The following is a 72,089-nucleotide window of genomic DNA, read 5'->3' as shown; positions in this document are numbered from 1 at the left end:
ATTGTTCTGTAGTGGTCAGGGAGCTGTTTTGGATTTTTCATAATACTAATAGAAAGAAAATGTGTCAGAAAGACCATGTTGTCAATACTGTCCTTTCCATTAAACAAGCTACTGATAAATTAACCTTTATGGACTACATAAGCATACTACCCTACTTTATGGGCTTCATGAGTATTAAATACCACACTCATGACACACAGGATGGTATCTGGCATTTATTGCTACTCAGTAGAAATGGCATAAGGATATCATGCTTGAATGGGTGAATGGAAGTATTAAATGAGGTCATGACATGAAACTTTTATAAAGGCCACAAAAGAGCACAAAGCTAAAGATAAAACTTGGGCAGTCTTTATGGATTTATTTTAGTCATAAATCAGTTACTGGGAGCAATATATATTCATAGCCATGTGATAAGTGCTAGAAACCCAAAGATACCTATTTACTGACCTCAGGGTGGGGACAAAATGCAGTTACAATATAGAAGTGCAAGAATAAAATTAGAAGAAAATGCAACAGCTTTCTTATTCTAAAGAATTTGGGGGCTGAGCAGATGACTCAGTGTGTAAAATGCTTACCGTGTAAGCATGATGATCTGAGTACAGATGGCCAGCATCAGCTTAAAATGCCAGGTGTGGTGGTGTGTGCCTGTAATCCCAGCAGTGGAAAGGTAGAGACAAGGAATCCTTGAGGCTCACTGGCTAGTTAACCTAGCAGAATCAGTGAGCTCTAAATTTGTTAAGAGACACTATCACAAATAAAGTGGAAAGCAATCAAGGAAAAACACCCAGTGTTGATCGCTGACCTCCACATGTATGAACCCACACATACATGTGCCAATACATATGTAAATATGCATAGACATGTATGTATACCACACATACATAATTAAATGACTAATTAAATATGTAAATAATTCAGTAAATTCATAGTATATTTTGTTACTTAAGGTCCACATAATAAGAAGCTTAATGTATGTGTAGATTATGCAGAGTATTGGTTTTAAAACATTTTTATTACTCTAGGGAGTGGCAGAATGGATTGCAGGTGGCAATCTGAGTCCTCACTCCCCATTCCATCCCAATTTGAGGAAGCATCCCTGAATTATAATCTTTACATATATAATTTTAGCAGTTTAAAAATTTTCCAGAGGAAAAGAAAGCTTGGAAATCACTGATAAGAATACTTGTTGTATTAAACAATTTGATTTCACTAAACAATTCAAATATTCAAGTCAAAAATACATAAAATTATGCACATATAATCCCCAAATGTTAGCAAGGGTATTGCCAGATCTCTCTGACAGATGGCATTTGAGCTCAGATCTGGAGCACGAAAAGGAATCAACTCTTTAAGGACCAGTGAGAATAGCACACCAAACAAAGGAATAATTAGTGCTGAGGCTCCAAGTTGGTCAAAGCTAGAAGACACTTTCAATGAAAAATCAAGGGAGGCAGGAGGTTCAATAGTGCTGCAATAATGCGAAGCGGGACATGCTGACAAGGAAGAGGCAGGTAGGTCTGCTATCATGTAGTGTTTTGTGGGACACAGTACAGTTGGGATTTTATTCATATGTTCTGGAAGTCACCAGATGTGATTGGCAAAATCTTGACAAGCGACTGGTGATAATTGTGTGATAATGGATTGAAAGGGAGCAAGAGGAGAAAAGGAAAGAAGAGTTAAATCTGACAGGCCTAATGACAAAGACAGGTCATGGCCCTGTGGACCAAAATTATGAGAGTAGAGCTGCAGAACCTGGATGCATTTTGAATGCAAGATATTCGCAGACTTTCTTGTGAATAAAGAAAAGACATAAATTAGACATGACCCCTCTAGTTTCTGAGATGTCGAAAACTAGAGAGGAGACAATCTGGGAAAACCTCCTGGCTTCTATCTTGGATATACTTAGCTAGGAATGCCTATATGACAGCCCTGAATATCAAGATGGAGATTAGATATGATAATAATGACAATATCTAAGATCTGTTGAATACTGTTACCACATACAAAGTGCTGTGCATAAATGAGGTCACTTACCCTCAAAATAACTGATGAAAATATTAGCACTGTCCTTGTTTTTTATCAAGGAGGATACTCATGGGCAGAGAAAGCAAATTGCTGCTTAGAACAACTCCTAAGTAGTAGAGCTAGGACTTAAGCTCAGAGGTCAAGCTTTACAGCCCAGCAATATTTTAATTTGCACACCCTATGACCTCCAGGTGTCTTGGGCTGAGGAGAGCACTTCCCCTTCAAACATCATGCTGACCTGAAGATCATTAAAGCAAAACATGGGGAAAACACTGCCTCCTCACCATTGCTTGGCCCTGTGTTCTCCTGGAGAGAGAATTCCAGTCCACACACAAAACAGAAGTATAAGGGAACAGGGAACAAGTGTGAAATATAAAAGAGTTATGAGAGCAGGGAATGTAGTAGGCTGGAGTTCTGGGGGACACAAGAATAGAAAGGACCTCTGGGCTCTCCCTGGAAAAACAACCAGCATCTTTGTCGAGTCAATTTTATGCCTTGCTTGATGACTAAGCACTTTGATAATATTCTTAGAACTAGAAACAGGCTGTATTCTTCTATTTTCCCTTTGCAAGAATCTCATATGAAACAGTCCATCCCATAATCCATGTCTTGCTCATTTCAGGATTTACTGGTGAACTTCTAGGATGCCAGCTGCCTACCTGTCAAAACATCTGAGCTGGCTAGTGCTGAGTTGCCTCTTACTGCACATTCTCACTGGCTATTAACTCTATCAGACCCTCCACAAAGTGCCATTTGTTTGTTACTTGACAAAGACTTTGGATACCAATTTTGCGTCCTAAGCTGTATTTTCTTCCAGCACCTGCTCCAATCTAATTTCATTTTTTCTAAGATGAGTCAATGTAATTTCAGATGCCGATTATCTATGTATGACACTATTCTATTTCAGCGAATGGGAAAAACTGACTATATTTTATGTTGAATCTTTACTTGAATATTTTGTCTATCATAAGTGAAAATGCAATTGCTACTGTAGAATGTGTGACTTTGGGAAACAATGTTGTTATCATAACTACTTTTAATCCCTAGGACATAGCACCACACTAGGCATATGACAGATGCACATTAAATATTCTTTGATGAACAAAAATAATGAACATGTTGAGGTGTTTATGAACTAAGCTAAGTGTCATGGAGTTAACAGTATGCCCTTGGCTCATCAACTTTACTCTTGGAGTGGTTAAGTTTAGGCCAGCAGTTTTCTTTCCCAAATTTTTATTTTTTTTTTAATTTTTTATTTATTTATTTGAGAGAGACAGACACAGAGAGAAAGACAGATAGAGGGAGAGAGAGAATGGGCACTCCAGGGATTCCAGCCTCTGCAAACGAACTCCAGACGCATGCGTCCCCTTGTGCATCTGGCTAACGTGGGACCTGGGGAACTGAGCCTCGAACTGGGGTCCTTAGGCTTCACAGGCAAGTGCTTAACCGTTAAGCCATCTCTCCAGCCCCCAAATTTTTATTAATCAAGCTAACTTACTATAGGCACTTGTTTGGGTCTTTTCTACAAAGAAAGGCCAAGAATCAGCCTCTAATTTAGAGCTTCAAGAAAACTCACTGACATCCTTTGTGGTTATGTCATGAGTCATGAGGCAGTTAGTAGGAACTAAAAGTGGACTCTGGACAACAAAATCTCCTTCTTGGGAAAATGCAGGCCTTTCCAAGGGTGGGTATGCCACTGGCACATTCCTTGGCATTTGAGTGATCATTCTTCCATATCAGGAGATTCTTGAGAGGAGTACAAAATAAGAACTGAGCTTTATCCACTTAGTAAAAATTCCATATGAACATTTGCACATAAAATATAATAATTTAAAAGTGACAATAGCATAAATCAATGTAACTTTCTGGTAGAAAAGTGCTAAGATATAATAGATGGTTTGTAAATTTATGTAAGAAATCAGAGAGGGAAATATCTTCATTACATTTGGTAAAGGGTATAAAAATCATCCACCTAACAAGTACTAGATTTATAAACCCTTATATTGGTATCAATAAGATATAAGCTACTTATGTTTCAAAGTCTCTAAAAAAATATGTCGCTACATTTTCAACAAAAGACTATTGTCTTCCCTGTATACTTAGTACATTTATCCTCAATCACTACTGAGAGGCAGCCTTCACAACTCTCACTAAGTGCTAATGATACAAAAAGGAAGCCAGGCATGGTGGTATATATATATACCTTTAATTACAACACTCAGAAGTCTGAAATAGGAGGATTTCCATCAGTTTGAGAGAAGCCTGGACTACAGAGTAAGTTATAGCTCAGTCTGGGCTACAGTGAGACCCTGCCTCAGGAAAAAAAAAAAAAGTCATATAAATAAAAATAAGGATAGTTCCCCAGCTGCAAGAGATCTCTTCCTGGTGGTGGGGGTGGTGGTGATGGTAGTGGTGGTAATGTGTGTGTGTGTGTGTGTGTGTGTGTGTGTGTGTGTGTATCTCACAGTGTATATTGTGATTATTTTCTTGTGTGTTACCAAATTAGTCAAGATGATTAGCTAGTTTTGTGTTAGACACAATCAACTTACTGATTTGAAAACCTGTGTGGTGACCTGAAGAGATGGTTCAGGGGCTAAAGGCACTTGCAAAGCTTGATGACTCAGGTTTGATTTCCCAGTGCTCACATAAAGCTAGATGCACAAAGTGGTACATGCATCTGGAAAGTGTTTGCAGCAACATACCCATCCCTCCCTTCTCCCCACCCCCACCAGGCCTCTTCTTGCAAATAAATTTTAAAAGATGATAATACCTTTTAAAAAATAAATTTTAAATATCTATATGATGTATTTCTCCTCTTTTTCAAAAGTCCTACTGTTCTTTTACTTAGACAAACATGGAAAGGAAAGCTAAAATAGGTACAATAAATTTTTCTTCTACTGGCATATCAGGAAAAGAGAATTGTATGTTTTCCTAATAAATATAAATGTAAACTATGCACCATAAAAAAGTTGTGCCCAAAATAAATCTGAAGAAAATGTATAAATTTACAATTCACAGGAGAAAATGTGTTCACCCTTGGCAGTTAAAAGGGATATTACTCAAAACATAATATTCTATGGTCACCAGTTTTCCTGACAATATTTTTCAACAGTAATAATATACAGATAGAGCTAATGTAGCAGGTATATCATGTCTTCCACAATACTGTATGAAATAATAGGATAACATTTTAGGAGCTATTTTGACAATATTTATCAAAAATTTTACTTATTTATTTCTATTAGCATATAACAAATTAGGTTTTCTTATGGTATCTTTATAATTTGGCCCTTCTCTTCCCCCTTCTCACTTTCTCTTTATATCTCCCCCACCTCCATTACCCGCCTTTCTGCATTAATACAATAATATTTCTTTTGTCATCCTCCCCACCATTCTCATCACCTCTTGTTTGCCCCTTATGATCTAGAATAATAATCCATATTCATCCCCACTTATTTACAAATATTAAAAGTTAAGATCCACATATGAGTTCATACAAGTGATTTTTATCATTCTGGGCTTGGATTACCTCACTTAGTATAATTTTTTTCCAATTCAATCCATTTTCCAGCAAATTTCATGCGTACTTTTTTCATTATAACCAAGTAAAACTCCATTGTATATATGTACCACAGTTTTTAATACAGTCATCACTAATGAATATTTAAGTTGATTCAATGGCCTTGCTACTGTGAATAAAGCAGCAAAGGACATGGCTGAACAAGTATCCCTGAAGTAGAGGGTAGATTCGGACCTGGTTGGCTGCCTCTGCTGCCCTTGAGGCTAAGACACCAGAGGTTCATGAGATTTGAGGAACTCCAAACTGGCTGGTTTCTTCTATCATTCTAGAGCCTGGGAAGAGATTATTTATCAAAATTTTAAGTTCTATATCCTTCATGTAATAATTCAACTAGAAATCCACCCTGAAGAGAAGAAATCCACTGTCAGAGAAGAAAGGCTTTAATTTAGGCTTTGTTTTAAATATCAAAACTAGAATATACCAATAAAAGGGGGCCTGAGGATGTCTCAGTGGTTAAAGGTACTTCCTTCTAAAGGCTTCCATCCTGGGGTTCTGTTCCCCAACACCCATGTAAAGCCAGATGCACAATGTGATGCGTGCCCATGGAGTTTATTTGCAGCCGCCAGAGTCTCTGTAATACACATATTCTACCTCCCTAACCCTATCCCTCAGATAAATAACTACTTTAAAAAAAAGAGGCATGAAAAAATAAATTATTATTTATATTATAGAGCACTATGTAGCAACTTAAATAAGTGTAATGAAGTGCAATGATTTCTATTTGGTAGGATTAAATAAGTTAAAAATAGGTTGCAAAGGCCAAGATGGCATCAGACTAACCACGCTGGGAAGGAGAGGCAAGGAATCAAGGGGTCACTGTGACTATTAGGGAAGAGCACTCTCTAATAGATTGCCAGTCTGAGGGGGCAGAGGGGCAAAAAAGGGAATCGCCTGATTCCCACTCTATTTGGTAACCCACCAGTCCCCAAATCACCCCAAGCGGCCCTGTTAGCCAGAGTCCCAGCCTCAGGCTACTCCAGCAGTAACTGTAGGCAAGGAGACCCAGGCCAGTAGTTCCACCTGTTCCCCCAGGCACAGGCAATTGCCAGGATCTGCAACCACCCTGCACATTCACAGACCTAGCCCCCCACCCCTCTGTGTCTTCATAGTCCCAACATCGGTCCCTCTCAGCCCTGCCCCCACCTCTGCAACCCCCCCCCCCCGTAACTTCCTTCTGACCCATTCTGCTTGGCCCCGCCCACCATGAATTCATAGCCACCCACTTGACCCCCACGCAAATTCTGGCCCCCCCCCCAGCTCTGCTCAGTCCCCAACCCCAGCAACTTTAGACCTGCTCTGCTCCACCCCAACCCCACCCCCAAGCGTAGTGGCCCTCCCTGCTCTGTCCTGACCCAGCAGGATCCACAGGCCCCGCCCCAGCTGCACCCTGCCCCCATGCCTGTCTCCACCCCCTGAAGTTGTACCACATCCCCCACCCATCTGGATGACAGTCCCCTTCTCCCTGCTTCCACCCTGTGATGGGCAGACCACAAGACAAAAGAAATAACACAAAAATCCAAATGCAAGTGAATCCAAAAAGATCTCCCAGTCCTATCAGGGAAGTCTCTAATCAAAACATAGAAGGGACATAGGATCAGAAACCCAAATGAAGGTAGGAGCAATGAAACCCTGACCTAGCTATTGGTAGAACTTGCACAAAAGCAACAAAGGACTGATAATTGTGTGGATGCTGCCATCACTAGACTAGACCTAATAAATAACAAATTAGAAGGGGTCCAAACACAGTTAATGTATATAAAGGAAAGGAAAAAAAAGATGACCTAAAAAAACAAGCTGGCTATGCTAAATGAAGACATAAAGAAATGCAAGGAGGAATTCCAAGAAGCATCAAGAAAATCAGAAAATCATGTGAACAGGGAACGTGAAAGAGGGATGGAAACCATACATAGAAAAGTAGTAGAATATGCAAACCTAATTGAACAAGTCCAAAACTCCTTAGAGGCTCTCAAGAATAGAGTCAGCCATGTGAAGGATAGAAACTCACATCTGGAAGACAAAACAGAAGAAACAGTTCAAAAGTGCAAAAGTTTTAATAAATTTAAAAAAAATGTGAGCAGAACATGAGGTAAATATGGGATGCCCTTAAATCTCCCAACATTCGGATCATAGGAATACCAGAAGGGGAAAAATTTCAGACCAAAGGCATGTAGAACTTATTCAACAAAATAATCAAAGAAAACTTTCCCGCTCTGTCAAAATAAAGGTGCATCAAGGTAGAAGAAGCTGACAGAACTCCAAAAAGACTTGACCAAAGGAGAAACTCTCCAAGACATACTGTCATTAAGACTCTATTCATTGATATCAAAGAGAAAGTCATAAAAGCAGCTAGGGAAAAACAATACATCACATTTAAAGGTAACCCCATCAGAATCAGTTCAGACCTCTCAGTGGAAACCCTGAAAGCCAGAAAGGCCTGGAATGGAACACTGCAAATTCTAAGAACCTATTGCTTCCAACACAAACTAGTCTACCCAGCAAAACTATCCCTCATGTTATATGGTGAAAGAAGAATGTTCCATGACAAAACTCAGCTTTACAACTATAGGAACACAAAACCAAACCTACAGAGAGTTATTTCAGGAAATGTTCCACACAGAAGGATCAAATAATCAACCTTAAGTACCTACAAAAAGCAGATCACAATAACCTAACTCAGAGTAGGCACAAAAAACTTCAAAGTCCATGAAAACACCAAACCACATAAACCAACATAATATGGCAGGAATCAGATCAAACCTCAGAGTCATTACCTTAAATATTAATGGCCTTAATTCACCATCAAGAGACACAAGCTAACAGGGTAGATCAGAAAATTAGACCCCTCAATTTGTTGTCTTCAAGAAACCCATCTTACCACTAAAGACAGACACATCCTCAGGGTGAAAGAGTGGAAATCAATATGCCAAGAAAATGGGAATAAGAAACAAGCAGGCATAAGCATACTAATATCAGATAAAATAGACTTCAAACCAAAAATAATCAAAAAAGGCCACTTTCTACTGATTAAGAGAACAATCCAGCAAGAGGATATTGTAATCATCAATCTTTATGCACCAAACACAGGTGTACCAATTCATAAAACAAAACCTACTTGAAATAAAACAGAAATAACCACCAACACCATCATGGTTGGGGACTTCAATATACCATTATCAGCAATAGACAGATCATCCAAACAGAAACTCAACAGGGAAGTGAGAGAGCTAAACAAAACCATAGAACATTTAGACCTAATGGACATCTACAGAACATTCCATGCCAAATTCATAGGCTATACGTTCTTCTCAACAGTACACAGAACCTTCTTTAAAATAGATCATGTACTGTGTCACAAAGCCTGACTCCATATATTTAGAAAGATTGACATAATCCCCTGCATGATATCAGATCACAATGCTATACTGCTGGCAGTTAACAACAAAACACCCACCAAAAATCTCATCAGCTCCTGGAAATTGAACAGCACACTTTTTTTAAACAATAAATGGGTAGTGGATGAAATAAAAAATGAAAGAGAGAAATTTCTAGAAACAAATGATAATAAGAAGACATTGTACCAAAACTTATGGGACACAATGAAGGCGGTCCTCAAGGGAAAATTCATAGCACTAAATTCCTTCATAAGATAGATAGAGAAATCCCAAATCAATAACTTAACCATCCACCTAAAGGCACTGGAAAAGCAAGAAGAATCCAACCCCAAAAGCTCCAGATGGCACGAAATAATTAAGATCAGTGCAGAAATTAATGAATTAGAAACTAAGAAAATAATTAAGAGAATTGATTAAACAAAAAGGTGTTTTTTGAAAAAATAAAAATGATTGACAAACCCCTGGCCAATTTGATCAAGCAAAAAATAGAGGCACTTCAAATTAACAAAATTAGAAATGGAAAAGGAGAAATCACAACAGACATAAGTGAAATTGGGAGAATCATCAGGTCTTACTTCAAAAACCTCTACTCCACAAAATTGGAAAATATTGAGGAAACAGATAAATTCCTAGACACATACCATCTACCAAAGCTAAACTCAGAGCAGACTAATCTAAACAAACCCATCACACCCATCAAAATTGAAAAGGTGATTAAAAATAAAAAACCTCCCCCAAAAGAAGAGTGCAGGACCAGATGGCTTCTCCGCTGAATTCTATCAAACCTTCATGGAAGAACTGAAGCCAATATTTCTCAAACTGTGCCACATAACTGGAAATCAGGTAAAGCTCCCCAACTCCTTCTATGACGCTACTATCACCCTAATACCAAAACCAGACAAAGATGCCACAAGAAAAGAAAACCACAGTCCTATTTCTCTGATGAACTTAGATGCAAAGATCTTGAACAAAATCCTTGCAAACTAAATTCAACAACACATCAAATCCATTATCCACCTTGATCAAGTGGGCTTCATCCCAGGAATGCAGGGGTGGTTCAACATATGGAAATCTGTCAATGTAATACACCACATAACCAAGGCTAAACACAAAAAACACATGATCATTTCAATAGATGCAGAAAAGGCCTTTGACAAAATACAACATCACTTCATGATCAAAACATTGGAAAGAATTGGCATGGTCGGTTCATATCATAACATAGTAAAGGCTATATACAAAGCTCCTAAAGCCCAAATAATACTTAATGGAGAGAGACTGGAGGAATTCCCATTGAGATCAGGAACAAGACAGGGGTGTCCACTCTCACCTCTGCTCTTTAATATAGTACTGGAAGTCCTAGCTCAAGCAATAAGACAGGAGAAAGAAATAAAGGGGATACAATTTGGAAAGGAAGAAGTCAAGTTAGCACTATTCACGGATGACATGATTCCATACAAGGAGACCTGAGAGCCTCCATTCCAAAACTCTTTAAGGTGATTAACTCCTTTAGCAATGTAGCAGGATACAAAATAAATGCACAAAAATCAGTAGCCATTTTATATGCAAATGACAAAGATACAGAGAAAAAAATAAGTGACATTATCACATTTTCAATAGCAACAAAAAAATAAGATACCTTAGAATAACATTAACCAAGAAAGTGAAAGATCTATCCAATGAAAACATAAAAACACTCAAAAGAGAAATTGAGGAGGACTTGAGAAAATGGAAAGACTTTCCATGCTCCTGGACAGGCAGAATTAACACTGTGAAAATAGTTATCCTTCCAAATCAATCTACAGATGTAATGCAATTCCCATCAAAATTCCAACATTAGAACAGTAGGAAGAATGCTGACTCTTGAAAGAATGGGGCCTGAATGCCAAAGGAGTGTCGTATTCTTCAAAGACAGCTTGATTTACCCCCTTGATTAATAAAATTAATAGCCCACCTGGTACTATGGAGTGTAACAAATGCAAGGAAACCAGATCATTGGATTTAATGTGTGGTTTGGTTTTTTTAAAGTGGCCACTGGACAATATGAGGCAGGCTTATTGGAGTATCTGTGTGAAAGAGACCTAATGGAGGCATGAGGATGAACTGTGGGTTGCAATGGAGATTCAAGGAGCTTTTGGACATACCAAAATGATGAGACATCTGCTAAGGAGAGCTTCTGGCTTGGGATGAGTGATTCCCTGGGCTGTGAGGAGCATAGGTACAGGAATAAAATTGGAAATCCAGTGACTTTGTCAATAGTTACATATGCCAGACTTGAAGCTACAGAATTTGATGTTTGCCCTATTTGTTTTAGATCTTGCATTGGCTCAATCTTTGTTTGCAATGCAGTATGAATGTTTACTTTGGGACATTATGTGTTTTTGGTGTTATAGGTCACAGTTATACCTTAGACTATAGAGATATTTGAATAGTGTTGGGGTTGATGAAAAAAAAAAACTATGGGAACATATAAAGTTATATTGAGTACATGGCAGGTTTTTCTTTTTAATTTTTCAAGGTAAGGACTCAATCCAGCCTAGGCTGAACTGGACTTCACTATGTAGTCTTGGGGTGGCCTTGAACTCACAGTGATCTTCCTATCTCTGCCTCCCAAGTTCTGGAATTAAACATGTGCACAGCCATGCACACCTACAGTGCACAGAATTTTATGACATGGATGGTCATTACTTTACTGGTGCCAGAGATGTGGTAGTTTGAATCAGATGTCTCCCATAAACTCATGTATTCTGAATGCTTGGTCCCAGCTGATGGAAATTTTAGAAGTGGATCCTTACTGGAGATGGTTGGGGGCAGGGTTTGGGGTTTTATAGCTAGCTCCCATTGCTAGAATCTGGTTATCTCTCCCACTGTTGTTGTCCACTGATGTTGGCAAGGAGATGATGTGCAGCTTTTGTTCTACCATTGTTACCCTGCCATCACATAGCTCACACTTGAGAATGTAAGCCAAAATAAACAACTTTTCTCCTATCAGCTGCTTTTAGACAGATGCTTTGTCCCAGCAATGAAAAGGTAGCTACAATTATTTCTCTATGAGCAACTCATAAAAAGAAGGAAAGAATAACTTTCTCAGAATTTGAATTTGGAGTTGAAGTCCTCACTCATCATCTTATAGATTTGAAGCTAGAAACACAGACTCAGTAGTCCTGGCATGATCTACAGGCTACAGCAGCAGGCATTACTCCCCCAAGGCTCATGATCTCCCCCACCATAGGCTTTTGACTAGGTTTTCCGTATCAGGCATGTATTCCCTCCCATGGAGTAGGCCTACAGTCCGATTGCAGAGCAGTTGGTTTCCCCCCTAACAGATATGCCACTCTTCCACCCATAAGGGAGATGCACAAAACCAAATCCAAAATGAATTGTTAGCATAGAAACCTTCCTCCTGGGTAGCAGAATAAAAGATATAACCCCCAATAGGAGCACAGAGGGATGATCTGGTAAGATATTCTATGAAGAGGGTGGGATGAAGCCTAACTCTAAAATATTTGCTCCTGGCTGGTAAACCCCACTACCAGAAACAGATTTTACACCCCATTTTGAGCTGTTGATCAGAAAGACCTACAAGGTCCTCAAAACAAGACAGGCTTCTGTCAAAGCACTTGATTACTCACCGGAGGGGAAGGTAAGACCCTGTTGCTGAATACAACACATAGCCAATGCAGAACAGCAAGAGATTTGATTGACTCTGGGAGGACTCAGTTTCCAGATGGCTAGCCCTTATAGTGCTGAAAACCATGACATGAGATGCTGGTTGAAAATGGCCAACAATGCTGTGAGCAAGCAAAGAACTGCTATAGGCAAGCAACCATCCTGATAGGATGTATACACCTGTGGAATAGTGGATAGTGGTACCCAGCATAGGTAGGCTTTCTGATTGGCTAAGAGATCTGACCAGTGGAAAAGAAACCATAACTAGAACTGGAAACGAAGTCAAAATCCTAGAAAGACCAAGATTATGGACTCCAGTGAGAAGTTTCCACTAGTCTTTGGCCAAAAGTGAGGCTACACCCATCAAAATCTCTCTAAGTTAACAATGTGTATACCCTTTAGCCTTCCCTGATCTCACTCTCTGTGGAAAATCTTTTTTTTTTTTTTTCTTTTTCAGAAAGCAGGAAGCCCTGAGGACAACCAAAATCTATCAGTAGGACAAAGATAGCTGACTCCATGTCAGCAGGTAATCCAGCCCTAAGGCCGCAGTCAGGACCCAGGAATTAGTAAGATGAGCAAGAATGTTGCTTCCATAGCAAGCCTGACAATGTGAGCAGGGTGATGCAGGCAGACACTGGGGATACTCAAAATGCATCAAAGGAGAAATCCAGAAGCTGCTGAGAACTCAACATTAGACTTAAAGCATACCCACCAACGCTCAGGGAAATTTGTAGAAGAGGGAGCAGAAAGAATGTAAGAGCCACAGGGTGGGAGGGAATATCCAGAGGTATTCCCCCCTCCCACAATGACTGACTGGTGCTCTCACATAATAATCCACAACTCCATGGTGAATCCCAGCAATCTCACTAAAAAGGGCCCTCAGTGGAGTGGGGGCAGGGAGGTAGGAGAGAAATGATGGTACCAATACTTGATGTATCCATGCAAAGTTTCAACTTAAAAAAAATCTATAACTAACAAAAAATAATTTTTCCTCTTAATACATTGTAGATGATAGTGTTTTTTTAGTCTCCAAAATATTTACCTAGTAGTGTTCAGTACTTCACCTGGATTATTATTATTTCTTCTTTTCTTCTTCTTACTTTTCTTCCTTCTTGTCCTTCTCCTTCTTTTCCTTTCAATAAGAAGCACAAATAGCAAAGTTAATAAGGAAGATCGATTACTTACAATATTATAGTTGGTATTCCTTTTTGTTGTTATTTTCTTTTCTTTCTTTCCTTATTTATTTATTTATTTATTTTGGTTTTGGGTTTTCCAAGGTATGGTCTCACCCTAGCCCAGGCTGACCTGGAATTCACTATGTAGTCTCAGGATGGCCTCATACTCATGGCCATCTTCATACCTCTGCCTCCAAAGAGCTGGAATAAAGGGTGTGTGCCAACACGCCAGGCATCTAATTGGTATTTTTACTTAGCAGCTCCAGATTACATGTCTTCGATGACATTATCATCTGATGCCAAGATAATAATGGCTCTTTCTCCAGCCTGGAATGCAAGTAAAGGGACTGGGGTACAGTAAGTGTTTACCAAACTGTACTGTAACCCTCTTTACGAGATATGTGATTGTACATGAACTTACCCACCTTGTTGTATTCACTTTGGTGTTGTGTTTGTTTTTGTTTGTTTAAGTTTTAGTGCTAGGGACTGAAACCAGGGCCAAACAAGCACAGAGTCACACTCTAAGAATACACTTGTTCTTTGTATTGAACATGGAACACCAATCATATAACACTGAAAACTTTAAGTCTGCTAGTTGAATGAATGCATTATATCTATAGATATGTATGCTTAAATATTTGCTTCTAAAATTTATATGCTGAGAGAAGACACACACACACACACACACACACACACACACACACACACCCCAAACCCTGTTCTCAGTGGATCCAAATTATGGGAAAACATACAAATGTGAACAACCGCAAATGACAGGGTTTATTTCTGTTTCCCAAGCCTGGAAATAGCTGAGTTCCTTATTCTGTCTCCTTCATAGGAGGCTTTGTCCTAAGAATGGGCCAAAAATTTATTTCCCTCCAACATTTGTTCCAGTAGCATTCTCCAGGGTCATTCTTCATGAATGTAGAGAGAAATCAAAAGGAGGCCACAGCCAGAGATCCAATTCAGGGCTGCCAGAAACTCAGAGAATAGAGCAGCAAGAACCTCCACTGCCTTACAAGGCATAGTTGAGGACTTTACACACAAACATATGACTGAACTCTGGGACGATTCTTCCCTTAAAACTACTGCAAGATTGTTTCTGTGAAGCACTTACTCTTTAGGCTGCTTGATGTTTTTATCTAAAAGTAGTTATGAAATCCTATCATAGACAAACTATTTAAAAAATCCTCCATTACCACATTTTTTAAGGTTCTGCCTTTTATCAAATTCCATAAATTGGTCATTTTTTTAAGTTAAATTACACTAGCCTTAGAAGTTTTCTTATTCATCAATGATAAAACAATTGCTTATTTACTGTCTTCCTGAGGACAACATGAACAATGATACATGTCTTGTCCAGGAAAGCTTAATGTCATTCCAGGATTTTCTTAATTATCTTATAGTAATAATGATAGTAGTAACAGTTGTAATTTATTGTTAAATTGCTCTCAGTGATTAATATAAATTAACTTTACCTCCACAAAAAATCTACCAAGCAGGAGCTACTATAGTACCATGTTACAGAGAAGAAATAAGGTACAGGAGCTGGACATTGTGGGACATGCCTTTAATCCCAGCACTCAGGAGGCAGAGGTAGGAGGATCACCATGAGTTCAAGGCCACCCTGAAACTACATAGTGAATTCCAAGTCAGCCTGGACTAGAGTAAAACCCTACCTCGAAAAAAAAAAAAAAAAAGATGAAGGAAAGAAATAAGGTACAGGGAGGTTTAGGAACTTTCTACAACTACACAGCTGGTAACTGCAGAAGTTAGCATCCACAACCAGGAGCCTGGCCCAGGAGTTACACCACTAACTGCTAGACTATGTTTATGAGGTACATACAAACAAGATGGATGTGGGGAAACAAAAATTCATGTCAAATATGCCCACTTCAAAATTTGTATTTTCTGGGTACTTTATGGTTTGGTTGTGTGACATACATTCCTACCTCTTAAATAGTTGCCAGACTATACCTCTTAAATAGTTGCCAGACTATGAATTGTATAAAAATACAAGATAGGACACTGTATCCAAGTATTTCAACACCATCAAATAGCAATAGCATTTAAGATGAATTATTCTGATTTATACTACAGACCTTAAGCTCAAAATTCACCCTTTCCAGAATTTCTGAAAAGGTATCAATCAGGTATGTTTAAGTTATAGAGTAGGAGGAACTGGATTTAACTGAACAAGGTACAATCCACCTACAAATGGATAAGTTCAATTTTTTTGTTTGTTTGGTTGGTTTGGTTTTTCAAGGTAGGGTCTCACTCTAGCTCAGGCTGACCTGGAATTCACTATGTAGCCCCAACCTGGCTTCAAGCTCTCAATGATTTTCCTACCTCTGCCTCCTGAGTGCTGGTGTGTGCAACCATCACCAGTCCAGTTCATTTTTACTTTTAAACCTGTGCTAGTGACATAAAATTTCGTGGAGACTTAGATAGACCATCTAGAGAAGTGACCTAAGTGACACACCCAGTGACCCAACTGAGCTCAAAGAAACCAGATTCGTCCTTTGCAGTCTCTAGTTGCACTTAGGGTAGCTTCTTTAGAGGAGAGATTGAGGCAATTTAGAGTAACTGGGCCTCAAAAAATAAAGTAAGGAATGCTCTTGAGCTAGCTCTTGCAGTCTACATTTTGCTAGCAGTCAGAGAAATACACAACTTGTCCTTATCTCTTGTCCAAAGGAGTGCCCTAGATCTGTTTTTCCATGAACAACCAGAGTCTCACCCAAGGCTTCCCTTCCTAGAATTACTATTCCTGGAAGGATAAACCTGAATGTGGCATTGTGGTTAGTTAGCTCAGCTGCCAAAACTTGGCATCAAGGCTAGTTAACTCAGCCCCTGTTCAGTACCCATAAATGATGGCAATCTGGGTCTCTAGGTGGGTTTACCCTTTCCTGCCTTGTTAAGGAAAGCAGATCTTCATACTTTCCTCTTTCATGCTTCTAATCTAAAAAAAAAAAAAAAAAGTCACTAAACTTAAAAAAAAAGGTGGAGAATATACCATACCCTAAAAGAATAGCATGGTAACATTCACTGCCCAATTCAGTTGTGCCAGTTTGTGCTACCTCTGGGACCAATCTATCATGCCTTTACTCTCCCCTAAACCTCAGTGTATTAAGTTTCCCAACCAATGTTCCTTGATATTGAACATATTGGGTTAGGTGGCTGTGCTAAGATATGCAGTCTACTATGATTTATTTATTATAAATTTAATTTAACATAATTTTAATTGTAATCTTGTTTATAAATTTCTTTATTAACTATTAAGCTCCTGAGAATAAGCTTTCCAAAAATAGAACAGTGCCTATTTCACCTTTATATTCATGAAGTTACTCAAAAAATAGTGATTATGCTACTAATAAATATTAGTTACTATTACTCTATAAATTTTGAGCATAGCAGCAAAAAGAAAATGGAGAAATTCTCTTTACATAGATTCTATTGGCCTTATTTTAGCAGGTAGATATACAGTGAATAAGTAAGTAAACTAATGATTATAAGCTATCAATATGATTATAAAAACTGAGTATCAAGTAAGGAGGGCAGAGGGCTTTAAAGATATGAGTGGGAATGAAGGTCTATTTTATAAAGAATAACAGAAAAAGTTGCCTTTTGAAGATGATAACAGAGCAAAGACATAAAAAGAAATGGTGAGTGATCCGTGTGGATTTCCAGGAGAGAGCTTTCTAGACAAAAGGAACATTGAACACATGACATCTTAGCAGGAAAGTGCTTTGCCTAATTAAGGAACAGCAAAGAGCATTAGTTTTTGGAATGCATTCAATACACCCATGATAAATGAAGTAATTAATGTGTCCTCATAGACAGAGCTCTTGAGAAGCAAAATAAAATCATTTGATTTTAACTCCTCATCCTTATGATAGAAATGCCAATAAAGGATGAAATGATAGAAAATAAGAGGAGGAGGCTATATCTAGATAATAGATAATTAAGGACTGATTGCATGATTAGCTATTTTGCATTTTCTCATTTACATAAAAGCCTAAAGTTTGGTGTCATTAGAGGGTATGCACAGTAGACTGCAGATTTATTTAAATCTGGTATATACCCCATTTTCCAAAGGCCAAACATAAAACATAATTATTAAACTGTTATATTCACTTTAGAAAGATATTGCTTCAAATGTATAACCTGAAACATTTATATATTAATTAGAGTTAAAATTACTAATTGATCTTCTCTTCACATTTCTTATTATTTAAAATGTGTTAGTTACCATAGAAACAAGGTCTTTGAGTAAGGGTGATATCTACAAGTGAAATATGAAATCAATTACTATAATCACTGTGTAATTTATAGTAGCTATCCAGAAAGTTTTCACTGATATAATGAGAAATAAATATGATATAACAAGAGGAAAGGTATGGTCTACCACCAGAGTTTCTTCTACAATCTCGGACAAGTTGTATCAGCAGTCACCTCATAAAACTTGTCCCATTTTGGACACATTTTCCCATATAAATGACCTTAAGAATTGCTTACAATTTCAGCTATCCTCAGAAAATAGCAGAAACAAAATACAGGTACCCTATGCACTATCTTCCATTTCAAAATTCTTGCCCCTTTCAGCTGCTCCTTAGACCAAAAGTATTGTCTGTCTCAGCTTCACCTGTAAGTCTCTGTACCCATAAGTCTGTCTCAGCTTAAGAGAAGCCACCAGGTAGAGAGACACTCAGGTGCTAAAATTTTAAGGCATCAAGAACACCTTGATATAATAAACATTACCTTTTACCTATGTTCTCCTGCACATAAAATTCGACCATTTATTTCTGTTTATTGAAGTTTACCTTCCCTAGAAAATATATTTTAGATTAAAGAAGCAGGAGGTCAGAACACAATTCAGAGTTCCTCCTGTTTAGTTTTTATTTGGGTTTTGTTTTGGTTCTCTCTCGTGTTTCTTTTTTGTTTGTTTTTAGAACTAAACTGGAACCTTTCAGTGAGGAAATAGCTTTTCAAGACCCAATATCGAGTAAGGAACATAGATGACAAGAGAATTCCCATATCTGAACTTACAGAAACAACACTCTCCTTGAGAAGAGAGAGAGAGGAGAGAAAAGAAGAAATTGGTGTTGGTAACTTATTTTGGATGTGATCCAGGCAAAGGGTGAGAAACCAGGGAAATAAAACTGAAAATGAGCAAAACCCAATATATGAATATATTCTGAATGGTTAAATGTGGAATATGTATTAAGGACATGTATTAAATAAAACAAAACCATTATACATACATACATACATACATACATACATACATACATACATACATACATACATAGATTTACCAGAATGGCTTACAACTAATAATGGCCGGATAGTCCAATAATGTTTATCTGCAAGCTGGAAAAGCTGAGAACCCTATAACTACTCAATCAGTGAAGCTCAATGTTTTAGTAGTCACAATCTGGTACTGAAGGCCTGAAAGATCTCTGGAAAATCACTGGTGTTCCCTCCATGTTAGAAAGCTGAGGAGTCCCCATACTTCTCACATCAGCTGCTTTTCCCACTGTTGTGATAAAATACCTGTACTTCCTACAGGCTACTCTGTTCATTGTGTGATACTGGATGGTGGGTAGGTAGATGAATCAAAATCATTATCAGTGGAGACAAAACAACCCTTAGGAGACGCTCATAGTGACAGGGGTAGAAAGCTGAGGAAGAGTTTGGAATTTATGTGAAGATCTTCCAGTAATCAAACACCCCACAGTACAGGCTGGGATGCTTCTTTAACTGCTTGTGAAAGTTCTCTGCAGCAAATAACTCTGATCAATTTGTACCTTTTTTGGAGAAAGAGTGAGGACTGAGAAATGTGTTTCTTAGCAATAAATCAAGTACATTTAAATACATTAGTGTCCCTATGAGGCCCCAGTTACATCACTAACTTGATTCTATCAGGATACAGCTGCTGGAGTAACACTTTATAATAAACCTTTCAATGAGCAAAGAAAGCTAATAAAAGCTGTTAATCAATATTAGACTTACTTTTGTTTCCTAACTACAACTTATTTACTTTCACTGCCCCCCCCCCCGACTTTTCTCTAAAGTAGTACTTCCAAACACCACAGATGGCTCTGGCCTCAGGTGGCATGCTATAGTCTTAAACCAAACTGAACATTACATTTTGTTAGCTTATCTTAGTTATTCAATGTGTCCTATGACTGAGGTGCACATACACACACACACACACACACACACACACACACACACACACCACTTTCTTTTCTTTATTGAGCTGGGGATGTCTTCTAGGATAATTGTAAAGGCAGTAATTGGGGCCACCATCTTGCTAGTCTGATGAAGATGAACCAAATACATGGATGAAAGAAGAGTGATGAGATAATGGTTGAAGCATCCATGCCCACAGAGCCTTGGAACTTACAAATAGGATACCAACAGCTTTCAGTATTACTTAAGATAACATGAGATGGGTTTTCAAACATTTTCCCATGAATTTATTGAAGTTTCTTCTGTTTCGTGTCTATTTTAATAAGTTTTACCCTTTGTTAAATGAAGTCAACCACCAACATCCTTACTGAAACCCAATACTCTAACAATCTTTCTGACCACTCCCACAAAGTTCCCTGAACCATGTTGAGCTCATTTTAGGTCTACTTCAGTGATGGGCTCTTGAGAGCCTCTTTGTCCCTGGATCTCTGATTTCATAGGAATTAAGTGTCCTCAGTGTCTATCTCCTTCACCCTTGTGCTAATATCAGGTTCACTGAGAAAGCAGCACTCTTGCTCATTTCCCTAATTACTCTATGGTTTCAGTTGGGGCCCTGGTGAGGTGCTATGGGCTGATTCTCTCCTCAAGTTCTTCATCCATCTGAAAAAGAAAAGCAGATTCTCAAATGAAGAGTGAGGTCAGCTCCAGTTCAATGGGATAACCATTGTGAGTTTAGAGAGAATTTAATAGATGTAGGCCCTCTCGTAGCCAAGATTGGTGCAAGCTTTATATTGGAGAGCGAACTCTTATTTGGATATGATTCTGACTTGTTTCCCAGTTCCAGCTATGGGTTCCTTTCCACTGGGCAGATCTGTTAGCCAATCCAAAAACAGTTGGTTACCCACCATGGCTGTGTGCCACTATTGTACTTGGGTGAGCATCACATCACATTGTTTGCTGCTGAGTAGCTTGGATGATGAGTTAGTCAGACAGATGGTGGCCATTTTTCATCAGTAGCTCATGTACCACCTTCTGGCACTAGATGAGCTAACTGTCTGGGGACCTACTCTCTTCCAGATGCCAAAGCTGCTGATTTTTGTGTATTGGTTTTATATCCTGCCACTTTACTGAAAGAATTTGTCATTTTTATAAGTTTTTTGGTGGAATGTTTTTAGTCACATATAGATAAAATCATATCACCTGCAAATAGGACTAGTTTGAGTTCTTCCTTTCCAATTTGCATCTCTGATTTCTTTCTCTTATGTATTGCTTGAGACAAAATTTCAAGTACTATGTTGGAAAGCAATAGTGAGAGTGGGCACCCCTGTCTTGTTCCAGACCTTAATGGAAACACTTCAAGTTTTCCCCATATAGTGTGATCTCTGCCTTAGGTGCTTTGTAAATAGCCTTTAGTGTGTTGAGACGTAGTCCCTCCATTCAAAAATCTCTCCTGTATTTTGATTACAAAGGGGTGTTATATTTTGTCAATGGCCTTTTCTGCATATATTGAAACAGTCATGTTATTCTTGTGTTTAAGTTTATTTATGTGGTAAATTACATTAATCAATTTCTGTGTGTTGAACCATCCCTGCATCCCTGGGATGAAACCTACTTGATCAAAGTGGATGATGCTTTTGATGTGTTCTTGAATTCAGTTTGCAAGTATGTTATTGAGCATTTTTGCATCTAAGTTCGTTAGCAGTATCCATCAATAATTTTCTATTTTTGTTGTGTCTCTGTCTGGTTAGGTACTAGAGCAATGATGGCTTCACAGAAGGAGTTTGGGAGCATTACCTCTTTTTCAATTGTATGAAATAGTTTGAGAAGTGGTTTCAGGTGTTGAATGAAGGTTTGGTAGAACTCAGCATTCTACCATCAAAGCCTGGACATTTTATTGAAATTTTTAATTACTTTTTCAATTTCATTGCAAGTAATAGGTTTGTTTCGGAAGTATATCTGTTCAGCATTCAGGTTTGGAAGATGATTAAGAGTCAAAGAATTGATCCATTTCTACCATGTTTTCCAGTTTTGTGGAATACAGGTTTTTGAACTATGTCCTGATGATTCTTTCAATTTCATTACTGTCGATTGTAATTTCTCCATTTTTATTTCTAATTTTACTGATCTGAGGATTCTCTCTTTTTTCTTTTTATCAAATTAGCCAGTGGTTTATCAATCTTGTTTATTTTTTCAAAGAGCAAGATCTTTGTTTTATCAATCTTTTTAATTGTTTTCTTTGATCCTGCTTTTATATTGATAATTTCTTTCACTGGTACTTCAGGGCTTAGACTGTTCTTGCCTTCCCAGCACCTTCAAATGCAGATTTAAGTTATTTGAGATTTTTTATGATATAGGTATTTAATGCTATGAACTTCCCTCTTAAAACTGCTATAGGCTTTGGTATGTGTTTTCATTTTGTTCAGTTTGATAAACTTATGGATTTCCTTTCTGCTTTCTTCAACAACTCATTCATTTTTCTAAATAATAAGTTGTTCAGTCTCCAGGAGTTGGTGTGTTTCTGTTGTTACTGTTGGTGTTGATTCCTAGTTTTAATGCATTGTGGTCAGATATAATGCAAAGAATTGTGTTAATTTTTCTGAATTTGTAGAAGCATGATTCTATGCCCTATTATATGAACGGCTGAGATGAATGTGTATTCAGTAGAATTAGGGTGGGATGGTCTATTCATGTCTGTTAAGTCTGTTTGATCTATGGCGTCATCTAGTTCCATTGTTTCTTTGTTCATTTTCTACTTAGAAGATTGGTCTAGTGATGATAGTAGAGTGCCCAAATCTCCTACTGTTATTGTATTGGGATTTATATCTGTTTTATTATCTAGTAAATTTTGTTTTATAAAATTAAGTGTTCCTGTGTTTGGTGCATTTAAGTTTATGATTGTAATATCTTCTTGTTGAATTGTTCCTTGAATGAGTATGTAGTGGCCTCATTTTTCTCATCTGATTACTTTTGGCTTAAATTCAATTTTGTCTTAAATAAGTACAGCTACTCCTGCTTGTTTCATGATTCCATTTACTTGGAAAATCTTTTTTTATCCTTTCACCCTAAGTAGGTGTTTATCTTATTTATAAGGTGAGTTTCTTATAGACAGCAAATATATGAACCCAGCTTTCTGAACCAGCCTATTAGCCTGTGTTTTTCGGTTGGGGAACTAAGGCCGTTTATGTACAGAGTTACAATTGTGAGGTATGAGTTAATCCCTGTCATGTTGATATTTTTGTGGAGCTAGGTATTTTTTCTGTATGCTTTTATGATCAATCTAGTTCTGATTGCTTCTTTTTCTCCTCTCTTGTATCTGTTGATTCATCTCCTGAGTGTGAAGTATTCCATGCAGTATTTTCTGTAGGACTAGTCTGGTGCTCTTGTAATCATACAACTTATTTATATCATGAAAAGTTTTTCTTTCACCTCTATTTTGAAGGATAGTTTTGCTAGGCATTGTATTTTAGGTTGGCAGCCATGGTCATTTAATTTTTGAAATATTCCATTCCAAGATCTTTTGCCTTTAAATGTTTCTATTGAAAAATCTGAGGTAATTCTGATAGGTTTACCTCTGTATGTTATGTTTTACTCTAACAGCTTGTAGTACTCTCTCCTTGTTTTCTGTGTTTAGTGGTGGATTATTATGTGCTGTCGAGTGTTTCTTCTCTGGTCCTGTCTATTTGGTGTTCTGTGCACCTCCTCTTTTGGATAGGCCTCTCTTTTCTAAAGTTGGAAAACTTTTCTTCAATAATTTTGTTTAAGATATTCTCTATGCCTTTGGCCTTTATTTTTTCCACTTCCTATATGCCTATAATCTAAATATTTGGATTTTTTAAGGTGTCCCAAGGTTCCCTCATGTTCTCTTTTCACATTTTTTTGAACTTGAAAATAGTTTTGGAGTCCCAGTCTAACTCTAATGTCTTGTCCTTGAGTTCTGAAATTTTGTCCTCCATGTGACAAGGCTGTTGGTGAGGCTATCTTGGGAACCTTTTAAGAGCATTATTGGATTTTGGTTTTCTGCTATATTTTTCTTTATCATCCACATCTCTTCCCTGAATTCTGTTTTCATTTTCTAATTTGATCTTTTTATTGTCTCTTGGACTTCATTCCTGCATTTGGATATGTCCTCACTGAACTTGTTCCACTGGCCCTGAAGCTCATTTGTTGGTTGGTTCTCCTCAAATTCCTTTAGCCTTCTGTTGATCCCCTTTGGTTGTTATTGATTTCATTAAGCAATCTATGGAGTACTATTTCCTGATATTCTCTGGTTTCCTTTAGCAATTTATTGAGATGTTATTGTTGAGTATCTTCAATTTTCTTCACCCATACTTTGAATTCTTTTTGTTGTCTTCAAATTAATTGAGCCAATCTTTGAATTTTTTTTTTTTTTTTTCCACTCTGGCTCAGGCTGACCTGGAATTCACTATGTAGTCTCAGGGTGGCCTCGAATTCTCGGAGATCCTCCTACCTCTGCCTCCTGAGTGCTGGGATTAAAGGCGTGCGTCACCATGCCCGGCCTTGATTTGTATTTTTAATTCTTTTTGCCAATTTTCTTCCACTTCCTTCAGCCATTCTTGTAGTTCCTGTTTGATTCCTCTTTGTCCCATTTCTTCCGGTTGAACAAGCTATTTGTTCATGATTTCATCAAGTTAATTTAAATTACTTATTGAGATTTAATTCTGGGATTCTGTGTCTTGGGTTTCTTCAAGCTTTCATTGGAGGCTTCCATTGTGGGAGTAGTTAGTCTTGTGGAGATTCCTTTGGATATTGTTTGTTGTTTACTTTGTGTTTTTGCCAATCTTGAGTTCAGTTGTCTCAGTGAGGATGTAGCAATAGCAGCTGTCACATAGCTTGTTTTTGGTAACCTGGTCTAAATTGATCCGTGTGGCTATGGGATGAAAGACTGCCCACTGGATTGGGGTGGGTGGATTTGAGGCTGACCAGGGTCTACTATGAGGGACACTCCTCTGAACAATTCTGAGTAAGACCTTGGGAGACCTGGCTTTCTTAGTGTCTGAGATAGGCACTTCAAGATCAATCCCTTCTCACAATGCTTCCAATGATGTGTAGCATTTACCTGTTCCAAGCCTCTCCTCTGGAATTTTTTAATTTAAATATCTTTATTTATTTATTTGCAAGCAAAGAGGGACAGAGAAAGAGCATGGAAACAAAAAGAGAATGGGTGTGCCAGGACCCCTAGCCACTTCAAACCAACTCCAAATGCATGTGTGACTTTGTACCTCTGGTTTACATGGGTAATGGGAAATCGAACTCAGATAGTTAGGCTTTGCATGCAAGTGTCTTAACTGCTGAGCCATCACTAACCTCTACTCTGCACTTTTGAAAACTCTATTATAATAAGCTTCACTGACAACAAAAAATTTTTAAAAATAAAGATAAGAAAAGTTACACTGAGATCATATCATGTTATAAGACCGGCTTTCAGGGCCATTTGTTCTCTCATGGGCTGAAGTCCTTATATTTTTTCAAGTGGACACTAGGCATTTGTTCTAAAGATTTAATAAAACCAGTAGTTTTCACATATTTTCATCATGAATCTATATCAGATCTTTTGCTTTCTTACATAGAATGCTTAAAGGTCTAACTATACCTTGCTCTTTTAGTAGAAAAGCCATTCTTCTTCTTGATGTCTCCAAGAGCCCAGGAGTCCTTCCATCACTTGACAAACTTCCCATTATATTTTTAGTTTTAGTGCTATGGAAATTTACAAGGAGGGTGTTATAAAGTAAGTTGCCAAATAATATTCTCTTTGTTGTGTCTCTGGAGTCATTGGTAGAGTATGTGCCACACAGATGTGAGGAATTGAGCTCAGATCCCCAAAACTCATGTAAATATGTTGAGTGTGGTGACAAATGCTTCTAATCCCAGCATTGGGAAGGCAGAAACAGAAGGATCACTAGTGGTTGCTGGCTAGATACTCTGACCAAGACAGTGAGCTCTAGGTTCAGCATGAGATGTTGTTTCAAAAAATAAAATAGAGAGAGATTGAGGAAAATAATGGAGATCTACCTCTGGCAAATATGGGCACTTATATATGTGTACACACATATATGAATACACATGCACACAGAAGCATACCAAGACACATGCATGTGCTAACAAAAAAGATTCCCTTTGGGCTGGAGATATTGATCAGTGGTTACAGTGTGTCCCTGCAAAGAGTAATGACCCAGTACTCATGATTCACCAGTACCCACATAAGCCAGATGCACAAAATTATGCATGAATCTGGAGTAGCAGTAGCTAGAGATACTGGCATTCCCATTCTCTCTCTCTCTCTCTCTCCCTCCCTCTCTTTCTCTCTCTCTCTCCTTTTCCTTTCTGTCTCTCTCTGCTTATAAATAAATAAATAAATCCTTTTTTAAAGATTTCCTTTGTCAATGGATTGCTTATCCCTTATTAAAGCAGAAGAAAAACTTCAAGACAGCCACTTTGTAAAGTGAGAATTGAGAGCCATTATTGCTTCCATGTGGAAGAAAATTAAAAAGAAGAGATCATGTATTCTGTTTTTGCTAACTGTGTAAAATTGCTAAATATGATTGATAAGGTAGGATAACTTCGAAACCAGTATTTTACATTAGAGTTCATCTTAGAAGTAGTTCTTTTTTGACTTCTGTAAAGAAAACACAAGCCAGAGTATCATTAGGATAGATAAGATGAGCTATACTAACAAGCAATGCTAAACACTCTGTGGCTAAGAAAAAAGAAAGATAAAAACAAGGTTTACTTGTTATTCATATTACATACCCGCTATGGACCATCCAGGTCTACTCGGTGCTACTGTCCCTCAGTATGCTGACTGACCAAGCAGACGCGGTTTAGTCTGTTGCTAATCACTCTGATAAAGGACAAAGGACAGTTAGCCAAATCATTTATGGGCTTTATCAGATTCACATCAAAACTGTAACTTTATGATTGAAACAAATCTAACCACTCAATGAAGGCAAGAACAGTAAATCCCAAAATGACCAGAAGGAAAAGCTTAAATAACTGATAGTAGCATTAATGACCACCAAGTCATCAGACATTTTTATACTACCCTAGTATAGAGCCAAAAAACTTCCTCTCTGGTCACTTTCTCCCCCCTCCCTATTGTAACAAGTGAAGAGAAGTCCTTCCTGAAGCCTAGAGCTGACCGTCTCTGCCCTTCTCCAGTCATCTGAGGACCCACTTCTATGAACGGATGTTGTACTTCTGGTGTTTTCCAGATCTGACTCACCAAAATCATAACGGCTTTACCTATTCTAGGACTTGAAAGTCCATCCCGTTCTTACCATTTCTATTTATTCCTAAATGTCTCTTACCTTAAGACACATCTAAAATGTCTTTGCTTGATGCTCTGCTTCAGAGCCAGTTGTTTTTTTTAATTTTTTACTTAATTTTCATTTATTAGAGAGAAAGAGAGAAAGCAAAAGATTGAGAGAGAATGGGTGCGCCAGGGCCTTCAGCCACTGTAAACAAACTCTAGGTGCATGCGCCACCTTGTGCATCTGGCTTACGTGGGGCCTAGAGAATTGATTCTGGGTCCTTTGGCTTCACAGCCAAGTGCCTTAATCACTAAGCCATTTCTCCAGCCCAGAGAGCCAGTTTTGAGAATGTATATAGAAAGCAGGATGTCTCCTCCACTACCACCCATGCTTCAATTCATTGATCTTCTTGCATCTTCACTACTTTCATTAAAGTCCCAAATAGCCTCTTTGTTGCTAAATGCTTGTGTGCATATGCCCTAAACACATATAGGCTAATTCACTCTATCCTCCTGAAGTAATACCTCCTTGACTTTCTTCCTCCTCTCTAAGAGGTTTTATGTTGAGTTGTTCTGAATGAACCTGATTTCCTGCTTGTTATTTAATATTTTCTGGATATTTCTCAACTCCCTGTTTTCTTCCTTAACAATAATTCTCTCATATGCAATGGATGATCTCATCCATTCCTGTAACTTCAGTTATCATAAATATCTTGACTCCCAATTCTGTCTGCAGAGCTTGTACCATTTCAGCTATACTTCCCAGGACACTATCCTTTCTGTCCCTGCCTGGGTCCATGTAGTTCCTACCACGTAATTTCCAAACACATGACTTCAGAGAAGGAAAGAAAATAGTTCTTTTTTAAACCAAAACTGAAAAAAAAAATTTTTTTTACTAGTACTTAACCTAAACTACAATAAAACAAATATTAATCTATGTATTTGTTTTCTTGCTTTGTCTTTTTACTGAGCTTTGCACAGTATGTGTGTGTGTGTGTATGTGAAAGAGAGGGAGAGAGAGAGAGAAGGGGTATTCCAGGGCATCCAGCCACTGCAAACAAACTTCATGTGCCCCCTTGTGCATCTGGCTTTTGTGGATCCTGGAGAATGAAACCAGGATCCTTTGGCTTTGCAGGCAAATGCCATAACCACTAAGCCATCTCTCCAGTCTCCACAGTATGTTTTCAATAGGTAGTTGTCAAGTGTGATTGTACTTCCATATAATAACTTTTCTCTGAGTATCTGCATTCCCAAGCATTCTTTCTGGAAGGAACTGACATAAGTACTCATAGGCACACTGAAGTGTATGATCTACTAATGATGCTGTATCTCTTTAAATAGCACTGCAGGCTTCTGCTCAACTCAGAAAAAAAAATATAGGCCACAATAACTAAGCTGAAATATTAGATTGTGTAGCACTAACAAGTGATCCTAAAATATTAGTTCCCTAACCCAAAAAGGGGATGCTATATTTTACTCATACTGTATTTCTCTTAGTGTCTACACCAACAGAACCTTCATAAAAAGTGTCCTGAGCTGAACTGTACCTTTTCAATTTCATACACACTCTACATATAGTTGTAATTTCATCCAGGAAGAATTTCTTCCCAGTAAAATAAATATAAAATTTTACATTTCTTTTTATAAGTTTAGATGAAACTAGCTTATGGTTTTAGTGCTGTGCAAATTGTTTTTAGCATACAAATCATTAAATTACAGGTAAAATTAAGAGTGGCATTATTAACCACATATGCCTTAAAAATAAAGTTTTTGATGAAAAATTTTTTGTTGTTCATTTTTATTTATTTATTTGAGAGTGCCAGAGAGAGAAAGAGGCAGAGAGAGAGAGAGAGAGAGAGATAGTGAGATTGAGAATAGGCATGCCAGGGATTCCAGCCACTGCAAATGAACTCCAGACGCATGTGCCCCCTTGTGCATCTGGCTAACATGAGTCCTGGAGAATCAAGCCTCGAACCGGGGTCCTTAGGCTTCACAGGCAAGTGCTTAACCACGAAGCCATCTCTCCAGCCCAAGTTTTTGATTTTAATACACTTGCGAACACTGATACAAACTACAGAAAGTAATGAACTGAGTATTGTGTAGACTTGAAAGAATTCATCTGCACTCTAATTAGTAAGCATGATATTAGACGTAGTCACAGATGAGCAATAACAGTGGCAAAAAAACACCCCTCCGTTTTCCGATATGCAAATACACAAAACAGATCAGTCACTGAGGTTTTCTAATGTTTCTGCTCAGTGCCACTGAGCACCAGGCACCTCTGCATTAAGGCTAGGGATGCCCTCTAGGCCCTCTGTGCTTTCTACAAGATCACTCAGCAATGAGCCTCCAGAGTACTTGGGCATGTCAGAGGGAAAAAATTAGTTTCAGCAACCTCTGCTGAGTGAGCACTTAGGCCTTTCTTCCAAAGTGACTGTAGAGACAATATTTTTCAGGAGGTGATTAGGTGAAATGAGGTCTTACAGATGGATCCCTTATGCAAGAGAACTAGTGTCCTTATTAGAAAAGTAAAGGTACAAGGGGTGTCTTTATATAGAGAAGAATATATGTAAAGGCAAGCCAGAAGGTAGCCATCTGCAAATCAAGGACTAAGGCCACAAACAAAGCCAAATTTACAGGTACCTTGAATTTGGACTCCTACCCTGTAGAACTGTGAGAAAATGAATTCAGCCTATATAAGCCACCTGGCCATGGTGCTTTGTTATGGCATCCCTAGAAAAGTAATACAAGAAGTACAAACTAAGGTGTTTCTGTGCCAATATAATCCTATCCATCTAGATGCTATCTCTCTCTTGTGACGTTCCAAGGACCACTAAAAAGAATGTTCTCAAAGGCATAAAGGGTACCTGGCTCTCCAAAAGTGACCCAACTCTCTCCAAGGCAGTCTTTTCCCAGGGAGAGTGTTGAGTGTGCAAGAGGGAGCAACTAATAGGAAGAACAGAATTTAATGGCAAGACATGTGTGGAACTTAAGGAAAATGCTACCTAGCCATAGAGGAAGCAGATATTCTTCTTAAGGAAGAGGTTTAAAGCACTGTTCTTCTGCAGTAATGAGGATAACAGAAATGTTAGCTGTTCAGGCTCAGAACGACAAATGCCACATGTTCTCTCTCATATGTCATTCCTAACACGAAACAGTTTGATTTGTTTATAGGTTGTAGTAAGCAACAGTAATATTGGCAAGAAAACTACAATGATGGGAGGAGAGATGGGAAGCAGTACAGGGGGACAAGAGGAAAACAGAGGGACAGAATTCTGGGCATGGAAGGGTTTTGGTAGGTATTGGAGTAAGGGAAGGGGGAGGAGGAAAATACACAGCAGTAATGATGGCATGACCTGGAATCATAGAAACCTTCCTCTCTGTTAACTAATTAAGAGATATAATTCTTGTTTTTAATTTGTTTTGTTTATTTTTATTTTATTTATTTATTTATTTGGGAGCAACAGAGAGAGAGAAAGAGTCAGACAGACAGAGAGAGAGAGAGAGAGAGAGAGAGAGAGAGAATGGGCGCACCAGGGCCTCCAGCCACTGTAAACGAACTCCAGACACATGCACCCCCTGTGCATCTGGCTAACTTGGGTCCTGGGAAATCGAGCCTTGAACTGGGGTCCTTAGGCTTCACAGGCAAGCACACAACCGCTAAGCCATCTCTCCAGCCCAAGAGATATAATTCTTAATAGGACAAAGGGTTGATACTTTGGGCAGAAATACCTTGTAAGGGGAAGAGAAAGCTTAACTCTTAAACCATAGGCTCTTGCTGGTAAATCCAAGTTCCAGAATTGGGTTATCCCACAGTGAACTGTTGCTCAGGGAGGCCCATGAGACCCATAAAACATGGCAAGCCATTGCCCAAACACTTGGTTACCCACCAGAACTTTTGGTATACATATTGCTAAAGATAACACAGGCTGCAGTTGCTAGACATCAAGAGACACTGGAGCTGAAATGGAAGCCCACCCCCTACTGGCTAAGCCTCACATGATGGAAGTTACAATGTGAGCTTCTGGGGGGTAACGGTCACAAACAGGAAAACAGCAAGCTGCGAAATCAACCTTCCAGGCAAGATAGACACATCCGTGCAATAGGAGCACAAGGCTCTGGGATTAACCCACTATTCTCTGATTGGAAATTAGGCCTGCTCAATGGGAAGGAATTCATAGCTGGTACTGGGAACTAAGGCAGAAGCCTTTGGCTTTGAAGGTTATAGACCTTACAGGGAAGCTCCCACTGTTCTTTAGCTAAAGTGAGAGGGTATCCCTACCAAAAAATCTTCTATCTATGCCTATCTCCTTTAATCCACGCAGCTGTCACTCTTGGGTACAGAATCTGCTTTTTACAGATGGCAATGGATACTGCAGAGACTCAAGACCCATCAGTATGACAAGAAAAGAAAACCAACTACTCAGCATGAAATGAGTCACCTCTGTCACAACTAACAGGGTCCAGAAAACATTACAAAAATGGTGAATTAAATATGTGTTCTACTTGCACTACTATCCTGAGAACTCCATCTAGGGCAATGGTGGTAAATACTGAAGAGACTCAAAACTCATCAAAGCAGGAAAATTGAAGATGCTGAGAGCTCAACACTAAAGAAAATATATAACATGCCCTCCAAGGCTCACAGAGCATTGTGGAAGAGAGGGCGGAAAAAGAGCCACAGTGTAGGAAAGAGTTTTGACGCATTATTCCCCCCCACACACACAGAGACTGACTGATTCATTCATGACCCCCACAGTGAATTAACTCCACTTGGGAGGACCCTCAGTAGTATGATCATGGAGGAGGGGTAAGAGACTGTATGACAATATAACCAATAGCAACCTGTTCATACAATGAAGTGAGCTCACATTGCAACTCACTTCATTGTATGAACAGACTGCATGTTGAACAGACTGTATGTATCTCGGGTAATACATGTGTGTGTGTGTGTGTGTGTGTGTGTGTGTGTGTTTCTTTTCCTATAATATTGATGGACCTTCATTCTCCCTATTATCTGTTTAAAAAAAAAAAAACCTCCAACCAGGAATGAGAACAGTATGGATTAAAGAGGATAATCATAGTTATTTGAGAGACTTTTTGATGGGAACAGCCACTCTTCTTAGGCAAAAGCAGTGGGAGCTTCTCTCTGGAGTCTTACCCCCCAGAAGCTCACATTGCAACTCACTTCATTGTATGAACAGACTGCATGTTGAACAGACTGTATGTATCTCGGGTAATACGTGTGTGTGTGTGTGTGTGTGTGTGTGTGTGTGTGTGTGTGTGTGTGTTTCTTTTCCTGTAATATTGATGGACCTTCATTCTCCCTATTATCTGTTTAAAAAAAAAAAACCTCCAACCAGGAATGAGAACAGTATGGATTAAAGAGGATAATCATAGTTATTTGAGAGACTTTTTGATGGGAACAGCCACTCTTCTTAGGCAAAAGCAGTGGGAGCTTCTCTCTGGAGTCTTACCTTCTTACCATAGGAGAATGACTTGATTCTCAGTACCAAGTATGAGATCTCCCCAACAGAGTGGGCCTCATATCCAATCAAAGAGCCACTGGTTACCCACATAGGATATATGCCTCTATTGCACAGGTATATTTTCAGCTTGAAGGACCCCTGCTTGTTCATATTGTTGGCGGTCATCACCTCCCAGCTGTTTGTGTAGCACTCTACAGCACTATGAGGGTTATCCTTCTAAGTGCCAGCGTGATCTCTCTATGTCCTGTGTCCTTGCCTTGTGGTACCTTCAGCAATAGGGCCTTAACATTTATATCTGGTGGGTAACTAAGTGATTTGGCAATGGCCTGTATTGTTTTGTGGGCCTCATAGGCCTCTTTGACCAACAGCTCACTGTGGGGGAGAGGGGGTGACCCAGTTCTGGTACTGAGATTTACCAGCCAATGCTCATGGGTTTTAAGATTAAGCTTTATCCAAGCTCTACAGGGCCATTCTCCAGAAAATCTCCCAAAATAATTTTTAAAAAAATAAAGAAAATAAATGCTGGCTTTTCTGGCATCCCACTCCACTTTCTCTCCTGATCTACCTTCTTCAAGTTTTCCCTAAATGGTCAAACTCTATACTAAAACACTACAAAGGAGTGTCACCTGGAAAAATGTCCTTAGATGCCTCACTGATCTTTTTTATCACTGGATTAATGTGTGTGTCTTTCTATATTAGACTTAGCAAATCACAACTCTAAATCAGGATCAAAAAATATTAGCTCAGTCACTTAAAAAGGTATCATAAGGTCTTATATATTCTGTCACTGCATCTATATTTAAAAAAAACCTTTATATTCTTGTGTAATTTTATATAAGGTAAAAGTGATTTTAATTACTCTATGAAGCAGAAAACAATTACCAATAAGCTGGCCTTAATAAAGTTGGCTACATTGAAAAACAAGAAAGAAACTCTGTAGATCATCATTTTTCAACTCTATGAGACACTTTCAGTGAGTTTGTATCATTTACGATAACAAAAAATAAAATCTGTAATTATAATTTCTGTCCTTTAATTAGATATAAAGAGACCCAAACAAAATTTTCTCTAAAGAGAACTAAATTCTAAGGAGTGTGACCCACAGATGGAGACTTTGCCATGCCAGCTCCCATCTTGCCCTGGGCATGTCTCCCATTGCTGAGGAAGGTATCATTGCCTCCCAAGATAGGCTCAGGAAACTCCTGAACAAAAATTCTCCAGGCTTTGTTAGAACAGCAGTTCTGGGGGTGGGTTACCAGGGGAAGCACCAATCTGCCCTGATAAAATACAACTTTTATCATCAAGCTATGATTGGCACATCTCAGCCCTTGAGGAAACATCCTAGAGTTGCCTATTATCCCAGCAGCTGCTGCCTCCCTCATTCCTCCTCCTTTCTGTTTGCCATCCCATTTTGGTCACATGACTACATCACTGAGTGTTCCATTCTCCAGCTCATTTCTTAGCGGTTTTAAGGACTATGTGTTCCCAAGGTTGCCCAGGGTGTCTATTTTTATCTCACAAGTGACTCAAGTAGCATTCAGTCACTCATATGAACCAGTTGCCTACAATCTAGTCACTGCTAATACCACCTGTCTACAGAACACTCCCTACAATGTCTCAGGCAACAGTCACTCATTTTCACAAGCTGACCTCACACCAACTCCTCTACTGGAAAGCAGATGGGAAAAAGATTTTTTAAAAATATTTTTATTTATTTAAGAGGGAAAGAGTGAGAGAATGGGCTCGCCAGGGCCTCCAGCCACTGCAAACTCCAGACACATGTGGCCCCTTGTGCATCTGGCTAACATGGGTCCTGGGGAATAGAATAGAATAGTCTTTTGGCTTTGCAGGCAAGCACCTTAACCAGGAAACAATCCCTCCAGAACAAAGGTTGATTTTTTGATGACTGAATTTTGTGTTATGATGTGTATCTTAAGGAAATTTCCAAAAGTCATGTGCTAAAGTTTGGTCCTCAGCTGATGCCACTCTTGGAAACAGGTATGAACTTTGGGGGTTGGGGCCTATTTGCAAAAGCTCACTGGGGGATTCCTTGAAGGTTATGGTGACACTTTCCTCCAGTCCTTCTGTTCTCTTTCATGAAGGGTTTTGCTCTCCTGTGCTTTCACCATTGTAACCTACCACACTTAGGGCCTAAGTAGAACCAGGCCAAGTGACAATGGCTGAAAAATGTGACCCAAAGTAAACAATTTCACTCTTAAGGTGATTTCTTTCAGGTACTTTGTCACAGCAACAGGAAGCTAACACAAATTTGCTTCTTTTTGTTTCTGTCCCTTGCTCTGTCCAATGAAGGGATTATTTGAGAAATTTTTCCCTTCTTTCCACTAAGGAAAGCACTCATGGATTAGACCCTTCTTCCACTCTCTCAGACTTCTGGAAATCTCTGAGCCACCTCTGATCTGAGCCTTGTACTGAAAAATATCTTCAGGTCATTTTTCCTTTCAAACTTGGCTCAATCAGTTATTTTCCCTTTCTCTGAAGATTTTCTAAACTGTCTTCCACTTTAACCAATGTTGTAATGTTGTAAGCCATTAAAGCAAAACAAAACTAATGAAACAGCTTCAGCGTGTTGCTTTTTAAGATCCTAAAGGTGAAAGGCAAAAACGAATATATTCTTTGAGGCTCTTTGAAGAGGAGCTGACATTCTAAAACATGTATACATTGTCAGCCCACCTTACAGACAGGCTTCCCTTAATAGTTCTTCTGCTGCCATGTCTCCCAGCAGTCCCCACCCCTCCAGTGCTGCCTGCCTGCCCCTGGGCTTTGTACAACCCTGGAGGAGGTCTCGGCCCCTCCCCTTGGAAGAACAGACTGATATAATCAAGTGTCACTCATTTACCCCATGCATCCAGGACTGTGATTGTGATATATTATTTGTTTGGATTAAATAATGCAGATCAACTGGATTCTGAATTTGGCCCATGGAGATCGGTCCAACAAAAGAAGACATTTTTGCTGTCTCTTCAAAGCTTCTCTTCTTGGAGCAATATAAATGACTACTGCTTATAATTACTCATAGTGGAGGATGAAAGGAAAAAAGATAATGTTACACTGATGAAAAATTTGAAACAAAGTAGAGTTAAGCACTTGCTTATTCATTTTAATTTTTGCAAAATGGAGTCTGTGACTTGAACAATTTTTTGAGTCCAAATTTAGCCATCATGCTGCCACACACCATATAGAGCTAGTGAAAGAAATAAGGGAAGAAAACAATATGTTGTAAGTACCTATTGTGCTGAAAAGTATATGACTTCTCCATGAGCACCTGACTTTCTCTCTTACTCATTTGTCTTTTATTGACACTTCTCTTCCACCTTTCAATGACAATGCCTGCAACTTTAGACTTCACTTCTTCATCCTTTAGGGTAAAAGTTTTACAGTCCTCAAATATTCCCATTTAAAATAAATTGTTACATGATGTCTAGATATAGTTATGATATAAACAAGAATGCCCAGCAGATGAATTCACTGAATATTTATTTGATTTACTAGAATACAGTGATGGGGCCTGGGATAGCTTAGTGTTGTTGAGGAGAAAGAAAAGGAGGAAGAATAGGAAAGTCTAAACCAAAGACTCTAACAAGGGGTGGTCAATATAGATGGGTTAAGCAACAAAGAGAAGAACGTTATTGGCAAGTCAAGAGTGCCTGCAAAGCAGGAGGAGTTATAAAAAGTAAGTGGGTGCCTAACATACACTGATTGAGGGAAAAGGACTACAATTAATGATGAAAAACTGATAATCAGGAAGGGAATTGGTCCACAGCAGCATCCTGCGCCTATGTCTATTATAGAACATCCAACATTCTCTATTGAAATCATCTCTTTACTTGTGTATACCTTCCTAAAGGAACTAAATAAAGATCATGCATTTCAGAGGACAAGGGATTCTGTATCCATCTTGTGTAGAACTAGAAGCCTAGCATATAGCAGTTCAATTTGTGTGTGTGTGTGTGTGTGTGTGTGTGTGTGTGTTTGGTTTCCTTCTCTTTTTTATGGTACTGGGCCTCACACATACTAGGCAAGTGCCTCTCAGCCACTGAAGTATATCCTTAGCCCTCAATTTATGGTTGCCAGTTAAATAGATCCACATCCTTTCATCTATATTTCTTACACTTAAACTCCTTATTTTGAGGAACTGAATATGCTTCATACATGAGGACACTTAGCTGTGTATCAAGTTTTCTCAGACATGCAAATGCCCTTGAAAAGTCTAAACTATGGGAAATATGTTCAGAATCTATACAGCACTGCCATCTGAAATGTTGTCAAGGGTAGGTATTTGTGCTTAGGTATGATTCTTTATATGCTTAATTTTTATACAAATCATTTAAATCAAGCTGTATGGACTTCTACTTCATTATTCTTCAATGTATATAAAACTGAGTTAGATGAAATATAGATAATTATTCCAATATAGTTCTTCTAGGTGTGTTTCATAGTTTCAATTTAATTTCCTGCTTATGTAACATATGAAATGCATGAGTTTTTCTAAGCATCTTTCTTTACTCATTATCAAGGAATTCATACTGAATTATTTTTAAAGGCAACCTTTATTATTCAATCAAATAATAAGGAGAATGTGTTCCTTCCAAGTAGTTTAATAATAATTCTTGCATCACAAACTCTGAATATTCATGTTATGGAAATGTGCCCTACTTCTATAGATTTCGTCACTGTCAGCTGGTGCCACAGTAGGATACAGGGACAGTTAGTCTTAATACATTCAAGATTTCAGCAATTACCAAAAAGTCTTCCCTTATTTATTATCAATAATTCAACTTTTAAGGAATACAACACAAGAAATTGATCAATAAATGTTCTCTAGCCTTTGTAATACAGGGATCTACCTGCATAAAACCATAATATTACTGACTGGAGTCTTACTTCAGTTATGTGTGCATGGCATAAACACAACTGGTCTATTCTGTACAAAAAACAAATCAGTCAAGACAAGTTTTTGTTTTTGATTTATTTATTTGCTTCTTGCTTTCACTTTCCTATTAGAACACACTTGTCAGTGGTCTGATAGTCATCATTCTTCCTCAAAGCACATCTCAATAATGCTTTGATGCCCATGCTGTTAGTTCTGTGGCCCTGGTGTCATCAATTAATCTCTCCAAGATTCACTTTCTTCATCTACAAAATGAGGGCATGAATTAGGTTAGAGTCAACAGATGTTTTTTGTGAAAGTACACATAAGTGATTTAGGTACTGTGGGACATATGTTTTCTATCACCCTTGCCTATTCCATTTAGATGAAAATGTATAAATGAATGAGCATGTCTATGTTTCAATATAATATTGTCATCAAAACAGAAAAGAGACAAGATATCTAGGTGTGTGTAGAATCCAATTCTTTATGGTAGATATGTAAGAAATAACTCAAAATCACCAGGTAAAATGAGCCTGTCAGGCCCCTCAATTACCAGTAATTAAAGTTGATAGAAATTCCTCATTGTGGAATAATTCCCCTAAAATATAAAAATAATTCCTAAGGAGCCAATAGATAACAGATTTCAAAGGTTACTCAGGTTTGGTGAGTTGGCATACAATTTATCAGAGACTCCAGAGTAAGTAAATGCCATCAGGTCCATGCCAAGTCTCCAAGCGGTTTTTGAATGAGGCAAGATTATGAACATCAGTTTACAAGAATGACAGGATTTCTCCTCAGGCACTTTTGAGGCCACTGAAGAAACTAATATGTACCAACTTACAAAAAAACGTATGTTAGGTCACATTGAAGCTTCGAGCTTAGAGAAAAAGAAGAAATATTTTGCTTCTCTCTGTAGAATACTGCCTTCATGGGGTAACTCATATAGAGAAAGAAAGAGCCAAAAGTAAAGGTCAGGTGTTAGTGCTTTGTGGAGGTCTATGGTGCCTTGAAGTTTCACCCTGTTTCACAACTGTGAATTGTGCACCTACAGACATTCATATGGAGGGCCATAGCTAGAGGATGTTCATCTCTGGAGACCTCACGGATACATGGATGCAAAAAGACAATTCCATTACATTCAAAGCATAATCAAATATATAAGCTTAGGTATTGAGACTTCCCATTGATGTGTGCACAGTAACAAAGGATTCTAAAATAAAAAGAAGAATGACAATTAATGTGATTTAGAGCAGGGTTTCTTAATCTCTGTACCATTGACACTTGAAACAGATATATCTTTCACTTTGTGGGCTCCTGTGCATTGTGGAATATGCCAGAATCCCTGCTCTCTATGCACTAGGTGAAACAAACTAAAAAGTTGTTCCCCTAATAAATCAATCCATTCCTGACAATCAAAAGTATCTCCAGACATAGCCAGATACCCTGAGGCAGAGGAAATAGGAAGATCAGTCACATATAACTGAGAATCTCTAAAATATAAAGCATCAAAATATTTAATTGATACTGAGTCATGATTGATGCCTCAAAGGGCAATTCATACTGCAAATCAAAACTTTTTCATCACAGTGACTTCCCAGGTCCTTCACAACTAATTCCAACACATAACTTAAACAAAGAGAAGAAAGGAAGACCTAGTTACAACTCTTTTCCAAAGGCAGTATGATAATTTCTAAATTTTTTCCGTGTGCAAATAAGATCTTTTTTAACTATGTATTCCCCTTAATTCATAAATTATTGTTCTTCATTGCTTGCCCCAACTACTAATGAAATGACCTACAGGGCTTTATCCTAACTCAGCCACCCAACACTGAGTCAGCCTACATGAACTTAAGCTCTTAACTATCTGATCACAAATTATTGTTCTAGAACCTATGTCTTTTCATTCCTACCTCATTCCAATTCCACTTAGCTTCCTTACATAGTTGTATTAAAGAATAGTTTTTTTCCAGATCTCACCACTACATGCTACATAATCTCCTATGGACCATATCTACCTGGTAAGATTTCATTGGGCCTATCCTGCTAAAATATTTTATCACCTACCCTTCTCATTATCCTTGCTCTATGTGATATCATTGCTTAATTCTAGTCCTAAAATCAGTCATTTGACTGTATGCTTAAAATAAGTAGCAATTGTAGAAGAGAGAAGAAATGCACAGTTGTGTGGCTACTTCAAAGGCATTCTTCCACAAAAGCTTTTAAGTGTAACGTGACAACCAGAACTTTGATTATGGAAAGAAATATCAACACAAGATATGCTGTTGTATTGTGTTACATGATATAAGACTTTCCAGAATTATGATTCATGCAAAAAAAAATCTACTGTTCTCCAATATTTTAGGTAACAAAACCAGAAAGATGTTAACTACTCATGTGTGATGTGACTCATGAATGTTTCATTTCTGCATGGACAATGAAGGAGAAGTGGAAGGAGACAACACTGAGTTGAAAATAAACATAAAATTACTTTTAAATCTTGTCCAAAATAATGTTTGACATATTTGATAGGCAATAATATTAACTCACGTTCAGTTAAAATTTAAGTGTGTATATCAATGAATTTCTCTTTCAATTGTCATACACTTGGAGATAGCTTATTTATGCATGAAAGTAATTAGGTGTTTTGCTTTTTTTTTTCTTTTTTTTAACTTAACCACAAGTGTTTGGTGAAGTTAGGGACAAAGTCTATTTTCTTAACTTGGGCTGCTCATTTAATGAGGACTAAAGAAATATAAGCACATCAAATCACACAGCAGCTTTAGCCATGATTTATGGAGGAACACCAAGAACTGACAGGGAACATGAGCCTGTATTCTAGATAGGGTCTAGAGAGACAGAGAAATCTAACCCAACCTCCATGGAGAACATGAGAAGCTGGTGCTGACATAACAATCCCATTGACAAAGAATCCTACTCTCAGTCTCCTAGAGAGGCTACTTCCATAGAGAAGCACTTCTCACTCTCCTAGAGAGGCTGCTTCCATAGAGAAGCACTTCTCACTCTCCTAGAGAGGCTGCTTCCATAGAGAAACACTTCTCACTCTCTTAGAGAGGCTGCTTCCATAGAGAAGCAAGGTGGAAAGTTCAGCATCGTTCCTAAATAGGGATAGTGTCATAGTTGTAGGAGGGTCCCTCTGAATAGAAGTGCATGACAGCCAACAGCTCAAAGAGGACAGATAGTAAGGAGAACAAAAAGTGTGAGGCTGACTAATTCTAGAATGATTATCAGGCAACAGTCAGACACTTAATTTTGGTCTTTAGTCCCCAATGGAAGTAGGACACATCAAGAATAAGATCACTGGACTGGAGAGATGGCTTAGCGGTTAAGCGCTTGCCTGTGAAGCCTAAGGACCCCGGTTTGAGGCTCGGTTCCCCAGGTCCCACGTTAGCCAGATGCACAAGGGGGCGCATGCGTCTGGAGTTCGTTTGCAGAGGCTGGAAGCCCTGGCGCGCCCATTCTCTCTCTCCCTCTATCTGTCTTTCTCCCTGTGTCTGTTGCTCTCAAATTAAAAAAAAAAAAAAAAAAAAAAAGAATAAGATCACAAGTTCAGTAAATCAATTCCAGAATCTGTCACAATATAAGAAATTGTTCTAATATCCCTAAATTCTTCTCATCTATCCATTCATTTTACTCATCCAAGTCTTTTGCAGCAAGTGAATACTCTCACCAACTTGCACTACTAGATACTATTTATGGTCTTGTGAAGTCAGTTGGAAGGGGGGATAATAAACAGGATCCTACCCTAAAGGAGTGCTTTTCTGGAATTGCTTCAAAATTTAAAAAGTATTGGATATTCAGGTCTAAAACCTTGGTTAGCATAAAGCTTATAGACAATGCTAGCACGATTGAGCTGCCTGTGACTCTCCAAATTCCATTCAAGCCCACAGGTAGCCAGACTGATAGCAAGGAAAGAAGATAGTTGGTGTGAATGGAATGAGAAATGTGGTTCTACTACCTTGTATGTAGTTACTAAGTGATAAACTGAGGCTGTGATGACAATGGTGATGTCTACTAGTACTGATGGTTACATAATTGCTTCAGACTCTATCCAACAGACAAAAGTAAGATAGATTAAATAGGAAGAAAATGATGTAAAAAATTTAAATTCAGCAAAAGTTATTAATTACGTACTGGTTTGGCTACTACAAAACACCAAAAAAAAAAAAAAAAAAAACCACTAAGGTAACAACTGTAAGAAATAACAAACATTGCTAGCAAAGGGAATCACTAAAAGACACTTTGAGCACAAATTTGGTAGAGATGAAAGTCAGACTTCTGAGGAGGACCTGACACTCAGTTGGTCCTGAGCTCAGAGAAGGAAGCAGCCCAGAGTCTGAGTCTGTAACATCTGTTGGGGGAAAGTGACCTTACCGATGCTGCCATTGCTGGTAAAAGTTAAACTTACCTCCACAGCAACTATTGGGGAAAAAAAAAAAAAAAAAAACTGCTGTTGAAGGAAGAAAAGAATTTCACTGGAGTGATGCTCATAGGCAAGGAAAGACAGCAAAAAAAAAAGAAAGAAAGAAAGAAAGAAAGAAAGAAAGAAAGAAAGAAAGAAAGAAAGAAAGAAAGGAAAAGAAAAAAATCAGAAAAAGGCAAAAGCTGCAGCAAAAGAAAAGAAAAGAAAAAAATCAGAAAAAGGCAAAAGCTGCAGCAAAAGAAAAGAAAAGAAAAGAAAAGAAAAGAAAAGAAAAGAAAAGAAAAGAAAAGAAAAGAAAAGAAAAGAAAAGAAAAGAAAAAAGGAATAGGTTCCATCGACCTGGCCCTGCTCACTGTCTCCCTTAGTTCCCCTGACTGACAGAGTTCATTCAGCCAGCTGATTAATCAAAGGGCTGGTTTGCAGATGCCCAGCCTCAAGATCTAAACCAAAATGCCATAGATTTGATTGCAGCTGAAAAATGGTAGTGCAATAATCAACACAGTAACTTGTGGCAAACTCTGCCTTTCCGAGACACTGCTTATAAATGAAGACAAGACCTACTACAAGAAATTTGATGGCCTGAGTTCAATTCTCCAGAACCCACAACTGCACAAAGTGGTGGATGTATCTGGAACTTGCAATGTCAGGAAACCCTGGCACCCATTCTCTTTATCTCTCTCTCTCTCTCTCTCTCCCCTCTCTTTCTGTGTGTCTGTCTCTTTCTCTCTTTTTCCTCTCTCTCAAATAAATAAATAAAAATATTTTAAAAGAAATGTTTTGAAAATTAGTCAAAAAGTGCATATAAATACTTGAAAAGTAAAATGCATTATTCTACAATTAATGACTACCTCTGCTGATTCATTCTTCCAAGTAGATCCACCACCACTCTTAGTGTCTTTTAAGAAAATACATTGTAGATCTCCACATGATCCTTTCCCTATTGTCAGAACATATCTTATTTATAAAGCTTCACTTGTGTTTGGACTCATATTAGAACCTAAATGTGCATTTGCATATGCACCTGACATCCTAAATATAGAAAAAAAAAAAAAACACTCTTCCAGATCCCTCTTTGCCCTTGCAGCCACCACCTCAGTAGGCCTGTTCTCCTGGTTAGTGGAGACACATTCAAACTCCTTCTTTGTTCTCAAGAGCAGTTCTGGCAAAATTTCAAAACTTAATTTGATGTCTTCTAACTATAAAGAATCATAGTGTGTGATACTTTGTAGTCTGGGTGACAGTATGCCCAAAGTGAACACAGAAATGCAGCACCAGTTTCCTCATGCTCTCATCCCCGTGGCTGTTTTCCTTCAGCATCACTTAAGAGAGCAGAAACCAACTCCTTGGAGGAATGGCTGAAAGCAGAGTAGCATCAAGTGCTGTGTGGGGCATCTGAGAGACAAGAGCTATCCTGACCATGAATGTCCACAAAGACCAACACCAGTTAAAAAAGTAAAATGTAACTCTGCCACCATCTCCCTTAAATTGTGGTTTACCATTATTCCAGCCCTTCCTGATTCATGTCTCACTAGTTCTACAAGAGCTATTTGAACTTTCTGTCATTTAATTTCTGACAAAGTGATATTCCCAATACCCCCTTACAGGTTTGATGTAGGAATTAGATAAATAAACACATGTTCATGGGGAAGTGATAGTGAGGAATTGCTGCGTAGTGGGTATAAAGTATCACTTATTCAAGTTAAAAATTCTGTACCCCTTTATATATGTGAGTACACTCATGTGTATTAAAGTGAATACTTCAAAATGGTTGATAGCAAATTTTATGTTCTATTTTTTCTGTCCCAACCAAAACCATTTATATTGCACTAGTGAAAGTCACCAGCATACTTGCATTTACATAAGCACACATGTGAACACGTGTGTCACTTATCACAGTGCCTGGCACATCATAAGCATTCAAATATCTACAAGATTCTGTCACTTTTATATATGAGATTCCCAACAGCTTCAGCTTCACCTACATGAATTTCTAGTTTCTCTTCCTCTGAACACTGTGGGGCCTTAATCACATTCTATCCACTTGCCCTTAACAGCTCCATGTGAGCATGCTTTATCTTGCCAAATAGATTTTCAACTCCTGTAGAGAAGGGACCAAATATTATATTTCTTTTATGTTCCCCTTTGTGTTCAGTGCAATCTTTTCATTAACTGTTGGCTGGGATTCTACTCCAAATGAGATGGGTCCTCAGAGAAGTAAGGCATTCCAATTTCCACTGCTGGCTCCTGGGCATTGCCCATCATCAACCAACATGTGCATATTAATCTGCTCCTTCAGGCAAACATTTCTATTTGGAAGAGGAGCAATGATGACAAAGATAAAAAGAATGTAAAAAGGTAAAAAAAAAAAAAGACAGAATTATTCTTAGGATGCATACCATGATAATACAAAGAAGACATAAAGAAGCTTGTAAAACTATAAGGAACACTGCTGACATATCTTCTAAGTGTTACAGATAAGACAAGCATTCATGAATCCATAGGTATGGTAAAGAAAATTCAACCAGAGATTAGCTTCAGAAAAACATAAGCACTAAAGAATATTTTCTTTTGGTGAACATGTTTCTTTAGGAAGAAAACTTGCCAGCTAACTTTAGCTTTAAGATAAGGTAATTATTCATTTTTAAAGAATAACGTTTCAGGCACTGAAATTAATTCTATATTCTAGATCATAGAGATAAAATGAATTATCAGTATTTACACATAAAATTTTAAAATAAACAGAACTTAAGTTATATACCAGTAGATACAATACTAGCAGATATCTAATGCTGTCTGATTCTACAGCATAGATTCTCACCATTGTACAAGTCATTGATTCTTCAAACATTTATCAAGTATTTATCAGAAGCAAATGTAGTTAGTACTGAAGATATGAAACTAACTAAAACATAAACTTCTCTTTTTGGGACTCTTATTCTGGTGAGGGGGAAGTTCTGTAGAAATTCGATTCCAGTAAATTTCAGTGAGCCAAAGAGTAAAGATCTGCCACAGAAAGTATGGCACACACAGCAAGACTTGATTCATTGTGGGAAATTATGGAGTGCTTATATGAGGGAAGTAAATTCACTACAAAGTCTTAATAAATAAAGTGAACATAATCTTTCATGTGTATACTTGCTAGGCAAATACTATTATTGGTCCTACTTTACAGATGAGAACACCAAGGCCCAAGCTTACACAACTTTTAAGTAACTAGTGGAGCCCCAGATATGAACACATTTTTCTCTTAGTCTTGCAGTATGCTGCCTATGTATGCAAGTTCATTAGAAAAGAATGGACTGGTGGCTGGAGAGATGGTTTAGCCATTAAGGCACTTGCCTCCAAAGTCTAACAACTCAAGTTTGATTCCCCAGTACCCATGTAAAGCCAGATGCACATAGTAGCACATGCATCTGGAGTTCAGTTGCATTCACTAAAGGCCCTGGCATGCACATTTTTACCACCCCCTTCTCTCTCCTTGCAAATAAATAAATTAAAATATTTTGAAAAAGAATGGACTGGATAAGAAATTTTTTGTAACATGAAAATTCAGTGCATTGCACAAAACAAAAAAAAAAAAACTATACTATATAAGTCCCGCATATCTGGAAGAGGAGAAAAATAGAGAAAAAAATTAGACAATTAAGGACCAAATCAGCAAAGCTCTCAAACATGCTAAGGACCTTAAAATGAACTCCATAAATTGTGGAAGAGCATCTTTGATTTTACATTAACAAATAATAATGCCATCTAACCGGCAATAAAGGGGACTCCATTGGTGGCAGGTTGAATAGTGCAGTAGAAAGTTTATGCAAACATGGTAGAGAGTAGTAAGGAGAGCCGGGAAAGAAGACACATCTATGAAAAATATGTAGAAATTGGTGATTCATTAGATATGCCTATCTCTGCTTATCAAACCTCTCAAATAATCAGGAAGAGAAGCTATAACTATGATAAATATGGATATTTGTCCTTTGAGAAGTGACCAGGCATGGTGCCAAGCAATGAATAAAACAGTTCCTGCCATGAAAGACTCTACAGCCTAGAGTGACATGGGAGAGTACAAGAGGTTTTAGAATAGGAAAGATGCAGGTGCATCAACACTGGGAGATCAGCAAAGAGTTTAAGAAGACACTTCAAGTTACATGTAAAGAAATAAGCAGGCATTTTCCCCAGTGGATGCTGCATTACCTGGGCTGAATATTTCTCCAGTGTAGGAGGAATACAGTGCAAGCATTTCAGCTGAACAAATAGTTTTGATGAGTTATCAAAGGACATGAGAGGATTGACAATGTGTCAGAAATTTCTTAGATGCTAGTTCTTCTATTTAAAGAGCCCCTGCAAATCAAACAAACAAACAAAATAAAGGCCTCAGAAGCATGAAGTGGGAGACAAGCTAGTGACCTGCAACAGAGCTACAAGACGTGCTGTGTTTTGACAGCACCGTGTCCACACAACGTAGGCCATCCTCAGGCATGTATGGTGCTCAGTATGTCAAGAGACATGAGCAAGCATATTAGCTCTACCTAAAATTCCAGAGCATTTCTTCTCATAGAGGGTGTCATTTTAAGATTAACAGGGATTTCTGCATTAGGCAACTCCTATTGCTTTGGTAAAGGACTTTAAATTACCTTGTAATAACTTATGTTTAGAAACCTCACTGCTTCAGTTACAAATACTGATCTTTGTGACTAAAAGTGCCCTTACACTTTTATAAATGTGCTTACCTAGATTATTTTTTTCTAAATGCAATGTCAAAAGGACAATTTTTTTTATAATTATAAACAGTTTTGGTCTTTAAAATGTGCCATTTTTTAGCTTCTTTGATGTATACTATCTTGACGACCGGTATCTAAATCTCAGGTATCTTCCTAAATGAGGCCATTTCACTTCTAAAGTCAAATGTCTACAGCTTTCTCCCACAATCAAATAAGAAAAAGGGAAAATTACACAAAGAAATTGATCAAAGATTTACTAGGTGGATGGGTTGTTAAATGTATCATCACTAACATCAAAACAATGTATAAAACTAGCTCCCATATTTTAAATAATCTCAATATTCTTTATAGGAAGACTTTAAAGTATTTTTAAGAAAAGTAAAATAATTTATTTTTTAGTGGGAACTTGCTTAATAAATTCATTTTAATTAGATGTGCATATTAATCATGAAATTGTGCAGAATAATTATTGTGACATTTCTCCATTTATCTTAATGAAACATTGAAAAATAGTTAGAACATTAATAGATTGGAGAACATATGAATGCCAGTATTATTTTGGAACAATTTAGTAAAAATTGAGTGTACGAGTATGGTGGTTTGAAAGTAAAATTTCTCCCATACACTCATATGTTTACATACTTAACCCCCAGATGGTGGTGCTACTCAGTAAGATTATAGACCCTTTAAGAGATGAAGTGTTGCTGAAGGAAATGTGTCACTAGCAACAGGCTTTGAGGTGTTACAGAGCAGTCCCGCGTGTTCTTACTGCTTTCTCCAGGATGATATGAAGCTGTAATACAGACTTCCTGCTCAGGACTACTATGTTTTCCTACCATAATGAAATTTCTCTCAAAACTGTAAGCCAAAATAAACCCTTTCCTCTGTAAGCTGCCTTTGGTCAGGTATTTTGTCCCAGTACTGAGAAAGAAACTGACACTAACAGAGTAAAATATTGTTTTAGACTCTGTAAAATCAATGACTTAATTCTTATTCTATAGATTTGGGAACTCAAAACTGCTACTATCAAATATTCCCAGTCCTATTTCCACATCCACAAGTATCAATATCCCTGATAACTTCCAAAACTGAATACACAGTATTACATAAATTTCACATATTCAATATCTTCAATAAAACAGAATTTTGATATCAGAAAGCTGAGCCCTGTCCTTTCAGACACAGTAAATTTGATCTCTATCCATTCTACTGTATTTTTTTAGTTTTCCAGAGGAAAAGAAAGTTTCCAAATTTTCTACTGGGAGAGTTGACTGAAATTTTTTGAATGCTTTATAAAGTGTACAGTGACTGGATTTCTCATTATGTGCTGGGTAGGAAGAAGCAAAAGAATGAAGCAAAACAAATTAATGAAATGAAAGATGGATAGTCCAATAGCAATGTGAGGTTATAATGAATATTCCATGAATCTTTACACAAGCATTTAGCATGTGGTCAATATAGACACTTCAACTAATGCAAACGCAAAAGGAGAAAGTTGCTACCACCTATGCAACTTCAACCTTGGAAAAATACAAATTAACAAAGGAAATTTGGAGGAACATTAATGGACAATGTGAATATCACAAAGGCAAAAAAAAAATATGGTGATATCCTAAACCTAGGAAAAAAATGATTTCTTGCTATGAATTCTATCAGATACTATTTTAGTGATGGTGTTATTTCTACTGTTTGAAAAAATCTGTTCAATTTCCTAGTGATTTCTCAAAGCATGTAAACAAAATCAGATATTCACCTTACCATGTAATATTCCCCTAAATAGGAAATATATTGTTTTCAAGTGTTTTTGTTTTATTTTGTTTTTGCTATAAGGTCTCAATCTAGCCAAGACTGACCTGGAATTCATTATGTAGACTCAGGCTGTCCTTGAACTCACAGCAATCCTCCACGTCTGCTTCCCAAGTGCTAGGATTAAAGGCATATGCTACCACAACTGGCCTATTTCCATTGTTTGAATGTGAACCAGCCAACCCTAGAAGTATTTGCATAAATGACAGACTTAAGAAAGAAATGGAAGTCAAATGAAGACACTCAAACAATATAGTAGAAAGGAACTCTCCTTTCTATTTCAAGCTAATTACTACTGCTGATAAGAATGACAACACTACCCATATCCATTTTATGCTAAATGTATCTCCAACTGATTTTTAATAAAATGATACATTGTTCCTAATTAACTATAATCCCTTCTCTTTTCTCCACTACTCTCGCCCCTTCTCTGTCTCTACAGTTGGTCTTTTCTTTTGTCCATCAGTTAAAATCAGGTGCCAATGGGTTAATGTGTACTTCAATCCATATTCTGCACTTAAAACCAATCTACTTCCATAAGAGATAAGCCTGTCACCTCTGCATAACACCCACTCTTTGGGAGGGATCTTTGTACTTCTTGTCTATATAGATCCTCATGTCAAAAGCATATGCAGTGAGAGTCACCTTTGCATGCTATCACCCTATATCCAAAGAATTAGAATGATCTAACATTCAACTATCATTCTAGAAAAAGTTATCTGACATCTATTCACTTTCTATCAATTTAACCATCTCCACCTTCTTCAAAGTTCCTATCATTTCTTCTTTGGTGCTTCACTGGTAGGGGTGATTCCTCTGGTGGCCCTTCTAATTTCTTTCCAGAAGCAAATCTGGTCAAGGTACTCTCTTTCTGAAGACATGTCTACCGTTCTCCTTTTTTTTGGGGGGGTGGGGGTTATGTGTGAGGTAGGGTATCACTCTAGCACAGGCTGACCTAAAATTCATTATGTAGTTTCAGGGTGGCCTTGAACTCATAGTGATCCTCCTACTTCTGCCTCCCAAGTTCTGGGATTAAAGGCATGTCTACCACACCTGGCCTGGTTCTCTATTTTATTAGGATAAAGTCTTAAAAGCTTACCAATTAGTATTATTTTTATCAAATTTCTTTCTGAACTCTCATCCCCCTTCTCCTTACTGATACTGTCAACTATAGACAAGCTCCCTCTTTAAGGCCTTTGTATTCATTGCCTTCTTATAAGAAAACCCTCCCTGTTGTATTCCTACCTTTAACTTGGCTAATTCTTACTCATCTTCCAAATTCATCTCAGGTCTTAACTTCTGCAGATGACACAGATATCCTACCTACTTAATTTTAGCTTACACAGTGATCCATCACCATCAATATGTGGCTCACTTTTCACTATCCCACAGTTCAGTAATTGCTTGTGAGGAAAAAAAAATGAGAATATTGAAATCATTCTGTTGCTTGCCTGGTTTGGCTGTAGCACTTCTGAATGAAGCTTTGTTTCCCACATTTGAGCCTCTGGACATGCACATAGCCAGTCTATTTTAACTGTGTATGGAGAGTTGTTTTAGGAATTCATTATGCTAAAGCTTAATGCAAGCCAGGCATGGTGGTACAGGCCTTTAAGTCCAGCACTCAGGAGGCTGAGGTAGGAAGATCACCATGAATTTGAGCACAGTCTGAGGCTACAGAGGTAGTTCCAGGTCATCATCAGCTACAGTGAGACCCTACGTTAAAGTAGGTAAGTTTAAAACATCTGGTTTATGTGGGCCCTGGAGAATAGGACCTGGGCCCTTGGGTTTCATAGGCAAGTGCTTTGTTTTGTTTTGTGGTTGTTTGGTTGGGGTTTGGTAGCAGCATTCTGCGGAATAGAAATTATATTAGTCCCTCCACCTGCCTGAGGTCTTAATGTTTCTTAGCTGATTCAAACCTAACCTTTTGTAGATTATACAAAAAAAAAAAAAAACCCTCCCAACTAAATTAAGACAAAATCAAAAATGATATAGGAAAGTATAACTACTGTCAGTAGGAGTTGAAACACAGGGAACCAGCAAGTTTCTCTACAAAGTTGAACAATATGTAAAATTTTCTGTGAAATCAGATAAACTATCAATTTCACAATGGAGCCCTATAACTGAATAACAAAGGTCCATCCTTGCTGGGGAAAGAGACATATCCAAATTGTGCAAAGGTGCGCTTCTTTCCTGCCTCTAGTGCTGAATTGGAGCTTAGTTCTCAAAGCAGACAAATGACCTCAGAGCTGACTGTTTAAAATAATCTTAAAACATACTTCAAGTGATGCAGTAGTCATCAAACCTTGTGTCCTTAGCTTCCCTAAGTGTACTCCGCCACTATCTTCTAAACATGTAGTCACCATGATCTTTTATTCCTACTGGTAATTGAGTATTTCCTTTACAAAATAATAAACATTTTATAAAGTGCAACATTGGGTTCATATTTAACTTTTGACTTTCTCTTCGTTCTGATTTTGTTTCCCTGAGTAGCTTTGCACCTAGATTGATGTGATAATTGGTGTCACATACTTCCAGATATTTACATCATACATATTTTGGTGCTCACATGTTCAAAAGTCAAGCATAATATGAACTTCAATGTTTAAAAGATTTAATCATTCAGAAATTAAATCAAAGAACCTCACTTCCTAAAGAAACACACTTTAAAACTTAGACTAAGAAAAGATGTGAAAATCATCTTTGGTATAAGACTTAACCATGCAGAAATCTATGGTACAATGACTTAATATTCATATGTCTGTTAAAAATCATTTTGATTCATGGCAAAAACATTTCATAGGCAAACTATAAGAAATACATTTTTAGGACATACTGCATTCAAAAACTTGATTCAGCTTCTATCTTGCTCATCAGATTGTCAACCTTTACTAGTCTAATAAAATACAAAATATCTATTTTTATCTATTTATTTTAGCCAAGATGGCTTATTAAATTATTATATTACATAGGCTTATGATAAAATATGAACAATATTAACAATATATCATATATTTGCATTCATAAAAAAATTTTTTCTTCAAAATAGAAAAAAATATGTCTGCTTTTTCTTCTGGTTTGAAATAAAGATAGGACTAAGGGATAGCTCAATGGTAGGGTATTTGCCTAGCATGTACAAAGTCCTGAGTTCCATCCACAGCACTGGAGTAAACAGAAAACATCCACCACCTTGTGCATCTGGCTTATGTGGGTACTGGGGAATTGAACCTGGATCCTTATGCTTCACAGACAAGTGCCTTAACTGCCAACTATCTCTACAGCCCATTTTGTTTCTTGTTGTATTTGTTTATATGTTTCGTTTTGTGACACAAGTATTGCTAATGTATCCAGGCTAACTTCAAATCTAACACACCTTCCTCCAGCATCAGTCTCCCCAGTACTAGAATCACAAGTACCATCACTCTCTTGAATCTCCACAGTATTTTCCACTATCTGTAAAATAAAACAGATTCTCCAACCAAGTGTGAGAGCAGCTTGGATTAAAGGGGATATGAATAGCTATTGGGGGAGTTTTTAATGTATATTCCCACTTTTGGTAGTTTGAATGGATGGTCTCCAACACATCTAGGATTTTATTAAAGTTTGTAATTTAGATCTGTGGCCACCTGGCTGAAGGACTTTAGCCCTAAGGTGTGGAGGTGGATTTGGAATTCCAGTCTAAAGGTATGCAAAATGCCTGAGCTTTGCCTGGAATTCCTAAGTTTGCTGTGTGACATGCCTTTTGGGTTTTGGCTTGTGGCTTTTCTCTCTGCTCAGTCCTGTAAGAGAAGACCAACTTCTGCTGCCATTATGAAACTTCCCCTGGATCCGTAAGCTTCAAATAAATACCTTTGTTCCATAAGTGTGCCCGGTTTGAATATTCACCTCAACACCCTGAAGCTGTCTGCTACATCACTCTTCTTATCCAAGGAGCAATGGGGACTTCTCTCTGGAGCCTATGAGTTTTCTGTCCATAGGATTCTGACTTGGTTTCTTGTATCAGATATGCATTCTCTCCCACTGAGTGGGCCTCATATCTAATCAGAGAATAGTTGCTTACCCACAGAGGTTGTGTGCCACTATTGTACAGGTATGTGCTGCTTCCTCCACAGGTTGGTTCCATAGTCTTTAGGCTCTCCTGCCTATTCAAGCTGTGGGTGACCATTATCCCCCATAATTACCATAGCACTTCCTAGCTTTACTTCCTGTGAAGGCTAATCAGAAAGGAACTGGCTTCCTTCTGAGATCCAATGTGGTCTCTTGATGTCCTGTGACTGCATCCTGAGGTGTCTTTAGCAACTGAGTTTTAACTTTCAACTCTGGCAAGTAACCAATTCTTTGACAATGGGCTACATTGTTTTGGGGACCTTAACAGTCTCCCTTACCAAGTACTCACTGTGGGGGGTGACCCAGTTCTGGTCCTGACATTGACCACCCTGATTCTGTGGTTTTCAGATTTAGTTTTCTCTGCCTTTTATGGTTCACTTCTGTCCAGATAGTCCCTTTCTCCCTTGGAGTTATACCTTGTGGAATTCTATCCAAGAGGAAATGCTGTAGGGACTACATCACATGTGTTGATTCAAACTGGGCTTTTGTTCACTACAATGTTATAGTCTTTCTTTTTAATTTTTGTTAAAAGCTACTTATTCAATGAGTATTTGTCTAATGCCACTATGTGGTTATGGCATGAGTAGGGACTACATGATAAAGTAGCATGCCTTTAAGAAGTAAGACCCTGGGTCCAAGCCCACTTTGTTTACCTCTAGCTGTGAAACAAGAACTAATCGTTAGAGCTACTTGATTTTCATAATAGGATAAGTATCTTGCTACTTGGTGATCTCAGTTCCAAAGCATATGGATGGGCTCTTATCCAGCAGTTTAGAATGCAGACACTCCAGGTTGTCAGGCTCCTTCCAAGAACCTACCAAGAGAGAAATGCTTACTGAAGATAGGCCCAAGGCATTCTAAATTCAATCCTTGGCTAACACTGTCACAAGAAACATGTGCATTGGGAGACTGCAACATGACAGCTCTCTAATTGCCTTTATTGAGGTGCAATTAATATTTTTTCCTTATTCATTTGTTGTTAGGAACAGCCATACAATGTCTATGACTGCATTGCTACATTTTGTCTTTCTTCCTTTCTTTTTTTTTTTTTTTTTTTTTTTTTAGATAAGCTCTTGCTATTTTGCCCAGGCTGATCTCAGTTTTCCTAGTGCTAGGATAATAGGCATGTACCACAATACCCAGACAAACATTGCAAATTTTCACAGATGATTTTGCCCATCTTGTTACTTAGAGGGTCTCTGAGTGACAAGGAATTAGATGCTGCTACATTTCTAATAATGGAAAGCATTGGAATGGCTTCATACATATATAAAATAAAGTAAATCATTAAGGAGAAAAACATAAGAATGAAGGAAGTCAGAAAAAAATGTCATTTTACATGTATACCAATAGTATGAAGTAATCATGTTTTCTTCTTCAGTGGCAATGGTTAAGGTGTTCCTCAGAACAAGATGGTCAATTCTAATTGGGTCTTACCAATCATTTATAGGTACTTAAATTCAAGAACATCATTCAGTTGCCACTGGATCTCCATGCCTAAATGGTCTCCTAGTAAAGTGATTTTTCTCCAGTGACAAAAGTTTAAAGATAGAACCTAAGGAATGACTTTAAAAATTTTGAAATCCATATTTTTAAAATAAACTCCCCATGCAACTATGAGTTGTAGAACACACTTTAAGGACAGTCTTCCAGGACCAATGTGGATAACTTAAATCAACTCTGTCATTCTTCCTATAGCCTCTACTGTCTCTATAGAATTCTTTTAACACCTGGTGACCAAAAGGTAGATAGGGCATTCTTTTAAGGGTTTTGGTGAGTAAATGAAAGGACTGCATCTCTGTTCTTGCACAGTACACCAATTCTCTTGAGCATATTCAACAATGTTGACAGGCATCATCACAAAGGCATAATTCTCTGTGTCAGATTGAGGGCAACTTCTTATTTTAACTCTCCTGAGACGTGAGAAGTTAGATTGTATAAAGATGAATCCAAACCACAAACAAATAAAACTGTTAATAGTGTTGTTTGAGACTTTTTTCTCACTTGAACCAGTTACAATCATTTTCTTACACTTCACTATCCCACCTTTAAAATAAAAAGTTTTCCTTGAAATGGAAGATCTGATAGCATCCTTAAGTAAAGCTATTTTTCCAGAAAGTAAGATTTTATTTCATAATTGTTAGACTTCTGAGCATTTTAAATTCAAATAGCACTACTTTAAGACACCTACAATCAAGTAGTTAGTTATGACAATCCTCTTGGGGAATAGATTTACCAACACATCAAGAAGCAAGAATAAACTTTGTTACTCTACAGCTCAGCATTTTGTTAGATAAATCGTTCCATAACACAGAAATTTATGTTTATACAATAAAATTCTCTAAGTGGACCATCTATATAGCTTAGCCAAAGAAATAAATTTGAGGCTAAAAGTGACCAATCACTTACAATATGTCAACTGAAATTTTGCAATAAATGTACACATAAAAGATTCTGGTACTCATTCAAGTTTCCAGTGACTAACCCAACATGTCTGAATTGGTGCTACATGAAGCACAGGGTCAACTGAATAAGATGAGATGCACAAAGTGAACATACAGTGTCTCAAAAATGAGTGAGAAATTTTACAGGTCTTTAGATTTAAGAAAAAACAAGATAAGGGGGCTGGGGAGATGGCTTAGCACTTAAGATGCTTGCCTATAAAGGCAAAAGACCTTGGTTTGATTCCCCAGGACCTACCTGTATAAGGTGGCTCATGCATCTGGAGTTCATTTGCAGTGGCTAGAAGCCCTAGCACACCCTTCTCTCTCTCTCTCTCTCTCTCTCTCTCTCTCTCTCTCTCTCTCTTTCTCTTTCTCTTTCTCTTGCTCACTCTGTATCTTTCCCTCTCTCAAATAAATTTTTTAAAAATATATGTTTTTAAATCAAGCTAGGACTGGTTGGGGCATGATTCACTCTCCTATGCTATTTGCATTTTTTCTGGTATGTTTTTAATTTTATAAATTTCTTGCTGTCTGTCTCCATGGTTACCAGCTCTTAATCATAATGAGCACCTGGTCTATACTGAAGACTTAATACTTACTTGCAAGCTGTGCACATTAACTTCTTTTTAATATAAATTTTATTTATTTATTTGCAAGCAGAGAGAGATAGAAGAGAGACAGGCAGAGGGAGAATGGACACACCAGGACCTCTAGCCACTGCAAACAAACTCCAGATGCATGTGTCCTTTGTGCAGCTAGCTTACCTGGGTCCTGGGGACTTGAACCTGGATCCTTTGGCTTCACAGGCAAATGCATTAAACACTAAGCCATCTCTCCAGCCCTAAATTCTTCACAACTACCACACATTTTTGCAGTGACCAGTTTAAGCTCTAGCAAATATTTTCAAAAGGTCTTCAACTTTATCCACCCTGACTAGCTGACCAGTAAGATCCAGCAATTCTCCTGTCTGATTAGGTTTATAGGCATGCATGGCCACAGCCAGCTGTTTATGTGGGTACTGGAGTTGAACTCAGGGAAAATCAGGCCCTCTCCAAGCTCTTACCCGCTGAGCCATTTCAAAGTACCTTTATAACTTTTTTTGAATATTTTTATTATATAAGGATTTCATGATAGATACGATTAAGTAATACATCTCAATCCATAATATTTGTATATGTGTGCATCTGAAGCTAGATTAAACATACTTTAATTTTAAAACATCATTTCAATGCATATTTATTAAATCTCCCTCAAAATAAATGGATAAATTATGTAAATACTAGATTTTTTAATATCTAATTTTATTTATTTATTAGGCAGAGAAGGAGGGAGAGAGAGAGAATGGGCGCACCAATGCCTCCAGCCACTGCAAAGGAACTCCAGACACATGTGTCCCCTTGTGCATCTGGCTTACGTGGGTCCTTTGGCTTTGCAGGCAAACATCTTAACTGCTAAGCCATCCCGCCAGCCCCAATACTAGAATTTTATCACTCAGTTAACCAAGGCTTCATAGCAGAGATGATACCTGAATGAGTTAATCACTATAACAATGTAGCATCTTATCATAAAGCAAATTAAAATGACATTGATCCTGTAGACATTTTTCACATAGTAGCAGATGGACAATGATTTAAAATATGTGTCAATTTTTGTCAGCCTTCCTGGATTCATGAATATCCTGATACTATCACCTATTAGTAGTATGATCTTGGACAAATTGCTTAACTATGCCTCTGTTGTCTCATCTGTAACAGAAGATAATAATATCATAGAATTATCTAAGGAGTAAAGGGGTTCATATATGTTAATGGGTAGAATTGATTCCACTGTATACTACTCATATTTAAGAGTTTATTAGGTATAAATGTCTATCACTCAATCTTACCCCATGCTATGTTATGGCTTAAATATGTCTTATATCTCAAGGCTGCACTGTAATTAAAGGCTTGGGCCCATGTGTGCTCCTGGGAGGAAGTGAAAACTTAGGAAGGTGAGACCTGTGGGAATTCCTTGGGTTATTGGGAGCATGCCCTTGCAATGGAATGTGGGCCCCTAATCTCTTTCTCTGACTTCCTGTTTAGCAATATAAACTCTTACACATGTGGTCTCCAGTGCTAACAAGTTACACAACCAAGAAATAAGGACTCCACCGGAATTTAGGAAAAGTCAGCTCTATGTCCTTGTACTTATAAAACTGGGAGCCAAATAAACCTTTTTTTTTTTTTTTCTGTATACAGTTAGCTGCATTGGGTACTTAATTAAAAGCTGAGTGGTACACCTCATATAACATGAAACATTTCAATTATCAAATCCATTTTTGTTCCATAGTATTTGTTCATTTCACATTTTCTAACTAATCCTGACTAAATTTCCTTGTGTGTCACTTAACGATTACTCAACCAGCTACCCACGTCTCTGAAAGTTGTATAAATAAAAATCACATGTCAGTAAAACATATAACATAAGCAGTTAGATAATTTGTTGGGTTTGTAGAGTTAATAAGTAGCTGAAGTGAATTGTGGTTTACATAATCCATGAGATCATTAACATAGCTGAAAAGCTTCATAATCCCTCCCCTTTACAGCTGTAAATTTGTCCCATATAGGTATTCTCAACCAACTCCCAAAAGTCCACCAACATAGGCAAATTTGAATCTGTAATATCTGTGGTGAAGTTCCCCTTCCTCCCTTGAGAAACAAGGTTTATGTGTGGTATTTATTCCCACATAACTGTGGTTCACTGGTGTGCATCAGAACTGTATCTCCCATTGGCTCTCCAAGGTGCCTGCAGCCATGTCAGAAATCATCTTTTACAGTTCTCCCAACACCTCTGTAAAATAGTAGCATAAGAGATGTTCATTCTCAGCAGATAATGGGGATTTTTTGTTTATTTTATTTTTCTTTCCAACTGCACACTTCTGTATGATGTCATTCATCCCATCCTGTTTCCATAATGATTAGTTAGCCTAACTCAACATTCTCAGGAACAAATATCCATTATTGATGAGAAGTGCTGACTAGCTCCCAATTTGACGTTTTTAATTGTGAAATGTCAGTGGAATGTTTCCACTCACTTGGCTTGGTGAAGTTGCTAATGAGGAAGTCTGAGTTTGATGAATTCCCTGACACCCACCAGTCACTGCCAAGTCCTCATGTCAGAATATCCTGCCTTCTTGGATGGATCCTGGAGCTGCCTTCAGAGCATAACGGTGACTCATTTCTAATGGTTATAAAATGCAGGAAACCCTTCTCATTTCTTCTTTGAAACCGTTTCTTGGTAACAACTGATGGGAAAATTTGCTCTCCACAGCACAGATGAGTGGCTAAAGCAGCATGCTTTGTCTCTATCTTGGCTGCCAGTGATCTTGATTGTAGCTAAAGTGGTGTTAGCTTAGATTTTCTTGACTTGAAAAACTAAATTATGGATTCCATCACCTTGAATGTTACTGTAGTCTCAATTTTTGGTCTCAATCAACATTGGTTGTCAATAGCCTCGCCAGAGGAAGTAAGCAGGAAGCACTATGTTCAGGAAGCTGAACAAAGTTACATTGCTGTTTTAGATAATACTGTATCTTATATGTCCATAGATATAAGGCCTGTGAACAATAATGTTGTGCAAAAGATAATGAAATACTCAAGTTTTGAATGAAGATTTAAACTAACCTCAGAACGTCCTACTAATAGTTTCTGCTATGAATAGTAAGTTAATAGTAATTAAATATTAATCACAGGCTAGGCTTATGCTAGCCTTATTCATTTATTCACAAAAATACTTACTAAGTATTTACCATAAGAGTCACTGTTCTTGTAGTTGAGAACTCCAGTTAGTGAACAAGACAGGAATGTATTTGAGCTTCATCTCATTTTTACTTTAGCATATTTGATTATCTGCATTAACAAATATACAAAATATAAAGGGAGAGTTTGGGCTTATTTTTTCTTTTCTTATTTCTTTTTCTCTTTCTTTTTTTATTTTTTTAATTTTAATTTTTATTATTTTTTTGATGAGATAATCAGAGGAGGTGATGTTTGAATAAAGGCCTGAGGCCTGAGTAATATTAGGAGCAACTATGACTTTGGGAAAAGCATCACTGGCAGAGAAAACAGTAATAGCAAATCGAAGGAAAAAACAAAATAAGAAAGTTTAAGAAACAGCAAAATGTTGTGACTAATGGAAAAAATGGGTGAGTGACAAGATGGTACTGGAAAGGTATGTAGAGGATGGAGAGGCAGATACAGAAGGATGCAGAGGTAGGTAGAGGCCAGAAGGTTCAGGGAGGTGTCTTGACAAGTGGACAGTTTTGAGCAAAGGAATAACTTACCATATTTTTTTAAATGACTAATTAAGGTAAGAAGAAGAGAAAACTGAGAACTTGAGTACAATCTGACTTAAAGGGATGCGCAAAAAAGAACTGTTTTAACTTGCCTGGTAGGGGTAAGATGTACTTGGGAAATTTTAAGGAATTTTTCTTTAAAAGTATTTGAGACCAGAGCATCCTGCACAAATGTCTGCCACTTTTTTACAGATATGCCAAACCATTAATTGATCAAACTACAACTGAAAAACTAAGCATATTGTCATCTATACACTCTTCACATGTAAAAACTAACCAACAACTGTTGACAATCTTGGTGGGGAGAATGTGTAATAAAACTAACTTCAGTGGAAAGACTTTAGCCAACTGAAATTATTATATAGGGGGGAATAAAATATCCCAAATATCACATAGTAATATAAAACAATACTTGGGTAGTCATAAAATTATTTTCTATTCCATAAACAAATTGGTGAGGAAGACATAAAACCAAATGTAGCATAAGACCAAAGCAATTGGACAGAACTTGAAAAATAGCCAAGTTTAGGGAAACAATACTGATAATTTGCCAGATCACTTTATTTGGTTTATTTGCCACCTTTTGATCTCTTGTAAAACTTTGGAGGGATTTTTATCTAACAAATAATTATGGCTGGCCTACATTACTGAGCACCTCTGAGATACATTAGGAACCAGGAGTATAAATCTTTGCTGTGACTCTAGAAAGACTATGGATGTGTAAGAAAGAATCCAGTTAACGCAAAAGTACATGCTGACTATCAATTTTATACACAAACACATGCATATGTATAACTGAATTTATCAAGTATCTGTACTCTTTTCAGACAGTGCAAGTGGCATCACCTCTCTTACTCTCACGATGTGCATAATGAACATAAAAGAAGAAGGTGACAAATAAATTGCCAAGTCTCTAAATAGGAGAATTACATGGCTGAAATGATTCAGTAAGGACGTCACAAATATTAGGTTTCAAGAGCTTTTCAGAATGGAATAATGCCTAGCTATGCAAGTGACTTAGATTACAGTTTAAAAGTACTATTTTGACATCTTAAAAATATTTAGGGGAGCTTGGGGCGTGGAGTTCTGACAAAAACAACATCGGTAAGGCATCATTGTTGAAACGCACGTTTGAGGGAAAAAAAATAATAATCAGAAATCAGCCTAATCGGGTTTAAAACTTTGTTTTGCACCACAAATGACTAAGTACTTCCCAAAATGTCTTATTAAATGTGCATGTTTCTCTACCTGATTAAAAATGAGCAAGTGTCACTAGGCACATTTGGAAGGTAATGCAGGAATTTTCCCGCTGCAGGAATGTTGGAAGCTCCCTACATGAACACATTCCAAACAGATGGCTGAACTCGGAGGCCATCTCCCCAGTTACCTCTTCATCTAAAAGTAGCAAAAAAGATAATGGGCCGGGCCTAGTGGCCCACGCCTTTAATGCCAGCACTTGGGAGGCAGAGGTAGGAGGAACGCCGTGAGTTCGAGGCCACCCTGAGACTAATTCCAGGTCAGCCTGGGCTAGAGCAAAACCCTACCTCGAAAAAACAAAAACAAAAGATAATGGTGCATCACAAAACTTGAAGAGAGGTGGGAACCATGTGCTATCATTTCTATATTCTTAGGGGCAAGACATTATACCTAACAATAAAACAAGACAGCTGAGAAGGAAAACTCCGCAAACGGCTTCCCCGCCTGCTGCAGGAGCTTGAAGATCAGGCCTCCGCCTCTAACAAGCGAGTGCGCCGTTGCATGACGGGAGTGGGCGGCGGGATTCTGGGAAATGTAGTCCAAAGTCGCCGCCCTCCTCGCCATTTCAGTAATGGCTGCTTCCTGGAAGGTAAGATTGGAGCTCCGCTCCAGAGGATCCTTCAGTTGCCCAGTATATTTGTACAAACGCGATAAATTTGCACCCTACTGGGCCAAATGAAGACTAATTATTATTATCATTATTATTTTGTTTCGAGATAGGGTCTCACTGTAGCCCAGGCTAACCTGGAATTCACTATGTAGTCTTAGTGTGGCCTCAAACTCACAGCAATCCTCCTACCTCTGCCTCCCCAGTGCTGGGGTAAAAGGATTGTGCTACGACTCCCGGCTCAGAATTATTTTTTCAAATCTTCGTATCATGCCTTGGAATTAATTTGCTTCTTATCTTATGTTAGCTTTCTGTGTAAGAGGACTAACTTTAAGTCCACGTCTCCCTGCTGGAAATCTACCCATTTCTCCCCCAAACCTCTCTGCTCTCCACTGACTCCCGCTCGCTCTCCAAAATACTAATAACTTTAAAATATTTTCTCTCCACCCTAATAGGTGGTGTCGCATGAAACCTCTTAGCCTCAGCGTCCGGAGCTCCAGAAAGGGATTATTTTCAAATCAGATACAATTTTACATGTACGATTGCTTTGGTAAGTCCTATTAATTCCTCACCACTTAACAGAGTTCTTTATTGTTTGACTTTAGCCAGATTTTCTTTATTTCCTAGATAAGAGAGACACTGAGAGAATGTAATTTTTACGTGCTAAAGTTTACAAGTGCCTGTACATTTTTCTGCCTGCTTTTAATGATGTACTGCAGTTCCATTTTAGTTTGGTTGATGCATGTGGAGATGACATTGCTGTGGAAGAATTGCTGGGTCTAGGGTGTTGTCATGAGATTAACCTCAAATTGCTGTCTTTAGGTACACATAACTTCCCTGATTGTTTTTTTTGTTTGTTTTGTTCTTGAGTAAAATGACTTGGATCTGAAATGATTCACAAACCCAAAGTTTAAAACTTGCATGGACTGATCTATCTGCATTCATATTGTTGAAGAAGGTAGGAATTTTTTAACAGCTTCTTTTTGTTTTCATCTTTAATTTCTAGGAAACTTCAACACTCAAGATCATCATGACCTCAGTTTCAACACAGTTGTTCTTAGTCCTTATTTCACTGCTTTTGGTTCTGCCTGCTGTGGAAGCAGTAGAAGCTGGAGATGCAATCGCCCTCTTGTTAGGTGTGGTTCTCAGCATTACAGGCATTTGTGCTTGTTTGGGGGTATATGCAAGAAAGAGAAATGGACAGATGTGACTTTGAAGGGCTCTTCTGAATCAGACTGCACCGCAGCCCTCTGAAAACTGTTGTGCTGTTGAAGCTAAACCTGAGATTTGATCTCTGAAATTCCAAGAAACATTAGTAGTTGTTTCACATAAAATAGGAACAAATGGGTATTTGGTAAATGAGGGGAAAATGATTATTTTAAAACAAATAGTTCACTAAAAAAGTGCAGCGTCCACATGGTGTTTGTTACTTAGAAAGAGGGTGAAATTAGTAAAATGGCTTAAATTTGCATAAGTACTATTTTATACTTTCAGAATCCTCAAAGCATATGGAATACAAAGAATAAGTCAGCATTGTTCAGTTATAATCACTGCCTCCCAAAATCTTGGGTAGTCTTTTTCTACATTTTTGTTTTTTTAGAGGTTTTTGTTTTATCTTCCAAGTAAATATGATATTTAGGTATCAAATACTAAAATTTTTTTGTCTGAGGAAAAAAAGTTTAGAAAAATGTGCTTAATGTACCTAAACTTAAATGTAGAAAAGATTCAATGTATAATGAAAAAATAATTTTAACACTATTGAGTAACATCCCCATGGTGAGAAGTTCTATATTAAATATAAACCCATTATGATATAAATTAATGTGTGTTTTCTATTTCTTTTGGACTGTTTTTAATCCATGTTTAGACCTTTATGTAGGCAAAGTGCAAGAGGACCTTAAATGATTACTAATTTGCAGAGACACAACTGGTGAAAAGTTTGGCCACACTGAGACAAGAGAGGCCACAGACACAGAAGAAAACTATAATGACCTATACTGGTCTTCACACCAGCCAAATGGGCATACCTTCTTTCACCTACTTAAAGAGACCTGAAACCAACAAAATTTACCTTAGGTTTTATTAGCCATGCACACTCTCAGGTGCCTTGCAGGTATTTTGATCCGAACCTGCATGTTAGAGCCCAAGATAATTTGTGTGCCATTATTGGTTCAAGAAGGCTACTTTGAAGGGTAAGAACTGAGAAATTGTTTTATGCTCTTCTATTCCAGACAAAACTTAGATTTCCCAGGTCCCTCTGCTAGTTACATAACTGTAGAAGTGTGTCCTGCAGATGCATTTTTAGCAATGGTTGATCCCTCGAGGACTTATTTGATTCTAAAGATTAGGCCAGCATAAAGTAGTCTTAAGTAAATCAAATTTTATTTATGGTTACACTGTAATTAGCTAGTCAGATTTCCTCCCCCCCCCAAAAAAAGTGCATTATCTCTGAATTTCATTACAGCTAGCATTAAAAACCTCAATTTCCATTAGAAAACAGGTCAGAGAAAGTAAAATCCTGTTTACAGTGCAATTTTTCCTGACCTGGCTTATGTGAGAGACTTGATAAAGGGTAAAAGTTATGATGGTTATTTAGTTTACAAAGATAGAAACTGAATGGGGTTTATTTGGGTGAATTGGCAGTTATATACTGTATAGTTAATAGAACTTGGTTGTGCTTATAAGAGAAAAAGAAGGAAATGATACAGGCCATAGAACAATGGTTGTTATCTCCCACACAGCAATCCATGTTGTGCAAAAGATGATTTAGGAAAGCCTATTTCTTCCCTGTCCTTTACCACTGGGAAAGGTAATCAATCATAAAGTACATTTTAAATTACAGCCTTTCAGGAAGTTCAAAACAATACCACAGGCAAACATTCTGTATTGAACATGTGTTTCTGGAAGTACCTACAAAAAATTAGGAAATTGCCATTTTCATACTTTGCCATTAAAAGCAAAGGTGGGGAGTGTCTTCTAAACATAATCTCATTTCTAATTAAAATTAGATTATATAGATTTCCCTGAAAGGAATGAAATCACCTCTGATTATCTAAATCCTTCTTTCTTAGACTCTTTTGAGAATCTGATGAAGTCCTTAGTCCTTTTTCCTAGAAAATGCCCATGCGTGCAGCAATTTAAGATTCATTTCAAGGAACTTGCAGAGATGAAGCCAATCCAGGAATCCCAAATTACAAATTTCTGGGTTTGGGGTGTTTTGTTTTGCTTTGCTTTTTGCTTTTTAATTGATATACTTTCCAATTCTAGAATTCATTCATTTGCTTTGAGGTACTGTGCCCATTGTGGAATGGTTCAGAAGAGTAGAATTCATAAAGGTCCCCCAGCTGCACCACCCATTGTGGAAATGTGTAGCAAAAACTGTGTGTGGAAGATGGGTTGAATTCAGAACAGAAGGCAGAGAACACTTAAGAGCTGAAATCAACAGAGGAAGAATTTAAATTCTTTACCAATACTTTTATAGTAACTTAACATTCTCTTAATGCAAAAAGTCCATGTCTCTCTTGTGTTCATGGCTGGCTGTCCTTACTTTTCAGAATTTTGTCTATAGTGTCTCCTAGCCTCAGTTTCTTTGGGTTAATCCTGATTGGAGCTTGCTCAGTTTCCTGAATATGGAAGTTTTTGTTTTTCTATTTTTGAGGCCTATCCCCCCCCACACACACATACACACGTCAAATTTACAAGAAGTTCCAGCCATTGTTTCTTCAAATGCTTTCTCAGACTAACCTTTCTTCTTTTCTCTCTAGGTCTCCAGTGACCCAAAGCTAGATCTTTTGTTATAGTCTTACATATACTTAAATTTTTCAGCCTTTTTTTAGTGTTCTGGTTGGATAATTTGTAGCATTCTATCCTCAAAAAATCACTGATTCTATAATTGTATTTTTTAGTTAAAAATTATCATTTGTTTTTCTTACTATATTCTGTTTCTTTGCTAAGACTTTATATTTTTTCATTTGTTTCAAGCATGTCTTTCGTTATTGAAGTATTCTAGTGTCTACTTCAAAATCCATGTAAGATAATGGTAGCATTTGTGGCATTTCAGTGGTAAATAAACACTTATTAAATGTGCTCAACAGTAGGTCTTCCCTAAGTTACATGACAGAAACAATATCTGTTTAGACCATTTAAGATAGGACAGGAATTTGGTTTTGCCTGTTCAGAATAGCAGCTTTGGTCCATAGTCTGTCAGGAAAAAATACTTTGATAGTTCATAGCTCATTAAAGTCATGAAGGTAGAAGGAACATACAAGTTAATATTTCTTTCCCATGACAGAAAGTGCAAAAGAAGCCCCTGTTTTGACTGACTAACCCTCGACATGTGATTTCACAGTTAAGTAAAAACAACCAAATCACAAGATGTTTGCAAAACAGCATATTTAAGGGTTTTTTTTTTTCTAATTTTTAGTAAAGTATTTTGTCTAAGTATCTCTTATTTTAAAAAAAAGTGAGAGCCGGGCATGGTGGTGCACGCCTTTAATCCCAGCACTCAGGAGGTAGAGGTAGGAGGATAGCTGTGAATTTGAGACCACCATCCACCATGAGACCACAAAGTGAATTCCAGGTCAGCCTGAACTAGAGTGAAACCCTACCTCAAAACACCAAAAAGGGGAAAAAAAAAAAAAAAAAAAAGTGGGGAGTAATTGCTATAAAAATACAGAAATGTATTTTAAGTTTTCATTGATTTGTACTGTCAGAGCAACAATGCTCATATTTCAACTAAATTATTTATCAGTGTTTAAAATTGTGAAAATACTAGTTGATACTTCAGTCTGAAATGAAATTTTACACACAAAGTCAGTTATTTGTAAAAGGCTAATCATTAGCACTTTGTTTAACATAGAGTTATAAACACCATATTTCACAATATTAAGATAATTGTTCTCTGTATAATTGAGCATAAATCACTTAGTAAAAGAATTTAGGAGGCTGTTTGCCAAGAATAGAAAATATGCCATATTTTATTTCAGATGATTTGTCAGAACAGCTGTTTGGTTTTGCTGCAAAACTTACTAGAGCATTTAGATACCAAAGTAAAATAATTTTTATGAGTTCTGGTATGTCATATTCTAGCTTCACTTTGGCAGACCATACCAGCACTCTTTAGGAAGGGGAGCAAGGTTAACTGAGTGGGCCAAAAATTTACCCACTCATTTAAAATTATGTCAGTAGTCCAGAATGCTAGTTTATGATGGACTATCACAACTTCATAAGAATATTTTCATAATTTCAAAGAGGAAGGAATGATAATGTTAAAAGCACTGTAATTACCCACTTAAGGAGTTCATTTTCTCTCAGGACTTACTGAAAACTAATCCAGTCATTTGGTACGTTTTTGGATTTCAGCTCACTGAAGCAGCTCATTTTATATTCTGACAGAATATGATTCGAGATCGTTTCGAGAAACAAGAATTGAAATCAGAGGGTAGCCCTGCCACTCCTACTCAGAGCAGTTAGCCTACATGTAAACAGACCTGGCCACATTCAGGAACAAGCAATCTTGTAGTTCCATTATGCAGTCTCTTACAGCACTGCCGGTGAGAGTCACCTGATGCCATCTTCCCATGCCAAGACTTTTGGTGGAATGTGTAACACCTTCCCTCCCTCATACTCCACACCTAGTCCATTTCTGACACCTCCCACTTTTCCATGGGACCCACCCATTTCCATCTTCATGCCTTCTGCACAGTTAAGGCCACTGTGATGATACAAATATGCAAGTAAATGTCTTAGTATGTATGGCCTTGAACTGGGTTCCAGTTATCCTACAGTTTAAGCCTCCCAAATGGTAGTAACTACATGATTCCTTCACCATCCCTCACTATGTGAAGAACTGCAGACACAGATGTGATCTTATTATATTCCACCTCAAAATCTGCCTTCAGAGCTCCTGTTTTTGTGAATTCTTAACAAATCTTTAAAAAGAAAGTACTGTTTAGTCACCCCTTATTTCTCCAGGATCTCCTTATTTCACAAGCCCTAACCTATTGCATTAAATCTGTTTCCCTTCCTGGGAGAACCATGTGTGTTCTATCCTCTCCCCACCTTACTTTCCCTCTTTGGTTTTTATGTTCATTGCTCTGCCTAGGGGAATTTACCCCAGTTTACTTATCTCCTACTCCAAACACCTCTTAGTACATTTTGCTCAATCATTCCAGACTTTGGCTACCTCACCATGCTCACCAGCATTCTTGACGTCCATCAGGCACATGTTACATCATGCTGGAATCTACTTGTCTTCATCTCAAACACCCTCACTAGCATACCATAGTCCCAGCTTTCCAGCATATGCTCACTAGGCCTATTTTAGAATGAATATGCGATTCAGAGTTAGTATGGTGCTGGGACACATAGCAAATGAGATGTCCTCTGAAGGAATTGTGCCTTCACTGTCTCAGAATATCTCTACTAAGCTTCCATGTCTTTCATAGGACAGACCTGGGATTCTCTCTGAAATTAACCACGTTCTTTGACATTTATATTTAGGGAACAGGGCTTTTATAAGATGCAGTCTAGTTAGTGAATTTTATTATGCTGTGGGTTTTAGGGGAAGGTTGAATTTTAATTTTTTAAATTATAAGGGGAAAGAGAGAATAGGTGTGTTAGGGCTTCTAGCCCCTACAAACGAACTCCAGATGCATGTACCACTTTGTACATCTGGCCTTACATGGGTGCTATGGAATTGAACCTGGGTCATTAGGTTTTTCAGACAAGTGTCTTAACCTTATAGCCATCACTCCAGCCTTGTGTTTTTGCTTTTTGAGGCAAAGTCTCAGTCTAGCCTACACTGACCTAGAACTCACTATGTAGCCCAGGCTGGCCTCATGCTCAGTGATCCTCCTACCTTAGCCTTTTAAGTGCTGGAGTTACATGTATGAGCCACCATGCCTGGCTTTTATACACTACTTTATATGTATATATTATATATATTTTATATTATGTTATATATACATATATGCTACTTTTTTAAGTTGTAGTACATTATATGAACTGTTTAATGCTTTGTGTGGCATGTAATTGAGAACTGATACATTTTAAATGGTAAATCACAGAACAGTGTATTCTCTTATTCATACATTAACTAACAACAACAGACTACCAAACACATACCAAAACCAACTACCTTGCCAGACCTCCAGGCTCAGCTTTTGTATCCTTCATAATTTCATCTCGTTGATGGCGCCTTTCCCAAAAAAGCAACTAGTGATAACTGTCCTTCAGAATCCATAGTTCATTGTTTTAATCTGTATTGTTGTATTTCATTAAACCTTATTTTTATGGTTTTGTCCTTTTTTATGTCACAAGCCTTATTATCCAATCTATATTTCTGATCTACTCTTGAACCTGCCACTTATTTCCTAAATTTCTTGAAATACTGTCTTTTTATCATTTGTCGTGTAAGGGATTTTCATACACATTTATATTTCTATTTAATTTAGTTTCTAAAATATTGTAAAGTACAAACAAATAGAGCAACATTGGAGAAACAAGTGTTTTTATGGACAGGTATACGATTTAAGCTGATACTCTTTAGAAACACTGCAAGTTGGGAATTGTGTTAGTTACTTTTCTCACTGCTGTGGCAGAATACCCTGACAAAAGCAGTATAAGCCATCATGGTGGGGAAAGTATAGCAGCAGGAACTTGAGGCAGCTAGTAACATTGTGCCCACAGAATGGAAACAGAGTGATGAAAGCTGTTGTTCAGTATTTTTTCTCCCTTTTTCTCAGTCCAGGGCCCTCACCCATGAAATGATGCTGCCAACATTTAGGATGGGTCTTCCCACCTCAACCTAATCTAGAAAATTCCTCACAGACATATTCAAGGATTTGTTTCCATGGTGATTCTAAATCCTATCAAGTTGACAATATTGACCATCACAGGAGTTTTCCATTTATATGCAAATGTGTCGCCTCTGTCTGAGAGAAATTGGAAATTCATATTTACTTTGTCATCCTTGTGCAATAACCACAAGACAATTGAAAACACATGGTAGTTCTTAGCTGGTACTACCACAGGATGTCAAACTCTACATTTCATTCAAGGAAGAATGCTGTATCAAAAAGAATAGAAAATGATAAAAGAGCCAGGCATGGTGGCACACACCTCTAATTCGGGAAGCAGAGGTAGAAGGATCACTGTGAGTTGGAGGCCACCCTCAGACTACATAGTGAAATCCAAGTTAGCCTGGGCTAGAGTGAGACCCTACCTCAAAAAAAAAAAAAAAAAAAAAAAGAAGAAGAAGAAGGTACTTGGGACCAAATACAGTTGTACATTTTCAAAAATAACTCAAGTTTCAAATAGTATTCCACTTCTATCATCACTGGGAATGCACTCCTGAGAAACCATTCTGTGGTTTTGTACTGCTGTTGTGCTATGTATTTCACCCAGGCTACATGACTGGGTAAATAAATCCAGTGTTTAGACAAAACTAAATGCACTGCTATCTCTTCAGGCTTTTATTATTGTCTTGATCCTAGTTGTTATAAATCAAATGAGAATAGGTATAAAGAATACCCATGGGAGATGGCTTGGCATTTAATGTGCTTGCCTACAAAGTCTAAGGACCCTGGTTCAATTCCCTAGTATCCACATAAGCCAGATGAACAAGGGGCACATGCATCTGGAGTTCATTTGCAGTGGCTGGAGGCCCTGGTGCACCTATTCTCTATCTGCCTCTCTGTCTCTCTCTCAAATAAAATAAAATTAAAAGGGAAATTTAAAAAAACTGCACACAAAACACTAAGTCACTTTTTTTCTTTCTTTTTTTCCAAGGTGGGGTTTTACTCTAGTTCAGATTGACCTCAAATTCATTGCACAGCACCAGGCTGGTCTCACAGCAATTCTACCTCAGGCTTCTGAGTACTTGTACTAAAGGTCTGTCAAAATCATGCCTGGGTTAACTCGCTTTTTCAGTCATCTTGTTCATTCACATTTTTGGGACTCTATAAAATACTCCTTTAATAAGGTGGACTTTGTTGGTTTTGCCACCATTCAAATCATTTAACATTCATATTTAAGCTGTGCCATGCTTCTTCAAATATCCTCAAATGAAGGAAAGTATTTGAGCATTTAGCTTTCACAAAGAATGCTTACATTCCATCCACAGTCAGGAAGCAGAGGGAGGAATGATGGTGCTTAGCTCACTTTTAGCTTTTCTTCTTTATTCAGTCAGAAACCCCAACCCATGGGATGGTAGTGCTCACATTCAGGATAGGGCTTCCCTCTTCAGACAAAACCTCAAGAAATGCCCTCAAAGACGCACCAGAAGGTATGTTTCCTAGATTATCCCAAATTCAGTCAAGTTGACAATAATTAATAATTAATAATAGTTGATAATAATTAATAATAATTAAATGATTAACCTTGACACTAAATAATATATCCCTTTACGACTATGAAAATTATATCAACAGCAATAAATAAAGGCATGGCATAATAAAAAAGTGAGCTGCATGTGGTAATGAACACAATTCTGAGGCAGGAGAATTATAAGCTGCTCTACAGAAAAGACCTGTTGCAAAAGCAGAAAAGGAGGGAGGGGGAAAAAAAGACCTATACCTTATCTGCCCTAAAAAAACATTTTCATGCCAACTTTCACATAAAGTTTGTGAAACTACATTAGAACATACATATTTATTTTCCAGGGTTTTCTTTTTATTTAGCATCTAAATGTTTCATAGCTATTTCAACCTCAAATAATATTCCATGCTATTCATTTCCCATTACTTACTCAAAAATATGCCTTACTAATGCTAGATATGTCAGTGACTTCTTCCATCCTGCCTTATGTTCTGCTCTTTAAACAATGCATAGATGTATGTGTGCATGTGCATATTTGTGTCCCTATGTGTGAGGATGTGCAGGTTGAGGCCAGAGAACAGCCCCAGGTATCATCTTCAGGAAGACCATTCTTTTTTGATAGGACAGGTTCTTGGAAAGGCCTGTAGTTCATCAGTTAAGCTAAACTAGGTGGTGCAGTGAGTCTCGAGGATTTTCACATGGGAATTGAACTCATCTTCTTCCTATCCCCCTATCCTACCACTGTTGATAATACCAGAAGCAAAACAGACAAGTCTTACCAGTACCAGAAAGATAAACAAATGCTTGGAGCCTGTGGTACCTGCCTAGAAACTGACTTTACCACTTTGCAAATTATAATTCAGGAGATGCAAGTGTATACATATACGCAGTTCTAAAGTGTCTGCTGAGCTGACCTTCTAGGAAATATGCTTTCAAAAGCAGGAAGTCATCAAGGGGACTACACCCTAGTAAACCAGAAATGTTACCAGTCTGGGTTTATGAAAGGCAGCTTGAATTCACTTTTCACCTAAGGGGAGAAGGCAGCAAATCTCTTATGAGGAAGAAGTCCAGCATCACTGTGTACTTTAATAATGGGCAGTTTGTGAGAAGGGTCAAAGGAAGACTCAACACCAGTGAAAGTACCATCATCACATGTTCCAGAGCTGTCATTTTCAACGTTATTCTTGTTGTTTCTGTAATTTAAATAAGCATTAGTTGTCAAACGACCCCTATTTTACTGTGTAAGGATAACTGTCAAAAATGCTATTAATTTTATCCTTATTACAATAATAAGCTCCATGCCGCACAGTGAAGAATTTCTTTCCTCAGCACTATTGTAGCTGAAGAAGGCTGGGTCATGTAATGAACCAAACTG

The 72,089-nt window shown here is 37.7% G+C and overlaps 1 protein-coding gene across 1 annotated transcript; it reads left to right on the top strand.

Annotated features, from left to right (window-relative positions):
* Positions 1-61,317: 61,317 nt before the first annotated feature.
* On the top strand, positions 61,318-63,214 carry Smim30 (small integral membrane protein 30). The gene is made up of 3 exons (XM_045159906.1): positions 61,318-61,378; positions 61,852-61,946; positions 62,403-63,214. Exon 3 carries the CDS (start codon positions 62,427-62,429, stop codon positions 62,604-62,606), a length of 180 nt encoding a protein of 59 aa, XP_045015841.1. The 5' UTR covers positions 61,318-61,378; positions 61,852-61,946; positions 62,403-62,426; the 3' UTR covers positions 62,607-63,214.
* Positions 63,215-72,089: the final 8,875 nt, after the last annotated feature.

The sequence above is a fragment of the Jaculus jaculus genome, chromosome 10 (assembly GCF_020740685.1).
Source record: "Jaculus jaculus isolate mJacJac1 chromosome 10, mJacJac1.mat.Y.cur, whole genome shotgun sequence".
NCBI lineage: Eukaryota > Metazoa > Chordata > Mammalia > Rodentia > Dipodidae > Jaculus > Jaculus jaculus.
This window is presented reverse-complemented; position numbering and strand designations above follow the sequence as displayed.

Coding starts and splice junctions, on each gene's coding strand:
- Smim30 (XM_045159906.1), top strand. CDS start 62,427: ATGACCTCAGTTTCAACACAGTTGTTCTTAGTCCTTATTTCACTGCTT.